General features: G+C 32.4%; 6 protein-coding genes and 1 non-coding gene across 9 annotated transcripts; 4 read left to right on the top strand and 3 right to left on the bottom strand.

Moving 5' to 3' along the window:
- Positions 1 to 279: 279 nt before the first annotated feature.
- On the top strand, positions 280 to 14,204 carry LOC123670783 (nuclear RNA export factor 1-like). 2 transcript variants are annotated; one of them, XM_045604333.1, is made up of 10 exons: positions 280 to 433; positions 5,456 to 5,721; positions 5,782 to 5,868; positions 5,927 to 6,361; positions 7,697 to 7,806; positions 10,739 to 10,775; positions 11,433 to 11,846; positions 12,412 to 12,585; positions 13,690 to 13,904; positions 14,017 to 14,204. In XM_045604333.1, exons 2-10 carry the CDS (start codon positions 5,593 to 5,595, stop codon positions 14,117 to 14,119), a joined length of 1,704 nt encoding a protein of 567 aa, XP_045460289.1. In that variant the 5' UTR covers positions 280 to 433; positions 5,456 to 5,592; the 3' UTR covers positions 14,120 to 14,204. The 2 variants fall into 2 exon arrangements, with proteins under 2 accessions (XP_045460289.1, XP_045460288.1); XM_045604332.1 differs by lacking the exon at positions 280 to 433 and adding an exon at positions 2,134 to 2,354.
- Positions 14,205 to 22,889: 8,685 nt separating this feature from the next.
- On the top strand, positions 22,890 to 24,537 carry LOC123670784. The gene is made up of 2 exons (XM_045604334.1): positions 22,890 to 23,373; positions 23,444 to 24,537. Exons 1-2 carry the CDS (start codon positions 23,264 to 23,266, stop codon positions 24,003 to 24,005), a joined length of 672 nt encoding a protein of 223 aa, XP_045460290.1. The 5' UTR covers positions 22,890 to 23,263; the 3' UTR covers positions 24,006 to 24,537.
- A 1,328-nt stretch (positions 24,538 to 25,865) lies between these two features.
- LOC123670781 (nuclear RNA export factor 1-like) lies at positions 25,866 to 35,210 on the top strand. Of its 2 annotated transcripts, XM_045604329.1 has the most exons (10): positions 25,866 to 26,080; positions 26,135 to 26,400; positions 26,461 to 26,547; positions 26,603 to 27,037; positions 28,372 to 28,481; positions 31,375 to 31,411; positions 32,067 to 32,480; positions 33,046 to 33,219; positions 34,687 to 34,901; positions 35,014 to 35,210. In XM_045604329.1, the coding sequence occupies exons 1-10, from the start codon at positions 26,029 to 26,031 to the stop codon at positions 35,114 to 35,116; spliced, it is 1,893 nt and encodes a 630-aa protein (XP_045460285.1). In that variant the 5' UTR covers positions 25,866 to 26,028; the 3' UTR covers positions 35,117 to 35,210. The 2 variants fall into 2 exon arrangements, with proteins under 2 accessions (XP_045460285.1, XP_045460286.1); XM_045604330.1 differs by lacking the exons at positions 28,372 to 28,481; positions 31,375 to 31,411 and having other exon boundaries at positions 25,867 to 26,080.
- Positions 35,211 to 36,136: 926 nt separating this feature from the next.
- On the bottom strand, positions 36,137 to 39,947 carry LOC123670852. The gene is made up of 2 exons (XM_045604429.1): positions 39,098 to 39,947; positions 36,137 to 38,841 (listed from the first exon to the last, which is right to left on the bottom strand). The coding sequence occupies exons 1-2, from the start codon at positions 39,945 to 39,947 to the stop codon at positions 36,137 to 36,139; spliced, it is 3,555 nt and encodes a 1,184-aa protein (XP_045460385.1).
- Positions 39,948 to 40,941: 994 nt separating this feature from the next.
- On the top strand, positions 40,942 to 43,772 carry LOC123689059 (zinc finger autosomal protein-like). The gene is made up of 2 exons (XM_045627855.1): positions 40,942 to 41,138; positions 42,601 to 43,772. Exons 1-2 carry the CDS (start codon positions 41,092 to 41,094, stop codon positions 43,622 to 43,624), a joined length of 1,071 nt encoding a protein of 356 aa, XP_045483811.1. The 5' UTR covers positions 40,942 to 41,091; the 3' UTR covers positions 43,625 to 43,772.
- A 2,103-nt stretch (positions 43,773 to 45,875) lies between these two features.
- Positions 45,876 to 45,947, bottom strand: Trnae-uuc. The gene has a single exon. It is a non-coding gene; the product is annotated as a tRNA-Glu (tRNA).
- A 5,195-nt stretch (positions 45,948 to 51,142) lies between these two features.
- On the bottom strand, positions 51,143 to 52,900 carry LOC123670846 (homeobox protein abdominal-A homolog). Its single transcript, XM_045604411.1, has 4 exons — positions 52,856 to 52,900; positions 52,770 to 52,789; positions 52,576 to 52,694; positions 51,143 to 51,830 (listed from the first exon to the last, which is right to left on the bottom strand). The coding sequence occupies exons 1-4, from the start codon at positions 52,898 to 52,900 to the stop codon at positions 51,424 to 51,426; spliced, it is 591 nt and encodes a 196-aa protein (XP_045460367.1). The 3' UTR covers positions 51,143 to 51,423.
- Between the last annotated feature and the right edge of the window lie 19,189 nt (positions 52,901 to 72,089).

The following is a 72,089-nucleotide window of genomic DNA, read 5'->3' as shown; positions in this document are numbered from 1 at the left end:
TTTGCCGCACATTTCTTTTAGTTAAGCACCTTTTTCCCCGAGGGCGCTTTCAGGCTTCCGATCCATAGAACATTAATATATATTTAGTGTTCTGTGATTAATAATCTATCTATATTCTAAGTTCCGATCCGAGTGATCCGGATCCGACACAACTCTGCCATAGAACAAGTATTATATACTTACTCTATGAACTCTGCTTTTATATCTCAAAGAAGAGGGAATTATTATTCAAATATTCTGTGAATTTAACCTTCTCGAATTCTGTTTTTGTCATTGAATAAAGACAAGACTTTTGTCAGATTGTTATTTTGATTTGTTTAATTACATTTTTATTCGTCTATTATTGAATTTTACTCAGATGAACTAGAATCGAAATATTTAGCAAAATGGAGCCAACTGTAGATGAGAGTACGAAAATTTCTCTTGGTGATTTGTGAGTGTCACAATTGTTTTTTTTTTTGATAAGTACTTGAATGAATTTTTTCTTTTTATATCTCAGCAGAATAATGATTACCTGAATCTATCAGTCTAGGTTTTTCGTAATGCAAGCCAATTTATAACAAAGAATTTCATTTACCCTTTTTCTAGATTTGGCTCAGGTGAAAAGTTGTAAATGGTTTCACAATGGACGTATGCAATCATATCGTTTTAATGCGCACACATTGAAATAATGGAGAAGTTAATCAGTATGAACTTAGAAGTTCTATGAACTTGATTATTTATTTAGACGAACAGTGCTAAATCCACAAATTGAATTTGCAGTAGTTGATTGATATACTTTTTTGTGAAAAACAGCTTCAATTAAACATTAATCTCTTCAGTACTTAGATTCTCCTAGAAAGCTAAAATTTCGGGTATGGATTAGATTAGCCCTTCGAAAACTTTTCGTTTTTCGCAAAAAGAATTGATGATATGTACAATGTAAGAAAGAACTGACATATTTTCAAAATATCCGTGAAAAACTTCAAAAAAATCATAAAGTCGAAGCATATAAGTAGGGGGCAGCACTGTACGATGGTTGATTATTTTTTTCACAATATTATAGTTTTACCTCTTTTGTAATGATTTTTGTAGATTTTTTCACGAATATTTTAAAAATATATTATTGCGTTGTACATTGAGCATATCAACAATTCTTTTACGAAAAGTCGCCAACAATTTTTTTTTCATTCGAAAATCGAAAATATTGTCATTCTACAATTATAAAGACTATACACATTTAAATTCAGCTCCGCCAGAATTTACAAACTTATGGACTGATTTCAGAATAATTTAATTAATGAAATTGATTTCGATTACGGTTTCCTAATATCATCAAAATGGTACGATAATGACCTAACGAGTATTATTGCTTCTGAAAATTTGTCATCCAAAGATCTCAAGTATTTTTTAGATATATGTTCCCAAAAATTTGCTCAATGTCTTCTGACAAAACACCTACAATATGAGGTGGGTGCAATCCCCACACGTTACATCACTAGGCCAGCTGCTACAGATTTTTCTTATATCAGGGCAAAAAAATAAAAAAATGATTTAGGAGTTATATTGTCACTTCATTGTTCTATTTTATCACCTTTCATACTTTCAATAAAAACATAATGAATCAATATAATTAAATTGGAGATTTCGATTCTAAATCAAGCTTCGATTTCATGGATTGTTGTCAGTAATACAGAAATTATTATTTTATTGTCAATTAAGGGGCATAAGGTTTTTAGCCATCTCATTGTCAATCCTCAAATTGAATGTTTCCTTCTTTAATAATCAAGTGATATATCTAACATGATTCGATTGTTTCACTAATTTCTATTCACAATTATCAATTTGTATAATTATATTCAATAAAAAGTATTTCAATGTTCTTTTACTATTATTGCTGAATGCAAGAACTCACTGTAATTAATATTACATTTTTTTCACAATTTTCAGTGCAGGTTTTCATTCAAATTGAGAAATTGTGACTTATGGTGCCAAATACCTCGAACCAACATCGTTAGTTGCTAACTACTGCCGATACGGGCGCCACAATCGCGCTTTTTACCACTGAGGCTTAACCATAGACCTAATATCAATTCGATATTAGGTCTATGGTTTTTGTCTATGGTCTGTTCATTTTTCTATGGTCTTATATTCTTTTATTTTCTAAGGTTATGCTAGCGTTTATTTGGTTGTCTGATCTCGTGCTTGATTCGAAAGTAATGAAATTTAATTTTACACAGAGTTAATGTGTATAGGAATCTTATAGTGAATTATCATTAAACAATAATTGCGACTTCTGCATTCTAAAACGAACTATTAAAATATGTCAAAAAAAAATTTAATAAAACCTTCGTCCTGGAAAAACCAATATAGTGGTAAGTATTCATAATATCCTGTTTATCTTTAATAATAATAATAATAATCTTTATTCCTGACTCTTAATCAACAAATGTTGGTGTCAGAGCCTTTGTAGATTGTTACAAAAATAAACTTTAAATTCTAATAAATATAACACATAATTTTTTATGAGATCCTAGTTATTTTTTACATACATTTTAAGGTTTTTTACAAATTTGTAATAGTCTTTATTTTCCACTATGTTCCCTGGTATTCTATTATATGCTGCAGTACTCCTATATACTGGCGAATCTTGTTCCTTGGTTGTTCTGGCAAATCTATTTCTCAGGGCCTCTTGCTTTCTTATCTGATAACTATGACATTCTTTCACTTGTTTAAGTCCTATTAAAGTTTTCAGTCTTCTGTTTTTCACTTTGTAAATAAGTTTTAACTGTTCAAAGATCTTCAATTGTTCTATATTCATAATTGTTGAGTCCTTATATAGCTGTTCAGTTGGTGTTCGGTAATTCAGCATGTATATCGTTTTAACTGCTTTGTTCTGGGTCCTCTGTAGTCTATTCATTATATAATCTGGTGCATTACCCCAGCATGGCAGAAGATATCTAAGTTGCGGTTCTATAAAGCTGTTATAAAGTAATTTTTGTCCTTCGCAATTTAGTAGGTGAGCACTTTTTCTGATTGCTCCCACCATGGGTGAAATTCTAGCTATTACGCCTTCTATATGATTGTTCCATGTCATATCCTTTGTTATCTTCAGTCCCAGGTAATTGTATTCACTAACTTCTTTCAATTTTTTGTTATTTAAATATATCTCTAAATCTATCTTTTTTTGTTCTTCTGTTTTATGATCATATAAACAGTTTTTTCCACATTCACACTTAATTTATTATTGCACAGCCATTCAAAATATAAATCTAGATCACAGTTTATTATCGTTTCCAACTCTTCAACATCACTGCCTGACATGACTAGTACGGTATCGTCCGCATACATGAAATACTTTGATTTTATTGGTACATACTTCAGATTATGGACATATATTAAATATTCCAAGGGTCCCAGTACTGATCCCTGTGCTATTCCAACCTTCATTTTTTGCGTTTCACTCACAGTATTGCTAATCCTGGTAAAGTGTTTTCGTCCTTTAGAATATGTTTTCAGTAGTCTGTAGCATACCCCTCTGAATCCCATCTTCCAAATCTTGTCCAGCAGTATTTGAATATCAACCGTATCGAAGGCTTTTTTCAGATCGATATAAACCACGACAACATAGTTATTTTTGTCTAGTTCACTTGTTATATAGTCCAATAGATCTACTGTAGCTCCCAATGTATTACTGTGTACTTGAAATCCATATTGTTGTGAGTCAAACCCATAGTGTTTTTTTATGAAGTTTACTAGTCTAGTTTTTATTATTTTTTCGACTATTTTAGAAAAATGATTGAGCATTGATATAGGCCTGTAATTATTGACATCATCACTTTGTCCTTTCTTATGGATGGGGGTTATTTTTGCTGTTTTGAGTTCTTCTGGAAATATTCCACTCGTCAATATATAGTTTATAAATTGGACTATTTTCTCTCCTATGCACTCAAACAACGTGATAATATCTTGTTTAGAAAGGTTATCTTCACCTGGTGCACTGTTATTATTTAAGGAGTTAACAGCTTCTCGAACTTCCTTTAGATCGGTTGGCATTAGGTATGTGGTTTTCTCTGTTTCTTCCTCCTTGAATTTCTTTTTATTTTTCTTTATTTTTTCAGCCAAATTCACTCCCACACTCCCAAAATGTATGTTATATTCTTGGGCAATTTTGTATTTATCCTCAACCACGTTGCCGTCAATGTCTACTATTTTATTTACAGTTTTAACCCTTTTGTTTTCCCTTCCGCGAAGTTCATTTAGGATTTTCCATGTTTTCTTTGAATTTCCCTTAGCTTCCTCAAGTTTTTTATTGACATAATTTTTTTTCAGCTCTTCAAACTCGTCCTTAGTGTATTCGTTTTGTACTTTTTTCCATCTTTCATACATTTTATCTCTTTTTTTAAGTTTCTCCATGTACTCACTTGTGATCCACTCGTTTTTTTCTCTATATTTCATTGTATATGTTGTTGAACTTTCAATTTTTGTCTGCTTTATTATTTCTGTTAGTTCACTGAAGTTACTAACTGTCTCATTCAGAAGTTTTTCTTGTACACTTTGTTTCCATTTTTGTTCATCTAACTTGATTCTAGCGATTTTTTTGGTCTTCATCTTTTCGAGATCATTTGTTATACTGATGTTCATGATTTTATGATCTGATATCATGTGGTTCTTTAAATTAATCTTGCAGGATGATATTTTGTTGGTTATCACATGATCTAGTATTGTGGCAGTTAGCTCTGTTTCTCGTGTGGCTTGATTTCTTGTTAAGGTATTCTGTATTTGATATGCATTAATGCCAATGATATTCTTATATTCTGTGACTGCTTTTGTCTCACCTAATAGATCTATATTCATGTCACCCAATAATGCACTTATTTTTATGTCTCTCCATTATTAGATCTATTTGTTCAAGGAAGTTATTTGTACTACTTTTTGGTGGCCTGTAAACACTCCACAGTGTAAGCTTTTGTTTCGGGAGGTATATTGACAGAATATTGCAATCATCCAGGTTAACATTTGTTGTATCCACATCGATGTAGTCTATACCCTGCTTGATAAATATACTTGTCCCTCCTCCTCTAGTGTCCCTACAGTCATGAACAGCATTAAATGTTTTTTTATTGTAGAATTTTTTTTCATTTGGATAAAGCCATGTTTCTGTGAGAACTATCAGATGTATTTCACTATCATAAGTATCAATCAAGTCTTGTAGTTCTTCCATTTTATTTCTGAGACTTCTTATATTTAAATATAGTATATTCAATGTATCCCCATCTTTCATAAATTTACACATATATATTTTTTTTTTTTTTGTTTTTTTTTGTTTTTCTTGTTTCTTAAGTCTTATTTAACCAGTTAACACAATTGGACCTTTTATTGAAGGTTCTCTTCAGAATATATTCTTATCGGTGGATCGTTATCTGTTTTAACGACATATATCTTCCCAGATTATAAAGATTGTTTATACTTGTAGAGCATGATTATCGTTCTTCTGGAGGAGAGAGGCGAGTTAGTTTCAAAACATCAAAGAATAAGAAAAAAAAAGGAAACGTGAAAGATTGGAGCACTTCAATTAGAGCTCACTTGTACGATGAAGATATTGACGTTGATATGGGCACTAGTAGGCCAAGCAAATCGAATAACAAATATCATAAAAAGGGAAATAGATCAGGATCACCTACACCTAAACATTCTAAGAAAAGATTATGGGAAGGACCTACTAGTTGGTATCGAGTAACTGTGAGTACAAATGAAATTCAATAAAATGTAATAAATTATATCGTCACTTTGAATTTTCAGCTGCCATTTAGTAACAAGTATGATAAACAGTTTGTACAACGAAAACTATTGGAAAAACTTTGCCCTCTTCCATTTTGGCCTATTGCTGTAAGTTATCTTTCTAAGAAATAAAAAAATGTTATGGTAACTTGTTATTTGTTTCTAGTGGAAAGCTAATGGAAATATTACCACATTCTATGTAGATGATTATAAAACAGCAGAAAAGCTTCATGACCTACACCAAACTATTCAGATGCCTGATGGATTTAAGATGGTTATAAAAGTAAATTATGGTTCACCAAATGAGGATATCACTACAGAATTGAAGGAAAAAATGAAGCTTGCAATGGCTAAAAGATATAATGCAGCAAATAAAGCTCTTGATTTAACAAAATTCCATAGTGACCCTATCTTACAAGATTTTTTTTGTGCTCTATATAAACCAATAATACTTTTAGCTGTTATTGATATAATAACAGAAAATATACCAGATTTAGAAGCACTTAACTTGAATGATAATAATATTCAAATATTAACATTCCTGCAGAAGTTCATAGCTAAATTGAATAAAGTTAAAATATTGTATCTAGGACAAAATAAGGTGAGTAAATTTTGTTTTGATTGCCTTCAGTAACCTTCAAAGTATAATTTAGATGGAATGGCTTTCTTCTTTAAAACTTTATTTCATTGCATGTTGTTCCCATAATTATTTTTCTTTAAGTCTGTGGTAAATCTGTTCGTTCTGCCTTATCTTGTAGAACAAAGTTGTGCGGGAATACCTCAGTTTCACACTTATTTCAGGGGTAGATTTCATTATATGTTGGTATTCGGAATTCTCCTGTAACGGATTTATCTGTCAAATTTGAAAACAGTCCCGCCAACCAATCTTTTTCATTGCAAAAATCACTAAATGATTGTTATTGAAATATTCCATTAATTCCAAAGAAATTCAGTGAATTACTGAAAAAAATTTCTCTATCTCAGTATCGTAATGAGTTCATTACAGTTCTAAAAACAGTGCTGTAATGAACTCATTACAGTATCGTTTTCAGTTATATTTTTCATTTTGTGGTTGTCTATACTGACTTCCAATCCTATTAATTCTCAACAAACGTCAATAATTGTCAAAATGATATAATTTGAATATAGTGAAATGATCTGCAAAATTATTCGCAATTTCTTTCAATTCCTATGGTGATAAATCGATTTCGTCAGACATAATTGACGAATTTAATGCGTATTTGTAAATTATTTCAAAATTCGAATCATACGATTCAAATTCATATTCCGTAATCTGTCAATTTTCATAACAGTTACACCAACTGCCAAGATACAATACAAATGTCACTAGGATGTATAATCTGAATTTTTCATTGAATTTCGACAATATTTCACAAAACTTGACTGAACTAGAGAAAATATCGTCTAATACATACTTGTTGCAAAAGGCCATTCCAACACTCATGCGTTCGAAAACTCGCACCTTCGTCGCTCGTTTTCGAATTTCGCATTCGTGTTGTAATAGGAGCCCATTCTGCAACTTGTTTTAGAATATACTATTATAAGACTCAATCAAAAACTCCCCATTTGTGGTTTGTCTTTGAACTTGTGGAAGAATATCAATGCCTTCTGCACTTGTATTATAACTAACTATTGGATAAAGACTCTAGAATGAGAAATATGAAAAAAATCAATCCTTCTCAAAGTTGATACCATTTTGAGCTTTAATTTACCGGTAATTTAGATTTCACATCAGTTTTTTATTAATTTTCATTGTTTTACATAGATAATACAATTTACAAGAAATCATTGTTATTAGATTGGTAGCAACCAAATAAACCTCATACATGTTGTTGACGAAATAATAGTTAATTTTACAGAAATAATGTTATTCTACTTTCAATCCATATCATTTAACATTGTTTTTTTTTTCCAGATAAAGGATATTGCAATGTTAGATTCCTTGAAAGGACTTCCTTTAGTCGAACTCTTTTTAGAGGGCAACCCATTATGTGGTAAATTCAAAGATAAATCTATTTATACAAGGTACGACTCTTTTAGATTTTCTTAAAATTTTTATATTGAATAATTAATGACTTTCTTTGATTTGAGAATTTGTTCACCAGTATATCCTACAATGGAGGTGAGTCTTTGCAATCCAGTTAACTATAAATTCTTGCAAGGCCTCCGACTCACTATGTGTTTGCCTCCGAGAGGTAAAATGATATATATATACAGTTATAGAGTGAATTCATCTGAACTTGATTGGAAAACATGAAATAATTCTAATTCTTCTTGGACTTGGTTCCATACTTGAGAGCTGTAGTAACCACATTCTTGTGACTCTTTTAACAACAAATTTCACAGACAAACTTTGGATACAACAAGGGGTAACCCTCTATCTCCATTTTAACCTAATCTTTTTCTATTTTTTCCTTTTTACCATAGAATCAACATCAACAATTGGTTGTCGAAAACTTCTCATTCCTTGATTTTTGTATTCAATTTTGTAAAATTGTGCAATTTGCATGAATACTATTCAAATTACCAAACTATTTTTCAAGGAATTAAATGAAAACGTGAAATTTAAATGACTCATTGAACAACGTGAATTGATGGAATAACATACCAGTAGGGCAAGCGAATATTCCCAGATTTCGGAATCTTCAAGCAGCACAAAGTTTTTTTTGATTGGTTCCAAAATCTCAGTAGGTGTGACGTCAATTCACTACACTAGTGATGTATATTGAAATATATAAAGAGAGAGATAATTTGTTCAATAACTATTTCACCCCTATTAAAAATCCATTATTTACTTTATTATTATAATTTTTTTTAGAAGTGTGATGGATGATAGGTCATAGTTGTAACCAATAGTTGGGTAGATTGTATTGTTTTTCACGAGTGGAGCTTCGGGTGATGGTGGGACTGCTGACGGGGCACTGTCGGTACAAACATCATTTGTACCGTATGGGTAAATCAGCAGACGAGATTTGCAGACTCTGTGGATCGGAAGTAGAAACGGCTGAACACTTGATATGAAAGTGTCCAGAGCTGGCTGGCCTAAGAACCATTCACATGGGCAAGCCGGTCCTGGATACCAGAGAGGTAATGGCCAAGGCCCCTAGGGAGGTTGTCAATTTTATTAACGTCGTTGACGACCTCCCTGGGTTTCTATGAATGAGTAGGGTAGTGAACAAAAGATCTGCATGGTCGCAGTTCCCGGAAGGCTTACCGAAGCAAAACGACCCCAGTTCAAATAATAATAATAATGTTTTTGTAATTTCCTCAGTATCTTGCAGAATCCCGAGGAAGAGAATGTGTTTACTATAGCTTTAAAATGTTGTTTGAAATGATGATAACACTGCTGAGAACTTCAGAAAAATTATTTGTTTTTGAAATTCATTAGAATAATGTTTTCTTATGGAAAATAATCTATGGGAGATGATTTCCCAATGTTAGAGGCCTGATTCAAAAATCATCGCTTGTAGAATCAGTCCTAGTTGAAGAAGCCCTCCCAATTTCAGAACAAAATTAGTATTATCAACTCTTAAAAGAATATATATTTGAATCTTTATTGAAATCCGAATAATGATTCTACATTGTGCTGAGGTGCTTTGTAGAAAATCAGTATATCAAGTTTTTTCCATAATTGAACATGTTATTACAATCCTTAACATATAAAATTCACAATGGCAGCATAATAATGTTTCAACATAAAAAAAATCAAAATCCATCTTTTATGCTTTATTGAATACAGAACATGTTGTCAACTTTCAATAAATCCTAATTTATTTGATGGAAAACTAACAGGAAAGGACTATACATGAAAATAATATATTTTTGATACATAAATGGCAAGTGAATTGAATACTCGCCTGAAAAAAAAAAGATGGTACTTCCAATAATTAAAAAACTTGAAATGATCAATGTTGGATTTTAATGAAAACATTTCAAACATATTTTATTTTTCTTCATTTGTTATAAAAACATGTCTTGTTTATTGAAGTCAGTACTACCATTTTTTTTCAATTTATTCATCTTAAATAGTGAGAATGTTGTGGTTAGTGGATGAAGGTTATTCATTTGAAAGGGGAAATAAAACCTTAACACACCAGGTACATCGATAAGTAATGCAAGTTTTTTTTACTATCGATCAAGTGTGATATAAGTCTCTGACAGTTAGAGCAAAAGGTTGCTTTTTTTTATTGCTTTTGATTAGGCAATATTAACTCTTATGGATTCTCCCTTGAGCTTCGAACCACAATATTTACTTACAGTTGTCAATTTATATTATGTCAAATTGGTAGTTGAGAATTCAAGAACAACATTGAAAAAAAAAAAAACAATCTCCTGAAGAGAAATAAAATATTGGCGTGGAGACCTTCTGTCTGACAATGGTTGTGTGGATGGCATTTTCCTATTGCTGATACATTGACCAGATAAATAGTTAATATCGTATGATATAATCACTCTATTGGAAATTTCACCTATTTATTTTCATCGAGTATTTCCAAATATTAGCCGTTTCATTTATAAAATATTGAACCTTTATTGTAAAATAGTACCATACAACAAATGATATTTATATGAAATTTCTGATAATATTTGTTTATACTTGTCCATCAAAGTTTTGATGTCATTGTGAATACAATTTTTCAAACAATTTTTTCATTGTTCATTGGAAGAAATTTGTTATATCGATTAATGCTAATATTGAAGATATTTTCTCACTTTGAACCTTATGAACAAATCATTTTTCTCTAGTTTGAAGTGAAGTCCATTATTTGAAACATTCTGGAATATAATGATGTAGTTGATTCTCATTTCACCAAAGGAATTTTCCACACACGTTCATTGAATTAATGTTTTTATTATTATTATAATGTTTTTGTTTGGAAAAACATCTTATATGCAAGTTTCTAATATATAAATAATAATCCAAATGACCCCACTTGGGGGGAATTTTTTTTTACAGTGAAGTCAGATCCAGGTTTCCCAAGATAATGAAATTGGTGAGTTCATTTTACAGATTTTCTCATAACATATTGGAATTCTTCTTTTGCCAAAAATTTAGAAGCTATAATTTTACTGGATTGTTCCAGGGGAACCACGGGTCAATATTTTTTCTGTACGTCTCGTGTACACGTAAAATTTTGGACGGATTTGTTAGAGACATGAAATATTCAGGGTACAAATATCTCGGTAGAGTTAGGCAGAACACCCTGTGAAGTGAATTGTTGACAAACGAGAATGATTAAGAACGCTTAGATGTTGCCTCATTTTTTCAGAATATTTTCTCTATATTTTGGGAGAAATTACATCACTTTGAGCGCTTCCAGTACATTGGCAAAAATTTGTTCATTTCATTAGACGATTTTTAATATTAAAGAATCAAGTTGATATCATTGAAACAACGATCTTTTTTTCAATATAATGATAATTTTTGAACGTATATACCTATACATTGATATTATGTTCTTGAAGAATCAAGCTAGAATTCAAAAAATAATCGAATTAATTAGCCAAAAGGCTAAAAAAAAAAAAGTACTACAAACTTTGTTGAGATTTTATCCGTTCCCCTAATTTTCTGGTGTGTATAAATTTTGCGAATTTGTGCAAGAGCGAAAAAGCTTCAGACTTCAAGTTATAGCTCTTCTTAATTCTTTTAGGACGGTTTGGACCTACCTCCGCCAATATGTTTTGACCTAGCCGATGAAGTAGCTCTACCTACTCCTGCTAAGACGTTTCTTTGTGAAGCTAATGCCGGATCCATCATACGGCAATTTCTTGAGCAGTATTTCACATTATTCGACAGTGAAAATCGACAGATGTTGATACAGGCATATCACGAACAGGCGACTTTTTCAATGACTATGGCATATCCTTATGGTACCAAAGATAAGTCTGTAAATTGGCTGAATTGGTACAGCACCGACAACAGGAACCTTCTCAAGTTGACAGACCCAGAAAGAAGATTCAAGCTCTTGAAACAAGGAAATGTTTCTATAGTGTCTTTTCTGAAATATATGCCAAAGACTAAGCACGATTTGATGAATTTTCTAGTGGATTTAACAGTGTGCAATGTAAGTCATAGTTATTTTCAATCAATATGTATTATGAGGTTTTTGTTTTTAATTAATTGGTAACTGTTTTTTAAAGTACTTAATACCAGCATCAGTTATGCATTCATCATTTCAAATGAAAATATTCTAAAAACCACACATAGTTTTGTATTTTTATAGAGGAAAATTAAATAATGTGCAAGGTCACATAAAATTTTGACTAGAAACATCAAACTCAAAAAATTTATGTTTAAAACTACTCAGTACTAACCGAGTAACAAGCGCCCTGATGTGTCCGTTTCCAAAATATATTTTTACAAAAGGAGAAGAAGTTGAATTGACAGTTAACCTCAGAGAAACTGAAGGTGCCTCTATTTTCATTTGATTATTGTAGATATTGGGTTGTCTATCTCTACTCACCTTCAATAGCAGTATGGTTAACTTTTAATCTAGATTCTGTTGGTTCGGTTTTGTTATTTAGGTGACTAGAACATTTGAAATCCTATAGTCCAATAATATACATTGTAATATATAAAAAAAATTTTTTTTATGGAATCTGCTTTTATTGACAATTCTTGATTTTCAGTCTATGATGATGAGCTTCAACATATCGGGATCTTTTAAAGAGTTGAAAGGAAGTCACAAAAATCCACCTGTAAGATGGTTCTCCAGAACATTTGTAATTGTTCCAGTTCGTTCGGGATTTTGTATCAGTAATGAATTACTTCATATAACCAATGCTACTGAAGAACAGATTAAGGTGAGTCGAAATTGGAATTTCAAGGAATAGGGTTACTTCGAGCAGAAGTACTTATATAGGGTATCCGATAGTAACAAACTGATATAGTTGATAGTATTAAGGAATATAGAAACAAATTTTTTGGGTCCTAACTATTTTCCCTTTTCAGATTGTTTAGGTTGGAAAAAAAATAAAAATATTTTCTGTCACACAGAAATTAGTTTCTTTTGGACGGTTCTCAACTTTTGTTATATTTAGCATGAGAGGGTTTTTTCAATATAAATATCTCGGAATATTTGATATAACAATGTTATGGTGATTCCTTTTAGTCCATTTCAAATATACTGTTCGAGAGAAAAATTGATATATAATATTCGACACGTGATTTGAAAAAGTGAAGAATAAAAGGGTACTGATTAAAAAAAAGTTGTGACCCGCGTTGGGAAACAAATCACCCTATGTTAACAGAAATATTTTCATATCTATTATAAAGGGTGTTTTTTTCAGAGCTATAGAACTTTAAATTGCAATAAAACAACGATGGATTATTCGATTGACATGAATTTTATTTATCCGCAAGATAATCTTGGTTGTTCAATTCAGGAATGAAAAAGTTAGTAATCATGGCTCTATACCGATCACCATTGACTGTAACGTTCTGGCCATCATCGTTTTTGAAGAAGTACGGACCAATGATTTCACCAGCCCATAAAGCGCACCAAACAGTCAATTTTTCTGGATGTAACGGTGTTTCGACAAACACTTGAGGAATAGCTTCACTCCAAATGCGGCAGTTTTGTTTGTTGACGTAGCCATTCAACCAGAAGTGCGCTTCATCGCTAAACAAAATTCGCTTATGAAAATCAGGAACAACGGCAATCTCATTTTGGGCAATATTTGCAAGCGTTGTTCTGGCGTGAGTCTATTCATGATGAAATGCCAAACCAAACTGAGAATAAATCACTTGACAGCTGTTAAATCGGTCGCCATCTTGAACAGTAATGCCAACTTAAAGTTATATACCTCGAAAAAAAACACCCGTTACTACATAAAAAATTAGATTTCGGTGTTTTTTCTAACTAAAGGTAATACTGTTTAATTTCATGAGATAATTTGTTCCCGCAGGCATTAAAATCAGCGCCCCCAGTTCCTGCTGCAGTACCTGCCCCCGTTGTGAATGCCTCACCATCTGTAGTGGCATCTCCTACGATAGGAGTTCCTCCACCAGCAGTTACTTCTCCTTTGGTACCTGTGACTAATTGCATTGATGACGGTACCAAACAGCAAATGTTACAAGCTGTAATGGTGCATTCGGGGATGAACTTGGAATGGTCTATTAAGTAAGTGATCTTCTCATTAAAAACATATATTTTATTCTTAATTATATTTATTTGGGTTTTTTTGTAATATGTAGAAGTATTCGTGGTATTTTTCTAATTAATTATTTTTCAGATGTTTACAAGAAACAGAATGGAATTTTGATGAAGCCACAGCAAGTTTCAATGAATTGCATAGTCAGGGTAGAGTACCGCCAGAGGCATTTGTGAAGAACTGATATATTTAGATTATGTAAAATATTATGTGTAAATAATTATTTCATTTAAGAAGTGTATACATTAAAATTAAATTTTATACATATCTATTATCTTTTATTCAATCCATTCAAATCCTTTTTGAGCATTCGTTTCACAAACAGAGCGCTATACATTATGTCTCTAATATTAAAGTTTTGAGCTAGGAATGGTCTCAATCGATAAGGTTTGACTTGATGATGAATCTGTAATCAAATTCGATTCTGTCCCTTATCAACACAACAACTCTTGATCAAAACTTGAAATTTGATAGGAAGGTTTAGATTTCAAATGCCAAAATGAGGTCAAAATTGAAATATGGGTTCCGTAATTAAGGCCTTTCGAAATTTTGGTGTTTTCTTAATTTCAAAATTAAAATTTGCATTTAGATATAGAATGACAATTTATAGTCTCCTGAAAAATTTCAAAATATTCGTGTAACCAGAACCATAGAAAATTCAAGAAGTATCGAAAAAGATTTACTCAATGATTGATCACAAAACCGATGCAGTTGAGATTTTGGGTGTTAATATCAAAAAACAATTTCAAGCACCATGCCAAATATCGAGCTGACCACATGATCAGAACCACTGAAAATTCAAGAAAAATATTGGAAAAGAAATACTCAACATTTCTTTGATTACAAATCCGATTCGGTTGAGATTTGGTGTATATGTATATAGAATAAGTTCATCAAGTAAAAATTGTTGTAGATACCGTCATGAGAACAATAGAAAATTCAGAATATCGAAAAAACGAAACAATATTTCAGCAACAACAGATCCGACCGCGTGCATATGAAGAAAATCAATTTTCAAGCCTTTCATAAAATTTCGTGCAGATAATGTCAGAATCAGAAGAAATTATAAAATTTTTGCCCCTTCTTGAAAATTAATTGTTGCTTCTACTTTCTTCTCATTGAACAAAAACATATTTTATTAATAAAAAATTATCATTGATCATAATATTTCTTTATGGAGATTTTATAACAAGTAACATTCTCGTGATCTGCCCATAGGCATATAATAATCTCAAATATTGACAAGACTTTTTGTATAATATTTTTAAGTGAAAATCAATTAAAAAAAAATGTTTGTTCTAAAAGTCATCATATCATTCATATTAAGTATTGGAAAAATTTATCTAATTTTTTTCCATCTAATAAAAAAAAAGACTTTCCGCAATGACGTTGTTGGCATAGACCAATAACTTGACGTGTCTCCTAAGAAAAAGGTCTAGAGGCGTTAAATCGCACTAACGAGGCGGCCAATCGACTGGTCCATTTCATCCATCGAGATCGAATTTATTTTATCTCGATATTATTGTTAATTATTTATTCTTAATTTTTGAATATGTATATAATTGATTGATATACTTTTTTGTGAAAAACAGCTTCAATTAAACATTAATCTCTTCAGTACTTAGATTCTCCTAGAAAGCTAAAATTTCGGGTATGGATTAGATTAGCCCTTCGAAAACTTTTCGTTTTTCGCCAAAAGAATTGATGATATATACAATGTAAAAAAGAACTGACATATTTTCAAAATATCCGTGAAAAACTTCAAAAAAATCATAAAGTCGAAGCATATAAGTAGGGGGCAGCACTGTACGATGGTTGATTATTTTTTTCACAATATTATAGTTTTACCTCTTTTGTAATGATTTTTGTAGATTTTTTCACGAATATTTTAAAAATATATTATTGCGTTGTACATTGAGCATATCAACAATTCTTTTACGAAAAGTCGCCAATAATTTTTTTTTCATTCGAAAATCGAAAATATTGTCATTCTACAATTATAAAGACTACACATTTAAATTCAGCTCCGCCAGAATTTACAAACTTATGGACTGATTTCAGAATAATTTAATTAATGAAATTGATTTCGATTACGGTTTCCTAATATCATCAAAATGGTACGATAATGACCTAACGAGTATTATTGCTTCTGAAAATTTGTCATCCAAAGATCTCAAGTATTTTTTAGATATATGTTCCCTAAAATTTGTTCAATGTCTTCTGTCAAAACACCTACAATATGAGGTGGGTGCAATCCCCACACATGTCCTATAGCAACGTTACATCACTAGGCCAGCTGCTACAGATTTTTCTTACATCAGAGCAAAAAAATAAAAAACATGATATAGGAGCTATATTTTCACTTCATTGTTCTATTTCTATCGCCTTTCATACTTTCAATAAAAACATAATGAATCAATATAATTAAATTGGAGATTTCAATTCTAAATCAAGCTTCGATTTCATGGATTGTTGTCAGTAATACAGAAATTATTATTTTATTGTCAATTAAGGGGCATAAGGTTTTTAGCCATCTCATTGTCAATCCTCAAATTGAATGTTTCCTTCTTCAATAATTAAGTGATATATCTAAGATGCATAGAATACCTGGTGTGTCTACTTATACCTGTAAAACTTTCAGACAAAACGGGAGATTTTTCGGATTTATACCTACTTGATTTCGAGGGAACGCGGGCTTTTCAGATGGCGCATACATCGTTTTCATTTGACATTTCTCTCAGTTCTCGACTCTTGTGAACCAAGGGCGTAGATCTTTTTTTTCTTGGGGAGGGATAATCGAAAAAAAAATTTTTGACGACAACTTTTATTCATATCTGTAATGTTAGAAAAAGAAGTTTGATAATGAAGTTTGAACCAAATTACTCGAAATAATTTCTGTTGTTACTAATTCGGTTGTTCCTACCTTGTTCTCAAATAAGAGTTACGAAGGAAAATGAGAAATTACTTGGATAATTTTGAGAAAAATTAGTTTCATGAATATGAGCCCACAAGGGCTTTGCTTTCAATATACAGGTTGATTCTAGTGTGTCGTACAGTTTATCAAATACTTATTAATCTTCGCTACAGATTAGGTAAATAAATACCAAAACTTATAATTAATGCATTCATTAGAACTTACTAGCTGGATCCTAAAAATAATTTGGATTTTCCTGAGGATTACTAGAGATTTTTCTCGAAATCGATAGCAGATACGACAAAACTATAACAAACCAAAAAGTGTAGTACTGGACCAGAGTTTTTTTCTATGTGTTTCTAAACTAACAGCCATTCACCAAAATATAGATTTAGAGGAAGGAAGCAGGCATCCTTCCAGAAAATATATCACCCTGTAGATTTGCATTCAAAATTAGCATATCACATAGTGAAAACTTTAAACTGAAATATCTATGGCCAATTCATATTAAATATCTTGTGAAGGGAAGGTTATACGAGAAAATAACTTGAACTTCAACACATGTATCACAAAACAAAATGTTTGGGGACTCATGTTATAGGACTTTTTTTCTTAAAATGATCCGGAAATCTGTCATTTTCATTTATATCCCCAATTTAGGAGCACCGTGTAATTACCCCCAGTATCCCCCTATTTCTACGCTCTTGTCGTGAACTTTGAGTATAGAACAATAATATTTTATATTCTATAGTCTGTCATTATATTCCATTCATTTGGGTAAAAATTCGATATGAACTGAATTGTAATTTATTGTGAATGTTTGCAGTGTCTAAAATCAGTATTTCCTTTTTAAACGGCACCAGGCAGATGCGGGAATTCGAAAAATTTTAAAAAGCGCCACCTTACAGCACTCTGGTGAAGCAGACCACCAAAGCAACAGGTGGGTCTCTAAAAAGTCTGAAACAAAATCGAATCAGTAAACACACCAGGTATTCTATGCATCTTAGATATATCTAACATGATTCAATTGTTTCACTGATTACTATTCACAATTATCAATTTGTATAATTATATTCAATAAAAAGTATTTCAATGTTCTTTTACTATTATTGCTGAATGCAAGAACTCACTGTAATTAATATTACATTTTTTTCACAATTTTCAGAGCAGGTTTTCATTCAAATTGAGAAATTGTGACTTATGGCATAGTATAAAGAAGGATAGTAAGACCACAGATTACATATTAGTCTGTGGTAAGACAGTCCTAATGTTAAAGCGATTTGAAGCGATTTCGAGAGCCATCTGGTGTTCACGTTGTAATACTGCAATAAAAATGGTCTGTAAAGTGGCGACCTCCAAAAAAAATGCAGTTATTTTAAGGAACTAATACTTTTCTGCCGGTACAAGAAGATAGGAATGAAGTTTTCTATATTTTCGTATATCTACAGAACTGTAATCAACTCGAACAGACGTTTTGTAGACTTAACAATATGAAAGAAGACCGAGACAGTGGCGTGTATGGTCCATGTTATTGATTTCTTGATAAATAACGCTGTTGCTTTGTGTTCAGAATTTTTGTACAATGGCTGTAGCGAATGGTCATTTCGAAATGTTCCTTCCAAGGTGAATTTCATTGATTTCATAAAGAGTTGACTATTTTTTCAATAAGGTTATTGTGCATTTCTGAAGAAAGATCCAATTTTCAGTGGGTTTTGCCATAGTATGGTTTTGCTTGCACAATAACCATTAATAATAATTTGTAGAATAAACAGACATTATGTCTCAGCTAAATTTTTCAATTTATAATAATTCAGCTATTGGGGAATAAATAATAAAATAGTCTTTTCAAAATTCGTAGGTATTTATTATTTCGATAGAATACAGTTTGCAGGTATGGTAGGTAGTTAAATGAATGTTTATTCATGAAAAGAAAGTTTGACTAACTCACCCTTCGGGCTCGAGGGTTAATTTCTTCGAATGAATAAACATGTATAACTCACGTAATGTATACAAAATTTTACCCCATTTGATGGGGATTCAAATGAACAGTTTCCAGAAATAACTATGAAATGAGATGAAAGGTACCGCTCCAATTTGTGATTGCTACGACACTGGGTATTGGATTGTTAGCAATTGTCATAAAAAATATGATAGTCTTGGAGGAATTCAGTGGTGAATTAACTTTATTTTTAAATTACTGAATGGATTAACGTCATTTTACCCTTGTTGCTGTGGATTGAATGATGTCGTTTTATGCGTCAAAATGGTATAAAAAATGAAATAATCCTTGAACAATCTATATCCTCACATGTTTCCTATGCATTACTCTGTGTGGCTAAATGGATACTTATTATTTCATTGATCTTCACTACGAAAACTTTTTGAAACTCTCGAAAAATACCTCAGCCAGGTTGTTGAGCCGTGTTTATGCAGCTAACTTGCTAAGTTGAAAACAACCTACTTTGTGGAGCTAAATAATTTATTTGATACTCTGAATATTTTCATCTGAACTTTGCAATCCTATGTATATAAAGCGATACCAATCTAATAATTCTGCCGATTTTCATTCAACAATAATGAATTAGGTCGCAATCATTGAATATGGGTTCCGGAAGGCTGATTCATAAGCAGATCAAAGATTACATCTCTTTAATCTTTGAACCAGATGTTGGCGATAATATTTATGTAGCTATTTTTCAGAACAAATTGATTCAGCTTTTCTCTCATTTCTTCTGCATCCTTCACGAATGATGATGCAACACTAAAATTATTTTTCTGCTGCATATTCTGCGAGTTAATTTGTTGGGTCAAGAAATGTTTAGATCCTTCCGAACGTGAAAATTGGTCATTTTGGTTTTTCAATTATGCTGAAGAATTGTCAACTTCACATTATTTGTTGATTGCCTGGTTTTCATTTGGCTGGAAATATATTTGCAATATTTAAATATTTGTGTTCGTAATAATAACTCCAAAATATATTGTCTATGTTTCTCGCATATCATATTTGTTGCGAACCATTCCGGTAAATTGGTCTTTATATTTTTCACAAGTTTCCTTTTCAAATTTGACATTAATTTATGATTCAAATGTTTTCCTATATCTCTACTGAAACAATCTAGAGCCCTTCTTGTGAATTCTCGTAATAACGATGTTGGAGTTCTCAAACCGGTTTCATACTTCAAATCATAATTTTTGAAAAAAATTAAAATCTCTCCTTCATTATCGAAATCCTTATCAGCTTCCAAACTGGTTTTACAGTCTTCACATTCGAAACGATCCAAACATTTTTTTACCAAATAACCGGCAAAATATATAACAGAACATTTTTCTAATGTTGCACTATCATTCAATTGGACCACAGAACCATCAGACGAACTGCTGGATGAATCCGTATCTGAAGATGAGGAGGATTCTTCGACCACATTCAATAAAGCAAGGGCTTCATTGCCATCTGTTAGTAAAAAATTATCGTCATCATCTGGTTGTCCACCAGCATTGGCACTTCTAGGTGGCCTCATAAAATTTGTGACAATACTGATTTTGAAAGACGATCTAAAAGTTCGCACAGTAGGATTTCTGTTATATCCTCCTCTCTGACTATATACAGAAAATTGATTTTCAAGTGGATCTTGAATCAGCCTTCCTGTAACCAAGAATTTGTAACCTTCATTTTTCTCATTAGTTGCAAATTGCTTTACCGCATTTATGGTTAAGAGAAAACCGTCGTAACAATCAGCTCTGGTTAATTTGTCCTTTTTCCCAACTTTATACAGATTTTCCAAGACCTCGTAACCTTCATTTATGGCTGCTAAAACCTCAGGATTGGTATCGCTCAATACACGATTGCAAGGTTTTGTGGAATGCAAACGTGTGCTATTCAAAGCATCGAATAAATTATCCATAGTTTTCACAAAGTGAGCAGTATTTTCAGCCGTAGGTGAGACAAGTTCACCTGTCCTGGAAGATGTCATAAGGGCAGCATAAACACAATGGCTCAACAACTGGGTTGCTAACTTAACGTTCATTTTTTGAAATGAGTTAGGGTTGAGATGTTTATCTGTGAGTTTCAACAAGGCTTTTCCGGTTGAGCTTTTTTTATCAATATCATTCACTTGTTTTATATCTGAGAAGCAAATATATTTTTCATTCAATATCAAATTAGTGTTAATGAAATTATTTCTTACTGACTTAATGAGATGAGGGACATCAAAAAATGCGAAATATTTTCTTTCATTTAAATGGAAGTATGGTTTCGTTTTTTCAACTCCCAATTGTTTAAACATTTTTTTGTTTGTACTTGACAAATCGCAAACTATGCCTATCGTGTCTAGTTTTGATCCACGAAGTTTTTCCAAAGCCTTCTTAATGATGAGCAATAAGGATTCGCATGACACCCCATCATCCGATACAAAAAAATATCCAAGAGCTAATTAAGGTCATTAAAACAAATTTAAAGAAGGGTTGAATTCCTGGAAACTATCAAAAACTGAAATATTTACAATTGAAACTTTCACCATGATTATTTACGATATACCTTCTTAATATTTTCTAGGAAATTTTAGAAAAATGAAGATTGTTGAGTTATATTCAAAAAGATTGTCAATGATTCTGATTTTATGATATTATCATAGAATACTATTATATTATTCACAGAGACTCATTTCATACACAAGGATTCAGATTGACAAAAACTTCTGCTATATAAATGAATGAATAAATGAATATTTTATTTGATACTAGCTGTGCCCGCGGTTTCACCTGCGTTGGGATTCGTATTTTTCGATTTTTTTTACTTCTGGAGGGCGTATGAAAATGAAACCTATACCAGATTTTAAGTTAGATCTTCAGGAACACAACTGTGAAAACCGCATAAAATTCTGTGCTGTAGTTTCTGCGTGATGCGCAAACGAATTTACATACAGACAAAAAGACAGACAGACAGACAGACAAAAAATTTAAAAATGGTTGTTCTGCCTTCTAATACTCATATAAGATCTCCCAGCATTGGTTTTCTTCAAATATCTCTCATGTACAGACGTCGGACCCCTTACAATTTTATTATATATCAAGATTTGATTTATTATTTGTCTGTTCGAATCACATTTTATTATCGAAGGGAAAATGTCCGGAATTGCATAATCAAATTGCTTCTTTTACGTAAAATACATGTGCATGTATTAGGAATTAGTACCCTGACGACCGAGCTTTGCCCGGTGTTCTCATTTGGAAAGGCTATCATAAATAGTTATCAAATAAGTTTTTTTTTTAATGATGTTTTTCAAAACACCATCCTAATACCAAATTTCATCCAAATCATTATGGGCGTTTTGGATATACGCAAAATGTATGAAATTGTGCCATATTATATATTATGTTTATGTAAATATAACGAAAATACCAATCGGTTTTATTTATTTATTTTCCTTATAACAACATGAAAGTCAAATGTACAGTGCATCCCATTTTGGGTGAGACTGCCAGGTTTCTCGCTTGTTATTTAAGATAGAGCCTTGCGGTTTTCACGTTCCTGTCCTACTTTTTCGTGAAACTCAAAATGGTCTAATCAGATTTTGCATAACTGTTTCCGTTCAAGAGATACAGGGCGATTTTGAAAATTTATACTTTTGGGACCCCTCCTTTATCTCAAAAGTTATTAGAAATAATGCTGAGGTAAAAACTACGTCTGAATCAGAATTCTGCGTAGAATCCAGTGGCGTACTCAATTTTTTTTTTCGGGGTTTGGTTTTGAAGATTCAACACAAACCTATATTTTTTTAAATGGAACACCCTATATATTATTACTTCGTTGAATTCTTTATTTTTTTCCCTTCAAAATGATGTATGATACTATGTAGGTAGGATGTTCAGAAATGTTAAAAAAACACTAAAACATCAAATAATGATGATTTTTTGTTAATGGGCAATGGATTTCCCATATAAAAAAGAATCAATTGAGTAATTTTCATTTGGGATTTATATTCATAAAAGAGTAAGCAAACAAAGATAATACACTCATCACTAACATGAAAAACAAAACGTAGGTACCTACCAAATAGCAACAAATAAATAATACAAAAATTCATAAACATTGCATAATATTATTATTATTACATCGTTGAATTTGTTACTTTTTTTCCCTTCAAAATGATGTATGATACTATGCAGGTAGGATAAGAGGATTATCACTTTTGATTTTTAAAAGTAGTAGATCATTGATGATACAAACATCCTTGTTGTTATTATGGCTACTATGCATTTGGGAGCATTGTTTTATCAAATAGGCATTGGAGAAAAAAAAACCAATCTGATCTAGCTGTCATCGCAATTATTATTGTGTATCATCGTGTTTGGGTTAGAAGGCATATCGAATATTGTAGAAAAAACTATTTGGAATTTGTTGATTGAGGACTGATAATGGCTGGAAGAGATTTGGTTTTTGGTAACAATGAAAAATATGACATTATACAATGTTTTAATCAATCCAATGAAAACGTTAGCGAAGCTTTGGAACTTTATTTCAACAGGTATGACGTCGAGAATTTTACCACAAGATATTTTCTTAATTTCCTTATATCGTGATTTAAAAACTTTCAGATATCCTGAGAGGCATCAACCTAGTCGAGCAACTATATTTAGACTAAAGCATAATTTACTATATTATGGTGCATATTCCAAACCTCGACCCAAGGTATATAATAAAGAAAATCAAGAAGTAGATGAAATAAATGTTTTAGCTAGCGTTCATGCCAATCATCAGAATTCTTGTGCAAAATTAGAAAATGAAACTGGCGTTTCCAGATCACGGGTACACAGAATTTTAAAACAGCATAAGTTAAAACCCTACAAATTTAATATTGTCCAACACTTATATCCTGGTGATGCAGCAAGACGTATGAATTTCTGCAATTGGTTTTTGAACCAAGCTCAGAGAGATATTGATTTTGCAAAAAAAATTATTTGGTCAGACGAATCACATATTAGCAGTGCTGGTATATTTAACAGGCAAAACACAAGACATTGGTATGATGAAAACCATCACATAGTTTTTGAACGACAACAACAAGGTCGATTTGGTTTTAATGTGGCATGTTTCATATTGGGGACTAAAATCATATACCGCATTTTTGAAGGATCTCTTACCGCAAATGATACTTGACAATTTTAGAAGACGTGTTACCAGAACTGCTGGAAGATGTTCCCCTCGCCTTTCGTAATTCTATATATTTCCAACAGGACGGCGCCCCTGCCCATAATTCAAGATTGATCGGGCGGTTTTTAGAAAATAATTTTCAGGGTTGTTGGATTGGAACGCATGGACCCATCAGGTGGCCTCCAAGGTCACCTGATCTGTCTATATTAGATTTTTTCTTTTGGGGCTATTCGAAAAATAAAATATACGATAAAAGACACAACAGTCCCGAAGAACTTCGTGCATCAACAGAGGCAGTTTTCCAAGATTTACAAAACCGCCCTTTTATAATATTAAATGCACTCAGGCGTATTGAAAAGGTTTGTCAATTATGTATTAGGGAGAATGGACAGCATTTTGAACAGTTCAATGTGTAAGATATTATGAAATGTTTATGAATTTTTGTATTATTTATTTGTTGCTATTTGGTAGGTACCTACGTTTTGTTTTTCATGTTAGTGATGAGTGTATTATCTTTGTTTGCTTACTCTTTTATGAATATAAATCACAAATGAAAATTACTCAATTGATTCTTTTTTTATATGGGAAATCCATTGCCCATTAACAAAAAATCATCATTATTTGATGTTTTAGTGTTTTTTTAACATTTCTGAACATCCTACCTACATAGTATCATACATCATTTTGAAGGGAAAAAAATAAAGAATTCAACGAAGTAATAATATATAGGGTGTTCCATTTAAAAAAATATAGGTTTGTGTTGAATCTTCAAAACCAAACCCCGAAAAAAAAAATTGAGTACGCCACTGGATTCTACGCAGAATTCTGATTCAGGCGTAGTTTTTACCTCAGCATTATTTCTAATAACTTCGGAGATAAAGGAGGGGTCTCAAAAGTATAAATTTTCAAAATCGCCCTGTATCTCTTGAACGGAAACAGTTATGCAAAATCTGATTAGACCATTTTGAGTTTCACGAAAAAGTAGGACAGGAACGTGAAAACCGCAAGGCTCTATCTTAAATAACAAGCGAGAAACCTGGCAGTCTCACCCAAAATGGGATGCACTGTACATGTAAGTTACAAATGTATGGAAATATTTCATTTTTCATAAAATTTCCAAAGAGCCCACACATGACATATATTTACATTTGAAAGTTTGGTAGTTTGCAGCCAAAGGGTTGTAGGAAAAAAACATTTTATAATCAAAAACTGGAGAAAATTAATAATCGATTAACGGGTTTACGCATTTTTATTCTCAGTTATTGGTTGAAGAAAATGAATTTTATTCCAGACTAACGCCGAAACAAAGTATATACAATATACATACATGCGAATAATACCAGAATTGAGAAAACAATCAATCATTAATTTTTCGATATAATCACGTTCGAAAAAACTTGAAGAGGTGATTCAAATCCGCCCAACTTTAGTATCCGCCACTGGTTTAGATTCCAGGGTAGATTTAAAATACAGCGACATCTATATCTATTGGGTCAGCACCATCTGTTATCGAGGTACGTCTTGTCCGAAACCTAAGTATGTACCAGAATCAAGCTACGACATGCTTCGTCCTGAAATAAGCTAAGACGTGCACTGGATGGCAAATCCCCAGCGACATCTATTGGTGCACTCCACGCCGTCAAATTTTGACCCCGTATGGTTGGATTACTATCCTTCTTTATACTATGCTTATGGTGCCAAATACCTCGAACCAACATCGTTAGTTGCTAACTACTGCCGATACGGACGCCACAATCGCGCTTTTTACCACTGAGGCGTAACCATAGACCTAATATCAATTCGATATTAGGTCTATGGTTTTTGTCTATGGTCTGTTCATTTTTCTATGGTCTTATATTCTTTTATTTTCTAAGGTTATGCTAGCGTTTATTTGGTTGTCTGATCTCGTGCTTGATTCGAAAGTAATGAAGTTTAATTTTACACAGAGTTAATGTGCATAGGAATCTTATAGTGAATTATCATTAAACAATAATTGCGACTTCTGCATTCTAAAACGAACTATTAAAATATGTCAAAAAAAAATTATGTAAAACCTTCGTCGTGGAAAAACCAATATAGTGGTAAGTATTCATAATATCCTGTTTGTCTTTAATAAAGATTGTTTATACTTGTAGAGCATGATTATCGTTCTTCTGGAGGAGAGAGGCGAGTTAGTTTCAAAAAATCAAAGAATAAGAAAAACAAAGGAAACGTGAAAGATTGGAGCACTTCAATTAGAGCTCACTTGTACGATGAAGATATTGACGTTGATATGGGCACTAGTAGGCCAAGCAAATCGAATAACAAATATCATAAAAAGGGAAATAGATCAGGATCACCTACACCTAAACATTCTAAGAAAAGATTATGGGAAGGACCTACTAGTTGGTATCGAGTAACTGTGAGTACAAATGAATTTCAATAAAATGTAATAAATTATATCGTCACTTTGAATTTTCAGCTGCCGTTTGGTAACAAGTATGATAAACAGTTTGTACAACGAACACTATCGGAAAAACTTAGCCCTCTTCCATTTTGGCCTATTGCTGTAAGTCATCTTTCTGAGAAATAAAAAATGTTGTTAACTTGTTATTTGTTTTTAGTGGGAAGCTAATGGAAATATTACGACATTCTATGTAGATGATTATAAAACAGCAGAAAAGCTTCATGACCTACACCAAACCATTCAGATGCCTGATGGATTTAAGATGGTTATAAAAGTAAATTATGGTTCACCAAATGTGGATATCACTACAGAATTGAAGGAAAAAATGAAGCTTGCAATGGCTAAAAGATATAATGCAGCAAATAAAGCTCTTGATTTAACAAAATTCCATAGTGACCCTATCTTACAAGATTTTTTTTGTGCTCTATATAAACCAATAATACTTTTAGCTGTTATTGATATAATAACAGAAAATATACCAGATTTAGAAGCACTTAACTTGAATGATAATAAAATTCAAATATTAACATTCCTGCAGAAGTTCATAGCTAAATTGAATAAAGTTAAAATATTGTATCTAGGACAAAATAAGGTGAGTAAATTTTGTTTTGATTGCCTTCAGTAACCTTCAAAGTATAATTTAGATGGAATGGCTTTCTTCTTTAAAACTTTATTTCCTTGCATGTTGTTCCCATAATTATTTTTCTTTAAGTCTGTGGTAAATCTGTTCGTTCTGCCTTATCTTGTAGAACAAAGTTGTGCGGGAATACCTCAGTTTCACACTTATTTCAGGGGTAAATTTCATTATATGTTGGTATTCGGAATTCTCCTGTAACTGATTTATCTGTCAAATTTGAAAACAGTCCCGCCAACCAACCTTTTTCATTGCAAAAATCACTAAATGATTGTTATGGAAATATTCCATTAATTCCAAAGAAATTCAGTGAATTACTGAAAAAAATTTCTCTATCTCAGTATCCTAATGAGTTCATTACAGTTCTAAAAACAGTGCTGTAATGAACTCATTACACTATCGTTTTCAGTTATATTTTTCGTTTTGTGGTTGTCTATACTGACTTCCAATCCTATTAATTCTCAACAAACGTCAATAATTGTCAAAATGATATAATTTGAATATAGTGAAATGATCTACAACATTATTCGCAATTTTTTTCAATTCCTATGGTGATAAATCGATTTCGTCAGACATAATTGACGAATTTAATGCGTATTTGTAAATTATTTCAAAATTCGAATCATACGATTCAAATTCATATTCCGTAATCTGTCAATTTTCATAACAGTTACACCAACTGCCAAGATACAATACAAATGTCACTAGGATGTATAATCTGAATTTTTCATTGAATTTCGACAATATTTCACAAAACTTGACTGAAATAGAGAAAATATCGTCTAATACATACTTGTTGCAGAAGGCCATTCCAACACTCATGCGTTCGAAAACTCGCTCCTTCGTCGCTCGTTTTCGAATTTCGCATTCGTGTTGTAATAGGAGCCCATTCTGCAACTTGTTTTAGAATATACTATTATAAGACTCATTCAAAAACTCCCCATTTGTGGTTTGTCTTTGAATTTGTGGAAGAATATCAATGCCTTCTGCACTTGTATTATAACTAACTATTGGATAAAGACTCTAGAATGAGAAATATGAAAAAAATCAATCCTTCTCAAAGTTGATACCATTTTTAGCTTTAATTTACCGGTAGTTTAGATTTCACATCAGTTTTTTATTAATTTTCATTGTTTTACATAGATAATACAATTTACAAGAAATCATTGTTATTAGATTGGTAGCAACCAAATAAACCTCATACATGTTGTTGACGAAATAATAGTTAATTTTGCGGAAATAATGTTATTCTACTTTCAATCCATATCATTTAACATTGTTTTTTTTTCCAGATAAGGGATATCGGAATGTTGGATTCCTTGAAAGGACTCCCTTTAGTCGAACTCTTTTTAGAGGGCAACCCATTATGTGATAAATTCAAAGATAAATCTATTTATACAAGGTACGACTTTTTTAGATTTTTTTTTAAATTTATATATTGAATAATTAATGACTTTCTTTGATTTGAGAATTTGTTCACCAGTATATCCTACAATGGAGGTGAGTCTTTGCAATCCAGTTATATTATAAATTCTTGCAAGGCCTCCGACTCACTATGTGTTTGCCTCCGAGAGGTAAAATGATATATATATATACAGTTATAGAGTGAATTCATCTGAACTTGATTGGAAAACATGAAATAATTCTAATTCTTCTTGGACTTGGTTCCATACTTGAGAGCTGTAGTAACCACATTCTTGTGACTCTTTTAACAACAAATTTCACCCTCAATCTCCATTTTAACCTAATCTTTTTCTATTTTTCCCTTTTTACCATAGAATCAACATCAACAATTGGTTGTCGAAAACTTCTCATTCCTTGATTTTTGTATTCAATTTTGTAAAATTGTGCAATTTGCATGAATACTATTCAAATTACCAAACTATTTTTCAAGGAATTAAATGAAAACGTGAAATTTAAATGACTCATTGAACAACGTGAATTGATGGAATAACATACCAGTAGGGCAAGCGAATATTCCCAGATTTCGGAATCTTCAAGCAGCACAAAGTTTTTTTTGATTGGTTCCAAAATCTCAGTAGGTGTGACGTCAATTCACTACACTAGTGATGTATATTGAAATATATAAAGAGAGAGATAATTTGTTCAATAACTATTTCACCCCTATTAAAAATTCATTATTTACTTTATTATTATAATTTTTTTTAGAAGTGTGATGGATGATAGGTCATAGTTGTAACCAATAGTTGGGTAGATTGTATTGTTTTTCACGAGTGGAGCTTCGGGTGATGGTGGGACTGCTGACGGGGCACTGTCGGTACAAACATCATTTGTACCGTATGGGTAAATCAGCAGACGAGATTTGCAGACTCTGTGGATCGGAAGTAGAAACGGCTGAACACTTGATATGAAAGTGTCCAGAGCTGGCTGGCCTAAGAACCATTCACATGGGCAAGCCGGTCCTGGATACCAGAGAGGTAATGGCCAAGGCCCCTAGGGAGGTTGTCAATTTTATTAACGTCGTTGACGACCTCCCTTGGTTTCTATGAATGAGTAGGGTAGTGAACAAAAGATCTGCATGGTCGCAGTTCCCGGAAGGCTTACCGAAGCAAAACGACCCCAGTTCAAATAATAATAATAATAATGTTTTTGTAATTTCCTCAGTAACTTGCAGAATCCCGAGGACGAGAATGTGTTTACTATAGCTTTAAAATGTTGTTTGAAATGATGATAATACTGCTGAGAACTTCAGAAAAATTATTTGTTTTTGATATTCATTAGAATAATGTTTTCTTATGGAAAATAATCTGTGGGAGATGATTTCCCAATGTTAGAGGCCTGATTCAAAAATCATCGCTTGTAGAATCAGTCCTAGTTGAAGAAGCCCTCCCAATTTCAGAACAAAATTAGTATTATCAACTCTTAAAAGAATATATATTTGAATTTTTATTGAAATCCGAATAATGATTCTACATTGTGCTGAGGTGCTTTGTAGAAAATCAGTATATCAAGTTTTTTCCATAATTGAACATGTTATTACAATCCTTAACATATAAAATTCAAAATGGCAGCATAATAATGTTTCAACATAAAAAAAATCAAAATCCATCTTTTATGCTTTATTGAATACAGAACATGTTGTCAACTTTCAAAAGATCCTAACTTAATTGATGGAAAACTAACATGAAAATAATATATTTTTGATACATAAATGGCAAGTGAATTGAATACTCGCCTGAAAAAAAAAGATGGTACTTCCAATAATTAAAAAACTTGAAATGATCAATGTTGGATTTTAATGAAAACATTTCAAACATATTTTATTTTTCTTCATTTGTTATAAAAACATGTCTTGTTTATTGAAGTCAGTACTACCATTTTTTTTCAATTTATTCATCTTAAATAGTGAGAATGTTGTGGTTAGTGGATGAAGGTTATTCATTTGAAAGGGGAAATAAAACCTTAACACACCAGGTACATCGATAAGTAATGCAAGTTTTTTTTACTATCGATCAAGTGTGATATAAGTCTCTGACAGTTAGAGCAAAAGGTTGCTTTTTTTTATTGCTTTTGATTAGGCAATATTAACTCTTATGGATTCTCCCTTGAGCTTCGAACCACAATATTTACTTACAGTTGTCAATTTATATTATGTCAAATTGGTAGTTGAGAATTCAAGAACAACATTGAAAAAAAAAAAAACAATCTCCTGAAGAGAAATAAAATATTGGCGTGGAGACCTTCTGTCTGACAATGGTTGTGTGGATGGCATTTTCCTATTGCTGATACATTGACCAGATAAATAGTTAATATCGTATGATATAATCACTCTATTGGAAATTTCACCTATTTATTTTCATCAAGTATTTCTAAATATTAGCCGTTTCATTTATAAAATATTGAACCTTTATTGTAAAATAGTACCATACAACAAATGATATTTATATGAAATTTCTGATAATATTTGTTTATACTTGTCCATCAAAGTTTTGATGTCATTGTGAATACAATTTTTCAAACAATTTTTTCATTGTTCATTGGAAGAAATTTGTTATATCGATTAATGCTAATATTGAAGATATTTTCTCACTTTGAACCTTATGAACAAATCATTTTTCTCTAGTTTGAAGTGAAGTCCATTATTTGAAACAGTCTGGAATATAATGATGTAGTTGATTCTCATTTCACCAAAGGAATTTTCCACACACGTTCATTGAATTAATGTTTTTATTATTATTATAATGTTTTTGTTTGGAAAAACATCTTATATGCAAGTTTCTAATATATAAATAATAATCCAAATGACCCCACTTGGGGGGAATTTTTTTTTACAGTGAAGTCAGATCCAGGTTTCCCAAGATAATGAAATTGGTGAGTTCATTTTACAGATTTTCTCATAACATATTGGAATTCTTCTTTTGCCAAAAATTTAGAAGCTATAATTTTACTGGATTGTTCCAGGGGAACCACGGGTCAATATTTTTTCTGTACGTCTCGTGTACACGTAAAATTTTGGACAGATTTGTTAGAGACATGAAATATTCAGGGTACAAATATCTCGGTAGAGTTAGGCAGAACACCCTGTGAAGTGAATTGTTGACAAACGAGAATGATTTAGAACGCTTAGATGTTGCCTCATTTTTTCAGAATATTTTCGCTATATTTTGGGAGAAATTACATCACTTTGAGCGCTTCCAGTACATTGGCAAAAATTTGTTCATTTCATTAGACGATTTTTAATATTAAAGAATCAAGTTGATATCATTGAAACAACGATCTTTTTTTCGATATAATGATAATTTTTGAACGTATATACCTATACATTGATATTATGTTCTTGAAGAATCAAGCTAGAATTCTAAAAATAATCGAATTAATTAGCCAAAAGGCTAAAAAAAAAAGTACTACAAACTTTGTTGAGATTTTATCCGTTCCCCTAATTTTCTGGTGTGTATAAATTTTGCGAATTTGTGCAAGAGCGAAAAAGCTTCAGACTTCAAGTTAATGCTCTTCTTAATTCTTTTAGGACGGTTTGGACCTACCTCCGCCAATATGTTTTGACCTAGCCGATGAAGTAGCTCTACCTACTCCTGCTCAGACGTTTCTTTGTGAAGCTAATGCCGGATCCATCATACGGCAATTTCTTGAGCAGTATTTCACATTATTCGACAGTGAAAATCGACAGATGTTGATACAGGCATATCACGAACAGGCTATTTTTTCAATGACTATGGCATATCCTTATGGTACCAAAGATAAGTCTGTAAATTGGCTGAATTGGTACAGCACCGACAACAGGAACCTTCTCAAGTTGACAGACCCAGAAAGAAGGTTCAAGCTCTTGAAACAAGGAAATGTTTCTATAGTGTCTTTTCTGAAAGATATGCCAGAGACTAAGCACGATTTGATGAATTTTCTAGTGGATTTAACAGTGTGCAATGTAAGTCATAGTTATTTTCAATCAATATGTATTATGAGGTTTTTGTTTTTAATTAATTGGTAACTGTTTTTTAAAGTACTTAATACCAGCATCAGTTATGCATTCATCATTTCAAATGAAAATATTCTAAAAACCACACATAGTTTTGTATTTTTATAGAGCAAAATTAAATAATGTGCAAGGTCACATAAAATTTTTACTAGAAACTTCAAACTCAAAAAATTTATGTTTAAAACTACTCAGTACTAACCGAGTAACAAGCGCCCTGATGTGTCAATTTCCAAAATATATTTTTACAAAAGGAGAAGAAGTTGGATTGACAGTTAACCTCAGAGAAACTGAAGGTGCCTCTATTTTCATTTGATTATTGTAGATATTGGGTTGTCTATCTCTACTCACCTTCAATAGCAGTATGGTTAACTTTTAATCTAGATTCTGTTGGTTCGGTTTTGTTATTTAGGTGACTAGAACATTTGAAATCCTATAGTCCAATAATATACATTGTAATATATAAAAAAATATTTTTTTATGGAATCTGCTTTTATTGACAATTCTTGATTTTCAGTCTCTGATGATGAGCTTCAACGTATCGGGATCTTTTAAAGAGTTGAAAGGAAGTCACAAAAATCCACCTGTAAGATGGTTCTCCAGAACATTTGTAATTGTTCCAGTTGGTACGGGATTTTGTATCAGTAATGAATTACTTCATATAACCAATGCTACTGAAGAACAGATTAAGGTGAGTCGAAATTGGAATTTCAAGGAATAGGGTTACTTCGAGCAGAAGTACTTATATAGGGTATCCGATAGTAACAAACTGATATAGTTGATAGTATTAAGGAATATAGAAACAAATTTTTTGGGTCCTAACTATTTTCACTTTTCAGAGTGTTTAGGTTGGAAAAAAAATAAAAATATTTTCTGTCACACAGAAATTAGTTTCTTTTGGACGGGTCTCAACTTTTGTTATATTTAGCATGAGACGGTTTTTTCAATATAAATATCTCAGAATATTTGATATAACAATGTTATGGTGATTCCTTTTAGTCCATTTCAAATATACTGTTCGAGAGAAAAATTGATATATAATATTCGACACGTGATTTGAAAAAGTGAAGAATAAAAGGGTACTGATTAAAAAAAAGTTGTGACCCGCGTTGGGAAACAAATCACCCTATGTTAACAGAAATATTTTCATATCTTTTATAAAGGGTGTTTCTTTCAGAGCTATAGAACTTTGAATTGCAATAAAACAACGATGGATTATTCGATTGACATGAATTTTATTTATCCGCAAGATAATCTTGCGGCATTACATTTTAAATATGATTTCTGGCATATGACCGCCACGGCTGGCTCGGATGTAGTCCAATCTGGACGTCCAATTTTCGATCGACCAACATTTGTGGCCGTATATCGCCAATAACACGGTGAATGTTGTCTTTCAAATGGTCAAGGATTTGTGGCTTATCCGCATAGACCAATGACTTTACATAGCCCCACAGAAAGTAGTCTAGCGGTGTTAAATCACAAGATCTTGGAGGCCAATTCACAGGTCCAAAACGTGGAATTAGACGGTCACCAAACGTGTCTTTCAATAAATCAATTGTGGCACGAGCTGTGTGACATGTTGCGCCGTCTTGTTGGAACCACAGCTCCTGGACATCATGGTTGTTCAATTCAGGAATGAAAAAGTTAGTAATCATGGCTCTATACCGATCACCATTGACTGTAACGTTCTGGCCATCATCGTTTTTGAAGAAGTACGGACCAATGATTTCACCAGCCCATAAAGCGCACCAAACAGTCAGTTTTTCTGGATGTAACGGTGTTTCGACAAACACTTGAGGAATAGCTTCACTCCAAATGCGGCAGTTTTGTTTGTTGACGTAGCCATTCAACCAGAAGTGCGCTTCATCGCTAAACAAAATTCGCTTATGAAAATCAGGAACAACGGCAATCTCATTTTGGGCACTATTTGCAAGCGTTGTTCTGGCGTGAGTCTATTCATGATGAAATGCCAAACCAAACTGGGAATAAATCACTTGACAGCTGTTAAATCGGTCGCCATCTTGAACAGTAATGCCAACTTAAAGTTATATACCTCGAAAAAAAACACCCGTTACTACATAAAAAATTAGATTTCGGTGTTTTTTCTAACTAAAGGTAATACTGTTTAATTTCATGAGATAATTTGTTCCCGCAGGCATTAAAATCAGCGCCCCCAGTTCCTGCTGCAGTACCTGCCCCCGTTGTGAATGCCTCACCATCTGTAGTGGCATCTCCTACGATAGGAGTTCCTCCACCAGCAGTTACTTCTCCTTTGGTACCTGTGACTAATTGCATTGATGACGGTACCAAACAGCAAATGTTACAAGCTGTAATGGTGCATTCGGGGATGAACTTGGAATGGTCTATTAAGTAAGTGATCTTCTCATTAAAAACATATATTTTATTCTTAATTATATTTATTTGGGTTTTTTTGTAATATGTAGAAGTATTCGTGGTATTTTTCTAATTAATTATTTTTCAGATGTTTACAAGAAACAGAATGGAAATTTGATAAAGCCACAGCAATTTTCAATGAATTACATAGTCAAGGTAGAGTACCGCCAGAGGCATTTGTGAAGAACTGATATATTTAGATTATGTAAAATATTATGTGTAAATAATTATTTTATTTAAGAAGTGTATACATTAAAATTAAATGTCATTATTTTTATACATATATATTATCTTTTATTCAATCCATTCAAATCCTTTTTGAGCATTCGTGTCACAAACAGAGCGCTATACATTATGTCTCTAATATTAAAGTTTTGAGCTAGGAATGGTCTCAATCGATAAGGTTTGACTTGATGGTGAATCTGTAATCAAATTCGATTCTGTCCCTTATCAACACAACAACTCTTGAACAAAACTTGAAATTTGATAGGAAGGTTTAGATTTCAAATGCCAAAATGAGGTCAAAATTGAAATATGGGTTCCGTAATTAAGGCCTTTCGAAATTTTGGTGTTTTCTTAATTTCAAAATTAAAATTTGCATTTAGATGTAGAATGACAATTTATAGTCTCCTGAAAAATTTCAAAATATTCGTGTAACCAGAACCATAGAAAATTCAAGAAGTATCGAAAAAGATTTACTCAATGATTGATCACAAAACCGATGCAGTTGAGATTTTGGGTGTTAATATCAAAAAACAATTTCGAGCACCATGCCAAATATCGAGCTGACCACATGATCAGAACCACTGAAAATTCAAGAAAAATATTGGAAAAGAAATACTCAACATTTCTTTGATTACAAATCCGATTCGGTTGAGATTTGGTGTATATATAGAATAAGTTCATCAAGTAAAAATTGTTGTAGATACCGTCATGAGAACAATAGAAAATTCAGAATATCGAAAAAACGAAACAATATTTCAGCAACAACAGATCCGACCGCGTGCATATGAAGAAAATCAATTTTCAAGCCTTTCATAAAATTTCGTGCAGATTTATTTATTTATTTATTTATTTCAACGGTACAACCATTTTACATGATAACGAAAAGAAATAAACAGTAATAAAACAAAGGAAATAATACAGCTCAGCTGAAGGCCCAGAAAATATACAAAAAAAAAAAAAAATATATGAACATGAAACAGTTTTATTCAATTATTGAAATATCTTTTTATCGCGAATAGGGACTCATTCAACAAATCCAAACCCGATTCATTAGATGTTCTCATCGCCCTATCCACTGGGTTGTTATAGGAATAGTTCCTGGTATGAAACTCAGGTACAAGAAAATCTCTGTGACGCAAATTAACATGCACTGCATTGAAATTCAATCTTGCCAGTAGATAGGGGCAATCAATGAGATCATTAAGGAGCTTATAAACAAACATTATCCCGAAATTTTTCCTTCGTTCCTGAAGAGTTTTCAAGGATAAGCCGGACATCAATAAACCATAGTCAATCTCACCAGACGGAATGCTCCGCTTATAACATATCCATCTCAAAAACTTTTTCTGTACTTTCTCAATATTACCGATGTGAACCTGATAGTATGGTGACCAAACAGTAGAACAGTACTCCAAAATGCTTCTGACGTTAGTTATATAAATATTTTTTAAAGCATCGATGTCATTAAAATCTTTTGTATTTCGTTTAACGAAACCCAGCATTCTGAAAGCCTTCCGAATGGTTAAGTTGATATGGTAAACAAAATCAAGCTTGGAATCGAAGTAGACTCCCAGATCCCTTATAACCTCTACCCTATCCAAAAATTGCCCCGAAATATAATAACTGAACTCAATTGGGGACCTACCTCGAAAGAAACGCATTACTTTACACTTATTTATGTTCAGTTTCATCTCGTTCTTATCACACCAACTCATCAATGAATCCAAGTCGGCTTGTATTAGTGAACAATCCGAATAGCTAGTAATCTCCCGAAATAGCTTCAGATCATCGGCAAAGAGTAGAAAAGAACAACATGAAAAAACCTTATATACATCATTAATAAACAATAAAAACAACAGAGGAGACAGAGAAGAACCCTGAGGCAACCCAGATATTGCTTCAAACTCTCCAGAACAAACATCGAATATCTTCACCCTTAATTTGTTGCCCCTAATTCGGTCAACCAACCAACTCAATAACGGCCCTCTCACCCCGAGTGATTCGATTTTCAATTTGAAGATCCAATGGGCCACTCTATCATAGGCCTTAGAAAAGTCTGTATAAACGGAGTCCACTTGGTGCCCCTTCTCAAGCGCCCTACCCAACCTATCGACATAAACCAAAAGATTAGTGGTGGTAGATCTTCTTGAAACGAAACCATGCTGTTCGTTAATTATAATTTGCTTGAACATTGGAGTTAACTGAGATGTAACTATAGAGTCCAATACTTTGGGCAAATATGAAATTTTACAAATGGGTCTGTAGTTTTCTATGTCACTGCTATCCCCGGACTTAAAAACTGGTATAACATAGCTGTGTTTCCAATACGAGGGGTACGCTCCCGATTCTAAAGACAATCTGAACAAGGACCAAATGGGAAACAAAAGTGAATCACTACAATTTTTCAAGAAAAGAGCGGATAAATGGTCAGGACCGGAATCAGTTCGATTCGAGAGTGCCATCAGTTGACTCCGAACGTCATCTAAGGAACAAGGGCAATCTACAACGTCCACTGTATTGTCCGCGACAAAAGAAATATCTCTGGCTGGTGAATTTATATAAATCTCAGAGAAATTCAACCGAAATAACTCCGCAATATCCCCATCAGAATCAGCAACAACACCGTTTAAATACATAGAAGATGGAAAGCCTTTTTCAGTTTTTCGATCATTGACGAACTTCCAGAAAAACTTAGGATCAGAGTTGATAGATTGTTGTACTGTATTAAGATATTCGGTATAACAAGATTCTGATAAGGTTCTACATTTATCTCTTAAAAGAGAAAAAATTTGATAATCTTCTTCTCTGCCAAACTTCTTGTACGTTTTGTGTGCTACTTTTTTTCTGAATATTGAAGCTTTAAGCTCTAGTGAAAACCAGCAAGGGAATGAATAAGATCTCGACACCTTTTTAGGGACATGCAGGTCAATACCTTTCATAATAATCTCGTACAATTTTTCAGCAAACAAATCGACATCCACAATATTAAAGAAAACATCATCCCAGTGAATAGTACTGAAAAAGTTGTTTAATGATTCATAATCTGCGTTCTTGTAATCAAAAAATGTAAACAACGGCTGACTTAAATTGGAGCGGTTGTGGGTAAAAATTTCAAAATATAACGCTGGATGGTGTTTATCACAAGGGACTAAATGTTCGATGGCTGGTTCCACCTTGATGGAATCCAATGATGTACAAATCAAATCGAGTAAAACGTTATTAGCATTGAATACTTCGTTTACCTGTCGCAAATTTAAGAACGACAAGAAATTCCACAAAAACATATGTTTACTTGATAAACAAACAGATTCATAATTCGATTCTGAATTGTCCCAAATCATGCCCGGCAGATTAAAGTCGCCACAACACAACACGTCAAGCGCGTCATATTTATCCATCAAGTTTTCAATATCTTCCCCAAATCTTTCATACGAAGCTAAATCACTACCCGGAGGAAAATAGACAACTGATATCAACAATGACAAACTACCTTCATTAACTTTAACAATTATATGCTCCAAATCATCAAATTCATGAAGTAAGATTCGGGAAGCTGCCCTTTTATGAACAGCCACCAAAACCCCACCCCCTTTCTTTTTATCGCTGGTGAATGAATCTCTATCCTTACGATATACTGAATATCTATCATCGAATAATTCAGAATTGGCAATATCAGATGATAACCAAGTTTCTGTCAATAAAATAATATCGAAATTGTACAAAGATAATGATTTGTAGAAATTATTAGTTTTAGTTCTAAGACCCCTAACATTTTGATAATAACATGAAATTTCATTACCTAACCTCTCGCATGTAATGTCCAACTTGGCGTTAATACTTTCACTGGGTAAATTTCTTTCATGATTGGAAACTCCGAAATGGACGAACGGTAATTCCCTCCGGCCACATCTTCTCGTCCAGGAGTTCCTCCAAAGAGACCATTTTACTGCCAAATTTAAACGTTTTTCTCCTGCTTTTGGACTTCAGGTCAAAACACAAAAACTCCTTATCTGGCCATTTTTCTTTGCCATAAGACAAAACATTTGACTCGGTAGTAGCATCAGACAGTCCACCAATCCAGATCCAATTTCTTCCTTCTGGGGCAGCTTGTAGAAGCGGGTTGGTTGTTCCCTTACCCTTGATTAATTCACTCTTAGAATTTACAAACGCATTAATTGGGGTCGGAAAATTCTGAGTATCGACTGGCTTCTCAGCTATACCCTGCCTAACTTTTCGAAATTTGGACTTGTTAGCTTGTTCAGTCCTTTTGTTATTCCATGCACTCGATGTAGCCACCTCAGTTGGATCAGCGGTCTTCGTCCTATCTTTTGTTGAAACACCCATAGCTTTCTGAGTGGTAGCAGTGCTCTCAAGACTGACAACCGCCGCAGTTGTACCGACGGGCGGATTAACTGAAGTAAACAATCTTACGAGATCGACATTACTTTCCCTTAATACTTCGATATCTTTCCTCAAAATATTCATATGGGATTCTAATTCTCCGACTATGGTGTTTTTCAACACGGTGGTCATCTTATCCAAGTTAACATCCATACTTGCATTATTGACTGCTGCCAACCTATCCCCTATCTGATCTTCATCATCGAACTGGCCGAGACAGGTCTCACAGAAAAAATTGAGATTCCTCACTTCCTGTACAGCTTTACAAAATGCATCTTTTAGCCCTACACATGGACCATGAAAACGCCCTTTGCACATAGAGCAATAAACTGATTTATTGTTCACCGTGACGATTTCATCGCACACCGGACAGTTAGCAACATTATTCTGCGACATATTTAAATCTTGTCGTGTATGGTAACCTCAACGATTTATTACACTCGATGAACGAAATGAACATCCGAACTCTAGGATGGCAACCAGATGAATGATAATGATAATAATGATGATAATGATAATGATAATGTCAGAATCAGAAGAAATTATAAAATTTTTGCCCCTTCTTGAAAATTAATTGTTGCTTCTACTTTCTTCTCATTCAACAAAAACATATTTTATTAATAAAAAATTATCATTGATCACAATATTTCTTTATGGAGATTTTATAACAAGTAACATTCTCGTGATCTGCCCTTAGGCATATAATAATCTCAAATATTGACAAGACTTTTTGTATAATATTTTTAAGTGAAAATTAATTAAAAAAAAATGTTTGTTCTAAAAGTCATCATATCATTCATATTAAGTATTGGAAAAATTTATCTAATTTTTTTCCATCTAATAAAAATAAAGACTTTCCGCAATGACGAAGTTTTACAATGAATACTAGTGAAAACCTCATATAAATCGATGACCTCTAGCAAAAAATTTTGAACTGACCGCTGAAGAGGTATAGGGTATAGCCCCTCTCAATTAATTTCCCATATCAGAGGTAATTCAGGATATGGTGTATTTATTGCTTCATTTAATCTCACGATTACTTCGTTAGGAAAACAAACTATAATTATCCAATTATCTGAAGATAAGAGTTCTTCTAAATATAAATTTGAAATCGAATTGTTTTCAAACTGGGGTCGGGACGATTTGAATTTGCCGCACATTTCTTTTAGTTTTAGCCTTTTTCCCTGAGGGCGCTTTCAGGCTTCCGAGTTCCGATCCATAGAACATTAATATATATTTAGTGTTCTGTGATTAATAATCAATCTATATTCTAAGTTCCGATCCGAGTGATCCGGATCCGACACAACTCTGCCATAGAACAAGTATTATATACTTACTTTATGAACTCTGCTTTTATATCTCAAAGAACAGGGAATTATTATTCAAATATTCTGTGAATTTAACCTTCTCGAATTCTGTTTTTGTCATTGAATAAAGACAAGACTTTTGTCAGATTGTTATTTTAATTTGTTTAATTACATTTTTATTCGTCTATTATTGAATTTTACTCAGATGAACTAGAATCGAAATATTTAGCAAAATGGAGCCAACTGTAGATGAGAGTACGAAAATTTCTCTTGGTGATTTGTGAGTGTCACAATTGTTTTTTTTTTGATAAGTACTTGAATGAATTTTTTCTTCTTATATCTCAGCAGAATAATGATTACCTGAATCTAACTCAGTCTAGGTTTTTCGTAATGCAAGCCAATTTATAACAAAGAATTTCATTTACCCTTTTTCTAGATTTGGCTCAGGTGAAAAGTTGTAAATGGTTTCACAATGGACGTATGCAATCATATCGTTTTAATGCGCACACATTGAAATAATGGAGAAGTTAATCAGTATGAACTTAGAAGTTCTATGAACTTGATTATTTATTTAGACGAACAGTGCTAAATCCACAAATTGAATTTGCAGTAGATCAAATTTCTGCATATTATTATAAACTTAGGGGAGGTGCAATTTCACAAACGGTTTGGGAACAAATATAATGCAGCAAGCCATGAATATATTAATTTTCATTGAGGTACAGCAAGAGAAACTATTTGAAAATGACGTTTCTAATGAATGTATATATATAAGATTATAACAATCGACTCAGATCAAATATAGTATTTTATTTTTTATGTTAGTAGGGTACCTATAAAAAAAAATGTTTTCATATCAATTGATGTAATGAAATACAGTCTAAAAGCTTACAAAATAAGGATTTATTGTTGTATATTAAGTGATAGAAAGCTAACTTCTTGTGATCAAATCTTATTTTGTATGTCCCATGTTATATTGGGAAGAATATTTTCTATGACAATAGTGCTTTCTTGTACAAAAGTGGATCTATATTCACTCTTGAATATCTTCAAAATTGTGCATTTACCAAGAAATTATGAAGAATAATGTTTCCTCTAAAATGAATGAGTATTCTAATAATTTTTTATGCTAATTTTGTGTAGATAGTTTTACGGATTGGCGAAGTTATAACTTGAAACCATTAGAAGTAGAAATAATTAGTCTCTTAGCTATAGAAAGCTTTAAGCTAAAATTCATTTCAATCTGAATTATCGAGTTGAAGCTTCAAAGGAAATATAATGTTTGTTTCATATTTTAACATAAAGCCTGCATCATTTCACGTGAGTCAATTCTGGACAAATGGTAAATGAAGAAAGTTTTATTTTATGGAAGGAATCTATGTTTAAAATTAAAATACAACTTTAAGGTTCTGCCTGTATACATACACAGGGTGTTCAAGTGCCTATTAGACGTTTCTGGAGAAGTGTTATGTTAGATTTAATTGACAATGTTTCAGTATAACAGACTTTAAAAATTCTGGGATCTTCAACTGTGATCCCTTTGATATTCCATCTGATGTTTCTTCGAATTCGATAGTCATTTTCGGGGGTTTTTAGGTTGTAGATTGTAATTGAACAGTAGGCTACTCCGAATTGTCGAAATGTCCGCTAAAAACAGATTATATCATAACTAAAAATCCCGAAATTTAACTCTGTTGAACAAACCAGCTATGAATATCTTCAGCATTATTTTAATGTTTCAGTATACAAGTTCTCATAGAGGAAGAAGATAGCTGTGACACATTTAAGGTTAAGACTAGAGATTTAGATGATGTGAAAAAACTTACTGATGGAAGCCAAGTTGATAAAAGAGAAGCATTAATATCCAATATTGAAAGTAATGGTAATTCTACTGACCCATCTGAGCCAGCGCAAGAACACCAGGAGGATCAAAGCAATAATCAATCAATCTCTGAACAGAAGATTGTTAAGGAAACTGTTGATTCACAGCAACAAAATTGTCAATTTTGTGAGTTTTCCTCTCAAAATGAAGGAGAACTCAATATTCATATAAATACCAATCATCAGTGTCATATATGTGATTTTACATCAAATCAGAAAGTTTCCCTCAAAGCACATATAAATTCTGTACATTTGAATTCAAGGTCACATAAGTGTGACATGTGTGATTATACAACGAATCAGAAATCTCTTTTAAAAAAACACATGAATTCTGTTCATTTGATTTCAAAGCAACATAAGTGTAATTTATGCGGTTTTAGCTCAAATCGCAAATCTGAACTCAAAAGGCACACAGATTCTGTCCATCTGAATTTAAAGCCTCATAAATGTGACTTATGTGATTATGCTACAAATCAGAAATCACGTTTGAAAACACATGTAGATTCCGTTCATTTGGATTTGAAGCAACACAAGTGTCACTTGTGTGAATTCAGGACAAATCAGAAAGTTTCTCTTAAAGGACATATAAATTCTGTTCATTTGAATTCAAACCAACACAAGTGTCACTTATGTGATTTCAGGTCAAATTACAAATCTCACCTTCAAAGGCATAAGGATTCTGTACATTTGAAATCAAAACCATACAAGTGTGACATATGTGATTATACTACAAATCAGAAATATCATCTGAAACCCCACATAGTTTCTGTTCATTTGAATTTGAAGGCATATAAATGTGACTTATGTGATAATGCTTTCAATGAAAAATCTAGTCTTAAACGTCATTTAGATTATGTTCATTTTAAGTCGAAAAAAGAAAACTGAAGATCAATATAATTTTGAAATTTCTCTTCTTTTGGAAACTTTATATGATTATGTGAAACATTATATGTATAGTGTTATAAACTTGTTACTTCCATTATTTTATTGTATATTATACTATGTTTCAAAATAAATTTAAATTCTAAAATTACATCTGTTCATTTGAAATTCTAGTCTACTTTCGTAATATATTAAGATAATCATTACTTATTTCGGCTCAATATCTACTTATGTTCCAAAAATATTTGAAATAGATACAGACGATGTTCAGATGTGCGGGCATCAACAAAATAAAAATGCTGCTAAAAATGTCCTCTTGAAAAGTTTTTTTTGAATGAATCCAAGAAAAATATGAATACACTAGAATTTAAATTTGAAACAAAATGATGTGTACATCTCAAAAATTGTAAACTGTCAATCTATTTGCATTACACAGTATTGGAAAAGGAGTCCTTCAATTTATATGGACATATTTCTTAGCTCTCAACAAGAGTTTATTTATTGCTCTTTCAATCATTTCAAGATTGTATCTTACATCTGCTCGAGATTAATTCCTCTATCCTGGGCCTCAACTGCTTCCGTGAAGTGTTTTAAATGGCATATATCTTTCAAAAAAACCCACAGAAAATGCGCGAGATAAGTAAGATCCGCTGACCTTGGTGGCCATGCCACAGAGCCAGCATTCCATGAATTGAAATAAATACGTTTAAATTTTCTCTAAAAATAATTTTTTTTTTTTACTTATTTTTGCTGTACAGCTGATAGATTGATAGTTTACATTTTTTGAGAGGATCACGTCATTTTGTTTTAAATTTAATTGTAATTTCAAAAGAGTTCACGGTTTGATCATGCATACTTCTAATTAATATTTTACGCAGCGTGTTTACAACACTCAGTAGATGCTGAGGGTTTCATAATAAAAAAAAAAACGAATAGAAAGCTATAAAATTCAAAATCGCAGCTGATAACGTCAAATATTATCACGAAAAAAATAAAAACAGGACCGTATTTTGAAAAAGTTTCAAACATATAAATATTTTCGTTTGCTACTATTTTAAAAAAAATCAAATTGAAATTTGAATTCATTTGACTGAATTCAGTATTTCTTTTTAGCAATAACGATATTTCTATAAAACGCGTAAAAAATATAAATTCTGATGTTTAAAGGAAAAATCTCGATAATTTTCCCTGATAATTGCCCTGAGAATATTGAAATTACATTTAACTTTTTGAAGGGTTGCATAAACCTAAAAATTTGAATAAAATCAGACTACTAATTTTCAAATTATGGAGATCAGAAATTTAGGCCAATTTCCATTATTCATGCACCCTTTTCTATCCGAAACTAACATAGTCTTAGTATACAAATCTAGCTATACTTTTTTGAAAGGCCTGCATTCACCATAAGGCTATTGCCAGTTAGCCAGTACTCATGTTACACCCTGTATAAGCTATAAGGTTACTTTTAAGGTATGGCCTTAAATATTTGTTCAACATAAATCACATAATAATTTTCATATAATGTGACTGAATAGACAAATTATTCGAAAAGACATATGCTATGCTTCATTGAGCATTTACCGATATACTTTATTAAGTAGAGAACCTAGCTTGGGTTAACCTTATCTTAACTGAGGTATACCTGTCACTCATATCAGTAATTGCTCAATAAAAGATAAAATAATTATTTTCAAGTTTTGAGCCGGGTATGTCTTCAAACGATAATGACTTATATGTCTCACTCATCGATGATGACTTATCTGTCTTAGGTAACTCCCAAATGAGATTATGTGGCTGTTCAAAATTTTGTTTCCCTCATAATTAAAAATCTACAGAATCGATTGAAATGAAATTTTGAATAAAAATAAAGGAGAAGGACAACTTGAAGCAGGTTTCCAGCTTAACTAGATTTTTTTTTTAGGTGGGGTGAATTGAAAAGGAATAAATATACGCAGTAGCACATTGATTTATAACTGCGTTATGAATGTTGCATCAATTTTTACTTATAATGTTGAAATCCTTCTTCGAAAAAGCGTCTTTAATAAGTTTTAGTTGGAATAATCTCATTCAAATATAACACTGAATTACTCTAGACCATTAATGAATCTTTCAAAGTGGAAAAATAGTTTAAATTTATTCACATAACATTAAAAAAATTTGACATATTGCGTTCATGAGTTATATACATCGAAATCTTACACATCAGGCTGATGATCTGCTCCCATGTAAAGAGCGAGTAAAATGTAAAATGAAATTCCGGTACCGGGAATCGAACCCGAGCCTCCTGGGTGAAAGCCAGGTATCCTAGCCACTAGACCATACCGGATAGTTGCTAAAGATGATTTTTGAAGCATATTTGACCTATAATATTTTAAAGTAGAGAATATTTTTGAACTCACTTTATGAAAAAACCGAATCTGAAAAAAAAATGATATAGAATGTGATGAAGAAATAGGGTTTAACTGGTACTGGGGATAATTACCCCCGAGAGTTCCAAAATATAACATTTCAGAATTGTCTCAAAGACGAAGATCGAAAATTTTTCCATAAAATGAACCAATAATCATTTTACTTTTTTTTTAAATCGACACGGCAGTTAAAAATAGGACCCTTTTACGGTTTATGATTTTATTATCACTTTCAAGATTATTACTTTTATTGCACTACGACTACGAGCACGTCTATGTCAGAGGTTTCTTATTTTCCTTTATCTATCCGCTTCGTCAGCGTCGCTACTTGTTTTGCAATCAGTGATTTTTGTATTCGTTATCGGTACAGGGATGTCGCTAAGGGGTGGCAGCAGTGGCGTACCCAAGGGGGGATAAGGGGATACCTATAGGTAGGTATATAGGTAAGCAAACTTTTTTGGAAAAGTTCCACAAAAGAAAGAAAATAGATGCAGGCGAATCTTTTTCGCGTTTGAATACAACAGCTGACACTTCGACAAGTGAAAATCAATCTCAAAAAGTGTTTATAAATTCAGAGGACATTCAAAATTTTTTTTTTAGTTTATAACCCTTTATCCTCAAGGCTGATGTCAGGGCATGGGCGCCCGCAGGGGGGGCCATGGCCTCCCCTGAGATTTTGATTGTCTCATTTTTTAGCACAACACCCTCAATATAACTTTCTCAATCCAAAGGACAACATTGCTAACTATCGACCTATATCCATTTTGAGTCAATTTCGAAAGCTTTTGAAAGAATAATGCACCATCGTATGAGTGAATTCCTGACCAGATTTACAGTGCTGTCTGAGAAACTACATGGCTTTAGAGTTGGTAGGTCCACTCGGACGGCATGCACTGAATTCGTGGAATTTGTGTACGATAGTCTGGACAGGGGTGCTCATGTCGCAGGGATCTTTTTTGATCTTTCACGTGCGTTCGACTGTCTTCAACATAAATTCATCGCTGATAAATTATACCAAATAGGTTTTAGAGGCATAATCCTGGATTGGATTCTGAGCTACCTCTCTAATCGTTCCATATATGTCCATGTAGGGGAACACGTTTCTACCGAGTATGAGAACAATCTTGGTGTCCCTCAGGGATCAATTCTTGGGCCACTTATTTTTATTCTGTTCATGAATGACTTGCCTGAATATCTTGTGGAATATCTTGTAGAGTGTATTCTGATTCTCTTCGCAGATGACACCTCTTTTGCTATCAAGGCTAATAGCCTAATCGAATTAATATCTAAATGTGAGATGGTGATCCATCTCTTCAATAAGTGGTGCAGAACTAATTCACTCATCATGAATGTGGATAAGACTCAAGTGATCCGATTCCGCTTACGGGATTCGTCATCAGTTTCGCCGTTGGTTCTCAGTACTCAGGGGGGAGCTCTGAGATCTCTCGAATGCATCAGATTCCTTGGGTTGTATGTAGACGAGTTTCTGAGATGGAATTTCCATATTGAACATCTAGCAAAAAAATTGAACCGGTCTTTTTACGCCATTCATCGTCTAAAATACTCACTACCCATGGATGCATTAATAAATATATACTACGGTATGGTAAACTGTCACCTTTGTTATAATATAGTTTTATGGGGAGGGCCTTCTGGTAGCGACCGAGTTTTCATTGCCCAGAAGAAAATCATTAGATTAATTTTCAATCTGCGTCCTCAAGAGTCCTGTAGACCGACATTTAAGAATTTTGGAATCTTGACATTTCCATCTCTTTACATCTTGAACTGTCTCCTGCATGTAAAATGTAACATTAATAACCTTATGAAGTGTTCTGACTTTCACGAATATCATACAAGAGACAAGACACAGTAGCATCGTCTGCATACTACGACATAACACAAGCAAATATGAGACCTCGCCTACTTTTGCGGGAATCAAGTTTTACAATCATCTTCCGAACGAGCTGAAATCGCTAGATATCAAAACTTAAAAAAAAAGAATAGATGTATATTAGCTGATAAATGCTTTTACAGCACTCAGGAGTTTCTTTCTGACTCATTGATTTAATCCTTTATATTGTTTCTTGTAATGTCAAATTTTGCATCTCAAAGTTTGTAACTATGCTATTTTTTTTCCTGATGTTAACTTGTCCTATACATTATTCTGTGTCTAAGGGATCAATAAAGAATTGAATTGAATTGAATTGAAAGGGCGAGGAAAAAAGGAAAGTAATGGATTCACAACAATTTTCCGGTTTTCAATGACCGTCATGGACGGCTTATCGTTTTTCAATAATTTTCATTTTGACCCCCCCCCCCCCTGAGAAAAATTTCTGCGGGCGCCCATGTGTCAGGGTACGCCATTGGGAGGCAGGGTTGAAATTCAAAGTACCCAATCAGATTCAATTCGGTTAGCAACAACAGGAAGGAATACCGAAAAATTCAATTAACATTAAAAACCATGAAAGGTGTCGCATTATGCATTATACCTACTCATAAATATGCAGATGTTGCGTACCTATATAACAAGTGGCCTTAGAGTGCTTCCACAATCTTCATCTTCGCCAATTTAAAGTTTGGGGTATATTTACGATAATAAGTTGGAGGAAGCATTTTCAAACCTGTTGTATAGTCCTCAAAATTATGTTAACGCCGCCTATGTTTGTAGCTAGTGCAAAGCGTAGTTATTCTATATTAAAATTAATTAAATTATACCTACGTTAGAAATAGTATGTCACAAGATCGGCTTAGCAGGTTAGCATGCGCCAATTGCAGCTTTGGAGACAAGATACTTTTTTTGTTAATCCTATCAACTTGCCCAAGCTTACACTAGGTAGGTAGGTATACCTTTTTATATTTATTTGATTTGTTCTCATTGTGAAACGTCAATTCTGCGAGAAATTGTTTGAAAACCGATCCATCGATTTTTGTGCGTTTTCATAGCTGTTGTAATTTTCTAGGAAAAGCCCTGAACAACGGTCAAACAATTTTTTTACCTAATTCTATTTCATAACTTAAGCTACTAAAATTGTGGGTTTTTGCAAATCAACTCAGGTAATAAAAATAATCAAAATAAGAAATTCGTTATCTTCCCTTCAAAATAAACAAGAGGATAGACATACTTTTTCTCATTTTTCCCCTTCTTTCATGTATTTCCGATGATAACCATAACTCTATTCCATTGGTGGCTCTGCTGTAGGTAACCGCCATGCTGGATCGATAAAACCGGTCCAAGAGTATTCCTATGGGGAATTCCCTTCCCAATTCAGTGAGTTGAGCACAATTGAATACTGTTGGAAGGCGTTTCTCCTTATCGAGAGAGGAAAGGGAGAGAGAGAGAGAATGTTCATTAGTGGCTAATGGTTATATCATTTTCATAATTGTTTTCATAGTTCACAATGAAAAAAACAATTATAGGTATGAAAATAAAGGTTGTCCCAACTTCGATGGTTATAATACTTACATAAATATAATATTATTATATAACTTTATAAACTAAAGATCATATCTTGAAAATCTGTCGAGATAATTGTACTCATATGATTTATCTTTTAATGAACTGTCGAAAAGTTTTCGAGTCTTTTCCAAATTTATGAATTACTCTACAGGTGGTCCGAAAGGGAAAGACACTTCCATTTTTTTTTTAAATGACCTATAAATAATGTCAATAAGTCCATTTTTTCAAATGACATGCCCTGATGTTTTGCTTATCGGATAGCCTAGTGAATAGTTTCCATTTTTTGTCTATACATGTTATGCCCAAAAAGAATAATTTTCAAAATTCTTTGGATCTGCTCAGATATCCGAAAACTTTTTCAATAATTTCAATTATTGAAATGAGATGCAGTTCGATTTGAAAAAAGTTTGAAGACAACTGAGCAGAGGATAAGACTTTTTCAGCTGAAAATATGCAGTAATTTGGAGCTCCTTGTTTGGAGCTTCCTGTTTTCCCACGTGGTCTCTATTTAATTTTATGGAAATGAATGTTTCCAAATATTTTGATGATTTCTTTGGTTTGGTTCATCCTCAATTGGTATTATCAGTAATTATTAATTAGAGTTGAGTTACCTTATTTCTTTGAAGCTTTATGCTTGAGAAGTATACAGCTAGGGATGGTATTCTCGACAAGTGATCTTTCAAAACGAATACGTACTTACAGTGGTCTGAACACTGAATGAACGTATATGTTTTGAAAGATCACTTGTCGAGAATACGGTCCCAGACCAGACCCAGTACGAAAAATGAAATGAGAAGCATTTTGACAATTATTCATTTTAGGCACAACATGTCTAGACAAGAAAATGAAGACTACTCACTAGGCTATCCGATAAGCAAAAGAAAAATCAATTGCAATCATGCTATTTGAAAAAAAGGACTCATAGACATTTTTAAACATCAAAATTGAAAAATTGCATTGTCTTTCGGACCACCTGTGGACTGATCTGTAAATTTGCAGACTTGAAAAGTTTTCGGGGATTCAATAAAAAATAAATTATACTATTATTTTGAATCTTGATATAAATAATATTTATATAGTTATGAGGTGTCCCATCGAAAGAATTGAGTCGAAAAACGCAATATCTTTGAAACGGATGACATTTTTGCAAAACCAGTAACGGATTGCTTCTCAAAAAATCTGCAGCTGAAAAACTGCGTTGAATTATATTGGGTGTTCCATTCAAGACACACCAACTCCGAAACGGTAATTAATTTCTATGATCTGTTAAGAGTACATAGAGTGATAAATACCCCTCGTATTATGAGCATTGTGCACTGGGATGCAATCAAGAATAACACTTCACTCAATAAGACCCTATCGATTTTCAGATTTCAAATGGGTACAGTTTTCCAGAGAATGTATTTTATTATATAGGTATAACTAATCTAATCTTAAAGCTGAACATCTGAGGCTTTGGGGAAAGGGGTTTCAGATGAAGAATCAATAGAATAAAACATTTTTCTTTAACTCATGATTTATTGAATTTTTTTTTCAAAAAGTTGAAAAAAACAATTTCTACACAAATAGGTTGAAAAACAATAATCGCACATACAGTTGAAAAAACAATTTATACAATATTCTACTACTACAAAAAAATTTATCTATCTACAAAACTATAGGTATGCTAATAGATGGAGATGAATCATTGAAAAATTGAAATTAATATCATATAATTTCAAGAGATTCAACCAGTGATATATTCAGAAAATAACATCTAACCAAGAATTACCATAAGAAAAGAGAGAATGAACAATTAAAGAATCAACTATCTATTTGATAGGATTCCAATTGATCTTTCCCAGCTTTTGTTATGCCATTCCTGATTTTTTTTATGCTATCCAATGAATATAATCACTATCCCATTGAAACGATATGTATATAAACTTCAATATTTTCTACCAAAATGATGGATTCCATGTATTAGCATACATACAACTTGGCGGTTGGGTTGGCTGAGTATTTTGTGGTAAAAAATACTGATAATTGTCGTTATTGTAGTTATGCTGCATCATAGGATAGGACCTATTTTCTTGGGCCATGTTTGTGGGTGTCTCCATTATTCGCTCAGCAGGCGTAGGTTGGATATTTTCTAAATTTTCCTTCTTCAACTTGGTTCTCCTATTTTGGAACCACACTTTAATTTGACGTTCGGTAAGTTTCAATTGTTCAGCCAATTGTGAGCGTCTAGTTCGGTCCAGGTATTGTCTTAATCTAAATTCTCGTTCTAACCAGGCTAGCTGGTAAGGCGTGAAGATAGTTCGGAACCTTTTCCTTCTTCTTGGTTCAGGTACGGGAACAGGAGCTGTAAATATATTTTATTTTAAAAAACTGTACCCAAATAATTCAATTCAATCATTGTACCGGAATTTTTCACCATAATTTGACCCCCCTTTAACTTTGTTACTAAAAGAGTTACAAAAAAATGTTTTCTACAAAAGTTTCACGAAATCGACTAGTGTTTTTTAAAATGATTTCACAAAACGAAATATTTATTTTCATTTGAAAAAATTAAGTTGCTATCAATATGTTGCCCACTCTGTATATATTTCATTTTTTGAAATCATTTCAAAAAACACTAGTCGATTTCGTGAAACTTTTGTAGAAAAATTTTTTTTGTAACTCTTTCAGTTACAAAGCTAAAGGGGGGGTCAAATTATGGTGAAAAACCCGGTACATAGTAAGACAACGCCGGAAAGAATTTTCGATCTGAAAAGCGAAAACAATATGAAATACCCATTTACAGTTGAGTTAGTAGCAATTCTCGATTGAGGGAATTTTTTATAGATATATTTCTATTTAATATCACTATTTCTTTATAAAATAGTATCTTATATGGAAATATTTGAAAAAACTTTACATTATTTCTCTAGATCATCTGCTAGAAAGTTACGAAAATAAAATGAGGAATACAATAGCCCCTATGAAAGTCATCCCCAAAACTTGTGTATGAAATTTTTCTGATTTGTTTCTCAACTCAAAAAATCAAATTCAGTTTAATATTAACTTATTAACAATTATAATCAAATAAGACCTAATTTTCAACTTACCATTCACTGGATTCCAAGCTAAATTTTCATTGTGATGCTCGAAATTTGCAGGAAGGTTGTCGAGCCAATTCCCAGCCTGAAAAAAAAAATTAAATAATGAAATGGAATCATTAAATTTTTGTTATTTGTGATAGAAATTGAGAAAAATGCATGATTGAAGAAATAAAAATTAATCTGGTAGTTTAATTCATAACTTTGGAACTATTTCTTCTTGCTGTATGATGAAATTGAAATTCCAAATTCACTAGAAAAATTAATAAACAAATCTTAATCAACTAACCTGTAACGCCAGTTCAAAATCTGCAATATTTCTTCTTTCGTCCATAGTTATTAAACTTATAAAATATAATATTCAAATGGAAAATTTTCGACTTTCGAAAAGAAAATTAAAAAAAAAGGTTTTCGGATGAGTTTGAATAAATATATTTTATCCAACACTATCGGAGAACCTTCTCAGACTAACTGTCTCTAGTTTGGGAGATTCGCACTTATATACTTGAGAAAACCACAGATTCATACGAAAATTCGTATAGTCGGTCCTTTTTCCTTAATGAGCTAAAAATGAGTTTTAGAAAAAAGGACAAAGGAGTTGAAATCCATTTAACACCGATAAATTATTTAACGATGGGAAATTATGAAAAGTTATTATAATGAGAAGAAGTCATATTCTCAATTAAATAAGATTCACTAGAATGAGATTTACTGTAGGCATATCCATGATGAGATAAAACTCCCTTAATTATATTCTTAGGTTCAGATCAATTATTCCTAACAATGAAGAACAATGGGTGTTATCGGTATTTCACTTCACTTTTCTTGTAGGGAGCGTTATTAAGAAATGAAAGACGACTTTTAATCCCTTGAATAGGATGCAACACCTGCTACAAAACTATATACTGCTGTCATTGAAGATACATTATTTAAGAGCTCATTACGGTACACCTTACTTTCATCACAAGTAGGTGTGTAATATACTAAAATTTTATCCATTCATATTTTCACTTCCTTTTTCATTGAATGAAATATCGAATCGGCGTGAAAAAAATTATAATGAAAAATGATATAAAATGAATTCGTGGTGAATAAATCAAAATTCTTATCTTTGAAACTACAAGGGGTAGTCGCTTGTTGGAAAATATTGAATAACCATAGATGAATCAAAAAAATACAGAATGCATTAAGCATAACACAAGCCTACTTAGAAGAAAAAAACGAAAAATTGATTCAGGTTAAATTTGCGAAAATGACATTAAAAAATAACAAACAAGGGTTATTTCATATTAACAGATCTACGCGGAAGTGGATCATTAAATCTATTGAAGTAAATGCTGGGTATTTTGAACATTCACGTAGAAGTGTTTTATTTTTTTATATAGATACATTTTTATACCTATTGCCAAACACTTAGAGAATAAAATTTTTCATAAAATTAAAGTTCATGAACTGAATTCACAATATGATAACTGAATTCGAATTTCTAACATCTACCAATTAGGTATGGTGTTTTTGTTTTAATTAAAAATGTTTTTCATCGATTTATATTTGTCCATTGTTTTCTAGGAAAAAAAAAAGGATTTTCGGTATGAGATCCAGTACCAATCGGTACTATGATACGAAATACATTACATTAAATTAGTATCCATATTCTGTGGCTTATTGGCTTTTTCATCTTTTGCATTTTATGAAAATATATAATGACCAGCAAAATTAGGGGAAAGGACAAAATCTAAACGAAGTTTGTAGTTTTTTCTTGAATCCTTTAGTCGATTTCTGTAATTCTTTCTTTAAATTATAGCTTGATTCCTCGGTAACATAACATGCCATCCTCATTTAATTTTTTTTCGTTATATACAGGGGTGGACAAACAAAAAATGAAAAGTAATTACAGAATACATGTACCTGTAGTGAATTCTTGACAGATGAGATTGTTCACGAACACACTGCCTGATTTCCTGATGAGCCTTTCCTCTTTTCAGTTATTGGGATATCTTATAATTTTGAGAGAAATTACAGCATTTCATATTTGTAATTCATAATAAATATAAATAATGGAAGTAGGGATTCACGGCTTGACTTGATTTTCAAGCTACTGAACTTGATTCGAAATCAAGTCAGGTTAACTATTTATTTATCAAGTACACTGCGCAAAAAAATTAACGCACATTATGGAAATCTCAAATTTATTCTACAACTGAAGGTGTTCTCAATGATTATTATTTTTATCAAAATTAAGCATGCATATTCAAAGTTTTTCTTCAATACAGAAGGTTTTTCCCAGCAGGAATAAAAAAGATGAGATTATCAGATTCATCAGAAAAACTATTGATCACTAGAATTGATCGAGAACAACTGATTTCAGAATGGAGCCAATACATTCAAAATCTGATAATCTCATCTTTTTTTATTCCTGCTGGGAAAAAACATCTTTATTGAAGAAAAACGTTGAAAGTGGATAACATATGCATGCATATTCCTGATAAAAATAATTATCATTGAGAACACCTTCAGTTGTAGAATAAATTTGAGATTTCCATAATGTGCGTTAATTTTTTTGCGCAGTGTATTTGAATTCTATCAAGCTACTTGATTTTTAGCAGTTTTTTTGTATAGTGTCACATCAATAAAAAAAAATGATGAAATGAGAAGGAACCCTGCTAAGAGCACTTTTATTTATTAAACTTATTGTATAAAAGAACTAAAAATATTAACTATTTGAAAATGGAAACACAAATTAAGTCACTATAAGTTATCACAAAATGAATAGTATTAAAATACGGTTTCTCAGTATTGAGAAGCCTCCAAGCACTATTTGATTCAATAATTTTCCATCCAGGATCTATAAAACACATGAGGCATCTTATATGGATTTGTCACCTAAATCTATTGCGGGTTTTTATAACTGTCAAAGCAGCTTTTAGACAACTTGCTGGAAAGAAAAAGGAAAGAGTTTTGGGTTTCATCAATGAAATTATGGTCCTAATGAATTAACAGGTGTATACAATAATTTCGTTTTGATAATTATTTCTACAGATTTAATGAAAATATTCATTGAAACTGTTATCTATGGGGTTGTCAATATACAATGTGTTCCTTAATTGAATATACAAATGAAAATGATAGATTCATAATTTCACCTTAAAGTCGAAAACTAGTGAGAAATCGTTAGTGACAATAAAAAGCGACAAATGATAAATTTACACAAAAATTAACTATTTATATCCGTAAATGTACAAATGGGTTGAAATACAGTAGAAAAACATTAGTTAAAAAGAATGTATATATAATGATAAGCATTTTGAGGTCAATGTGTTACGTGTTTATTTTTTTCAAGGTTACACGTTTATTTTTTTCAAGGGGCAGCTCGCGGCTTTGCTGTAGTGGAGAAGGGGGTGGAAACTCAAAATTAATTAAACAAAATTCAGGGCGCCAGGTGGTTTAACAAAAATTACTCAAACCCTTGAAAATGACGCAAGAAACCACCAAAATATTTTATATTAGGGAATTGAACGAAAATTAAATATGAAAGTAGGTTAGAATGTACTGATTTAATGAAAATATTACTATTGCAATTAAATGTTGATTATGTGACAAATTACTGAAGAAGAAAAAAAAATTACACTAACTTAAACTGTTTGATTGCCGGCATTCATTCACATTGGAAAATATACAAATATGTCTCAGTAAAGTAGGATGTTTCATATAAGTCAAATATTGGTGAAAATTAATAGTTCAGTTTTACTCATCCAGATTCTCGCAGTCCCAGTTGACTCCAATAAGGGATGATTCCCTTAGCTTAGGAAAAAGTTGTTCCAAGAGTTGTCGATAAAAATTTATAAAATTTGGAATAAACTAATAAATAATATATTCATTCTTTCATTTACCTTGGATGTTATGTGGCTTTTAAAGAACTTTGTTGAACGATGCTTTTTGATCCCGTTTTGACGGAAATTTCACAATTTCTTCCCAAAATACCAAAACCATAAAGAAAAGTGCAAAATAGCAATAAACACAATTTGAAACTATAATCCAGCATCTGATATCTGATTGAAAAATTTCAATATTTGTTTCGCTGTGCTAAACGCAATCGTTCTACCATAAGAATGAGAGAGCATGAATCAAATTTTCGAGCACATAGCGCATCAAACAACTTCGAAAAAAAAAACAAGCATGTATTGTGGGAAGCCTACGCAGGAATCTTTGAAATAATGTAATTTATTTTTAGAAACTCGCATCCGCCAAATTACTGTCACAAATGGATACAAAAAAAGACATGACAAATTATTACAATTATTGCTCAGGAGGATTTTATTCAAATTTTTGAAGGTTGTTCCAGAAATTGAGAGTGAAAACTCTAAATTAGTTTTTCCAACCTACCGAGAGGTCTCTCAGAGTCTCAGGAAAGTCGGGATAAAAAACATCAAATTAAAATGTATTTCCAACAACGTTTACATAACTAAGCAACAAATAAAACAAAATTCTATAAAACCACACGATGCAATTATTCCATCATTAAATACGCTAGAAAAAAATGTGCGGAAAAAAAAATAGAATAAAAGGGACAGTGCTGAAAAAAGAAAAGGAGAGAAAATTACCAAAAAAAAAACTAAAAATACACAGAAAACTAGAAATGAGGGAGAAATTGAGAAACAAAGTAATTTTTTGTTTCGGAAATTGACCAATATGATATAGATGACTATGGTGATCGTTTAATACGTTTCTGTGTAGTTATATAGACATCTCCTAAAAATCATATACTTACTATAAAATCTATGGCAAGGCGTAGTTAGAACAGGATAAGGTCAGATGTCGATGATATTTTAGGATATAAACTAATCGTATGTATCATTGCGGAACCAAAAAAAAACTGCATAAACGAGGAATATATGAAGTACCTGAAATGGAGACAATAATTCTTGAAAATTGATTGTGTGCCAAAGTCTTTTTTTTGTTCTTCAAGTTTACTTAAGAATTTATATTTACCTTCCTGTTTTATTATAGATTGAATTTTTATAAATATAAACATATCACGTATAGATGTCGATGATTGGTTATTCATATTATTCAGTTGTCGATCATTTGGACATCTGATGCGTTGTGTTTTTATTTATTCAATTTAAATTATTTCTACTATATCATGATTCTTTTTTTTTCTTTATATTGAAACTGAAGGTTCAAAGAATGGGAAAATGTATATTGCAACTACATAAAAATTGACTTTGTATATTAGAAAACTCTTTGTCATTCTCACTAGCCCGCTATTGTGTCGATAATTGGGACATTTACGTACGTATCTAAGGTTGAATTATATTTTATAGGCAAGATAGATTTATAAGTAGGTAGTGGGTACGGTTGACGGTGGAGATGTAAGTAAGGTATAGATACCTACCTACACCGGTAAGGTAGATTTATAAATCTAGGCAAGATAGATACCTATAGGCAACATAGATCCATACCTATAGGCAACATAGATCTATAGGTATAGACAAGGACAAATATAGACAATAGACAATTAGTAAGTAGATATGTGATGGGCACGGTTGACGGTGGAGATGTAAGTAAGGTATAGATACCTACCTACACCGGTAAGGTAGATTTATAAATCTAGGCAAGATAGATACCTATAGGCAACATAGATCCATACCTATAGGCAACATAGATCTATAGGTATAGACAAGGACAAATATAGACAATAGACAATTAGTAAGTAGATATGTGATGGGCACGGTTGGCGGTGGAGATGTAAGTATAAGGTATAGATACCTACCTAAACCGGTAAGGTAGATTTATAAATCTAGGCAAGATAGATACCTATAGGCAACATAGATCTATATCTATAGGCAACATAGATCTGTAGGTATAGACAAGGACAAATATGGACAATAGACAATTAGTAAGTAGATATGTGATGGGCACGGTTGACGGTGGAGATGTAAGTATAAGGTATAGATACCTACCTACACTGGTAAGGTAGATTTATATATCTAGGCAAGATAGATACCTATAGGCAACATAGACCTATAGGTATAGACAATAGAAAAATAGACAACGTAGAAATGCGCAGTCATACTCAATGCAGGACTCTTGGCAGAGTTGGGTAGAGATGTTGGCAAGGTTGATTTATATAGGAAAAAAGATTTAAAGGCAATGTAGATTTATAGGCAAATTAGATTTAGGTATAGGCAAGGAAAAGATGTAGGCAAGTTAGAGATGTAGCTAGAGATGTGGGTAAGGTAGATAAGTAGACAAGATAGGTACGTAGACAGGGTATATCTATAGGCAAAATAGATTTATTTATAGGAAAGGTAGAGATGTATGGATTGTTATGAAAGATAGATTTATAGACAATGTACCTATGTTTGTGAGCGATATAGATTTTTGACGAGGTAGAGAAGTATGTAGGCTAGGCAAATCTGTGCACTAGGTATAGAATACGGGTGAGTACCTACTTCTATATATTCTATATATATATATATATATATATATATATATATATATATATATATATTTTTTTTTTTTTTTTCCACCTTATAGGGTTGGTATCTCTTAGTGCCGGGCAGAATTTGCCAAGGCATTTCAGATATATATATATATATATATATATATATGCGAATCTGATTTGAATAAATGAAAGAATAGGGGTTATGTGAACTCAATTCAAAATGTATACCGATAGAAATATAGTTTATATGGTCCAGATCATAATTGATTTTCTCCGAATAGGTCGCCATTTTTAATCCGCCATTTTCTATGCGCGGCGATAGCCGATTGGTCCAATGCGTGCATGCGCCAACCTAACCAATAGAAATAACCTAAAACTCGATATCTATAGAATATCTAAGAATGCTTATCCTGAAATTAGAATTTAGTTTAGTTGTAGTTATACAGGGTGTTTCAAGTTCGACAGCCTATTAGACGTTTTTGGAGAACGGGGCCTATTTTGTAACATAGTCAACATTGTAAATAGTTAGTTATTAAGAATTATATCAAATCTGGCAACAACGCATCGATATGGTACCTGCAAATATGTTTAATACGATTCATTCAATGTAGAGACGTAAAGAAGATAGAAACAATAAATATAAAACTGCCTTATCAGTCATATGTGAATATCATTTAAAAACCTGAAGAAATCTCGCTCGACAACGTTACAATTTGAAATCTGAAAATTCGAAATATTTTATATATATTTTTTATATAAGAAATGAACAAAATTTTTTCAAGAGAAACTTTTTTTTTCATTTTATGTCTTAGATATTATCAAGATTTTCATTCTCAATTACTTCTTCCTAAAATTATTGCGTTAGTCCTTATTGTTTTCAAAATATTAAGAAAAAAGCGAGTCACAATTACGTAAATTATTTTCTCTATTTCAGTATCGTAATGAGTTCATTACAGTTCTAAAAACAGTGCTGTAATGAACTCATTACAGCATCAGCATCGTTTTCAGTTATGTTTTTCGTTTTGTGGTTGTCTATTCTGACTTCCAATCCTATCAAATTTCAACAAACGCCAATAATTGTCAATATAATATAATATGAAATGAAAATTTCTGCACGCCTGTAAAGAAGATACAAAGACCTTACCAAAAAAGTACCACATGACTCACTTTCCCTATCCAAAAAATTTAGATGGTTGATGAGGATGGCACAGGGTGCAACAAAAATCCTTCAAAATTCATAAAAATTTGGTAAAAGTGAAACAAAAATTGACCTGTTTCAGGATTTTGTTGCCAAATATTTTTTTTCTGAGAAAATGAATTCGTTCCATAATTTTGACGCGCACTGTATATTCGTAAGTAAATAGTAATGAGATTTTTTTTTTCTATCACTTCTAAACATGCATTGTGGAGTTCACAATTTAACGAATTTTATTCAAGTATCTAATTCAACATACCACTTCCGATCGTTTACTTTGAAACTTATTTTTTTTTTTGAAATCTCGAAAATAATTTTTTTGATGGAATTTGTCAAAAGTGAATGAAATTATCACTCTCAGTTTAATTCATTTTTAATCTGAAATCCGAAATAAATTACCTCTACGTAGTCCAGTCAAGTTGTATGTATACGTTCTTGTCTTACAACACCCCCCTCCCCCCCGAAACTGAAACCTAGCTACGCCCGTTTTATATTATATCTTACTAAGGGCGTAGATAGTATTTTTCTTTGGGAGGTAACCGAAACAAAAGTTCGTCAGGTATAGATCATCAATTTCGTTCTTCGTCTTGGCGAGAATCAGCCCCCCCTCTAATTGAAAATTGATAGTCAATTGGGTCGTATTTCGAAATTATTTGCTCTTTACTGAAAACGGTTTTTTCTGGCTCAACGAAACAAAATTTTTGCAAAAATCCATATTACATTCAAATGAAATTGCAAATATCCATATACATATTCCAACTGAAATTATTTGTTTAATTCTCAATTTATCATTTAAATCGAGTTCGTGAAAATTAGGCTAAAAATCAATTTCTCGTAGAGATCTAGACAATATAAAATAGTCAGAATATTGAAATATATCTAACGCTGAAGACCCTCCAAACCTCGGATTCCTTTACAATAGTAAATATCTTGAAGTATCGAGGAAGCCTGGAATTTAAAACAATATGGAAGAATGGGATTACAAAAACATGAAACTGAAACAATAAAGCCCAACTTTTATAGTTTGGAAAGAAAATGATATCGCTCCAAAAAGAAGTCCAAAGTTGAAAAAAAATTGCCCATTTGCACCAACACTGTTCAGTTAAAATAAATATCATAAATATTTAGAACAGAGAAATGCCAAACAACGCTCCACCGTACCGGCCGATCCGCCACTGTTCATCAGTAATGATCTTTATAAAATGTAAGAGGTTTGAAAAATTAACAGCTACGATTCCATTAATAAATGTTTTGGTACCAAGCGTGGATTCAGGGGGAACGTCCTGTAGAAAAAAAATAACCAGAAGTATAGATGAACCCTGATAAAAAATAAACTGACAATAATTTTTCTGGATGAAGTATCCTATCCTGATGATAAACCCTCCTTAAATTCGGGTGATTATTTTACATTCAGAAACTAAAGTTCAACCTAAACCGCTCTGTTGTTAGGCAAATATTAGGTAATTTTTTTTCGACATTCTGTTCGAATTGACACAATATACATGGCTCGAAACCCGCAAAATAAAGACATTGTGACGAAATTATAAATAGCTTCAGGCGTTCTGGAGTTATGGCCGAATGAAGACACAATTTAGTTTTTCAGTGCATCAGTTGAAGAACATCTTTTTTCGGCCATAACTCCAGAACGCCTGAAGCTATCGCTTTGCGACCTTTTGGGTTTTTCATACAAATTTGATGGGATTTTTGTTTCTGTCAGAACTTAAAGACCAAATTTGGTTTATCGCCGTGCATCACCTGAAGAATATCTTCTTTCGGCCATAACTTCAGAACGCCTGAAACTATCGCTTTGCGACCTGCAGGTTTTCCATGCAAATTTGATGGAATTTCTGTTTCTGTTAAGAAAATCATATCATTACATTTGAAATTTCAAAGTAAAATGAACAAAACAATGATCTTCTGACTTAGCGCCCCCTATCGAAAGCAGCAAAAACAAATTTATCATGAGTATATTTTGTCCTCAATCAACAAGATGTTATCTTTCAGACGAGATCTAATTTGCTCAAAAATGTTGAGCCAAACTGAAGTTACAGGCACTTCAATCAGTCAGATTTCTCCCTTTTACCTACCCTTATTTGATGTCGTGAAATCGAAAGTGACAATTCAAAAAGAAAGAAAATTTGATAAGGATTAAAGTGATGATATTTTTTCTTCAACTTCATATGAAACATTTTCGAGTAAAATTCATTTTTCTACTCGACGATAGCTATTACGCCCCCTAGCGGTAGAGGTATGAACTTCAAAACAATTTCCAGTATGTTTTCTTGTACACTTTAGTGGTAAAACTTTTTACCTCAAGTCTCTACGATGAGATATAGCCGCTTACCTCGCTTATTTGCCCACCCTGTACACATATTTCAACCGAGGATTCCTGATGTCAAAGGAAATACTTTTTTTCTTTTACCATTCTTTTCTATTCGCCTCGGTTGAAAAGATATGGGCTGTTGAAAATCCATAAAAAATGTAATTTTCAGGAGTTATTTCTCTATATGTACCTATATGAAATGTGTATTTAAGGTTAATATATATATAATATATAATATTAAAAAAAACAAACTTATATTTCAGAGACAATAGATCCGAGAAAATTGAAATTTTGTAGATATGTACACGGTGGGCAAATAAGCGAGGTAAGCGGCTATATCTCAGGATCCACTCATCGTAGAGATTTGCGGTAAAAAATTTTACCACTAAAGTAAACAAAAGAAAACACTGGAAATTGTTTTGAAGTTCATACCTCCACCGCTAGGGGGCGTAATAGCTATCGTCGAGTAGAAAAATGCATTTTACTCGAAAAATTTTCATATTAAGTTGAAAAAAAAATATCATCACTGTAAACCTTGGAAAATTCTCTGTTTGAATTGTCACTTTCGATTTTGCGACATCAAATAAGGGTGGGGGAAAGATAGAAATCTGACTGATTGAAATGTCTGACTTAGCGCTCCCTATCGGAAGCAGCTGAATCAAATTCATCATGAGTATATTTTTTCCTTAATCAACAATATGTTGTCTCTCAAATAAGATCTAATTTGCTCAAAAATGTTGAGCCAAACTGAAGTTACAGACATTTCAATCAGTCAGATTTCTATCTTTCCCCCACCCTCATTTGATGTCGCAAAATCGAAAGTGACAATTCAAACAGATAGAGAATTTTCCAAGGTTTACAGTGATGATATTTTTTTTCCAACTCAATATGAAAATTTTTCGAGTAAAATGCATTTTTCTACTCGACGATAGCTATTACGCCCCCTAGCGGTGGAGGTATGAACTTCAAAACAATTTCCAGTGTTTTCTTTTGTTTACTTTAGTGATAAAATTTTTTACCGCAAATCTCTACGATGAGTGGATCCTGAGATATAGCCGCTTACCTCGCTTATTTGCCCACCCTGTTCAAGTCAAAGACTCACGCTGTATAAAACAATCCTCGGTCAAAAAGACCAAAGCTGGGTTAACTTTTTTCAATTTTTTTTTTGTGTTTGAATAATTTCTTGTGGAAATTTCTACGGAATACCTACCTTTACATGAGTGTAGCAGTTACTAGTATGGACTTTCAAACTGATTTTTTTTTGAGAAATTTCAAAAAAATCGAAAAAAATAGTGAAGTAAGCATCCCAGCGAAAAGTGATGTTTTTCTACCAATATCATTCAGGTACAAAGGAAAATTTTTGTGTTACAAATATTTACTAACGATGGACTTTCAAACTGAATATTTTTCTTGCAAAAAATCGAAAAAAAAAGTTAGCACCCCAGCGAAATGCGATGTTTTTCAACCAGTATCTTTGAGGTATAAACGAAAATTTTGTGTTATAAATAGTTACTAACGAATGCAAAAAAAAAATTTTAATTTTCGAAAAAGTGGGTGCTAGCTTCACATTTTCGAAAAAGTGTGGAAACTACTTACCAACCCTATATCACCCAATATCTTGTAAGTACCTATATCTCACTTTTTAGTAGTTTTTTTTTTCATTAGAGGTTGGGTTACAAACGAAAATTTTTGTGTTACAAACAGTTACTAACGATGGACTTCCAGACTAAATAATTTTTTTGCGAAAAATCGAAAAAAAAAAGTTAGCACTCCTGCCGAATGCGATGTTTTCTACCAGTATCCTTGAGGTACAAATGGAAATTTTTGTGTTACAAATAGTTACTAACGAATGCAAAAAAAAATCTCAATTTTCGAAAAAGTGGGTGCTAACTTCGCATTTTAGGAGATTTTTTTTTCATTATAAGTTGGGTAACAAACGAAAATTTTTGTGTTACAAAGAGTTACTAACGATGGATTTTCTAACAAAATTTTTTTTTTTGGAAAATCGAAAAAAAACGTGAAGTTAGCACCCTAGCGCAATGCGATATTTTCTACCAGTATCCTTGAGGTACCAACGAAAATTTTTGTGTTACAAATAGTTACTAACGAATGCAAACAAAATTCTTAATTTTAGAAAAAGTGGGGGCTAATTTCACGGACACTACCTACTTACCAAACATATATCACCAAATATCTTATAAGTACCTATATCTCACTTTCAAAATGATTTTCCTCTATTTCAATATCGTAATGAGTTCATTACAGTTCTAAAAACAGTGCTTTAATGAACTAATTACAGCATTGTTTTCCGTTATATTTTTCGTTTTTTTGTTGTCTACACTGACTTCTGATCTTATAAAATTTCAACACACTTCAATTGTCAATATAATATAATTTGGATATAGTATAGTGAAATAATTGACGACATTATTCTTAATTTCTCTTAATTCTGTTGGTGTTGAATCGATTTCGTCAGTGATAATTCACGAATTCAATGCGTAATTATAAATTATTTCAAAATTCGAAACGTACTTACAATTCAAATTCAAATTCCGTAATCTGTCAATTCTCCTAAAAGTCACACCAACTGTCAAGATACAATACGAAAGTCACTAGGATGAATAATCAGAATTTTTCATTGAATTTCGACGATATTTCACACATCTTGACTGAAATAGAGAAAATATCGTCTAATATTCGTTGCAGAAGGCAATTCCAACCTCCTCGCTCGTTTTCGAATTTCGCGTTTAGGTTGGAATAGGAGCCCATTCTGCAACTTGTTTTGAATATACTATGCTCGAACGTCTAGAAAAAACCGTCTGCACTGCATGCATTCGTCTTGGACAACTGGCGTCTCGTGCACCAACATCGCGAATTATCAGATTGCGTGGTCTCTCTCGCCGTGCCATTTCTACCTGCTTTACCCTTTAACTTCAAACCTTTTGATTTATCGACCTTTCGAACTCCAAAATAATATTCAACTGTGAGTTTTCACCATTCTCATTGGTTAATTCCTTGAACCGGAAATAGAAGTGAATAAAAAGATATACTTGCGGAGTCAAAAATGAATCGATTACAATCGATAACGAATCGATTAGAACTTTTTTGAAATTAATCGTTTTTTTCCTATATTTAGAAAAAAAAAACATTCTTCCGACATGCAAGTAGTCAAATTTTCACAAAAGTCCTTTATGTATTCGTCTAGACATTTGAGAACATATTTTTGATTCATTATCATTCTATGGTCATCTTCGTTACGCGCGATTTGTGGGCATCACGCATGTTCGCGCCCAATTAGGTTCAGTTCGTTATGAGAAGTGGATGGAGAATATTGGAATTTGTTGGTGGTTCGATTAAATTAGAATAATTTTTTATTTAAGTTTTTCTGGTTGTATTAGTTATATGTTATAGTTTATTAGTGAAAAAAGACACAGCAATGAGTGCTACACGGAGAAGTGGCCGCCTCATGGTAAGTTTCATAGTTGCATATTAACCCATTTCTGAATTCGAATATCCAATGATAGTGTTAATGAATTAATGTGGAACTGTGGATTTTTCAGAAAATTCAAAGTTGTAAAATGTCTCTTATTTATCTTCGAATAGGTTTCGGTAATATTGAAGCACCTGTTTTCAAATAACGGCTTACTAGATTCATATACGCCATTATGGCTGAGTTTTACCTCTTCCAACTCTGAATAGGTATATCTCGATAAGTGACAAAAATATTCAACTATGAATTTCCAACGGTGAAAAGTATTAATTGTATAGGTAAACGCGAGGGTAAACGTGTAAACTATTTTTTTCATGTCTTCGAAATTCAGCAATGGTGTTCTAGAGCTAGGAAGATCAATGCGATCAAGGGCGTAGATTTTTTTTACTTGGGGGAGGTAATGAAAAAAAAAATTTTGATGACATTGTTAACTCATATTTATAACGTAAGAAAAAGAGGTTGGATCACGAAGTTTGAACCAAATTACCCGAAATATATTTTTTTTATTACCAATTCGATTGTTCTCATCTTATACAGGGTGTTCCTGAATTGGAGTTACGAAAGAAAATGAGATATTCCTTGGATAAGTTTTGAAATAAAATGGCCCATAAACATGAGCCTTTGTTTTCGAGATACAGGGTGTTTCTTGTAGTCCTTTGTGATGCTTAACCAGTTTATATAATCTTTATCAATCTTTCCTACAGATTTAGTAAATAAGTACAAAAAATTATTATTAATTTTATTCATCAAAGCTTACTGGATCTTTATAATAATTTGGATTTTCCTGAGAATTAAGTACTATAGAGAGCTGTTTGAATTTTTTTCTCGAAATCGATTGCAGATATTATACAGGGTGATTCACCGGGATGGCCTATTAGACGTTTATGGAAAACTAATCATAATTTTGAGCTGAAAATTTGCATATCGGGGTTTGAGACAATGATTTTTCTCCCTAAAATATTTTCAAATCTCTACAACTTCCGGTTATATTGGAAACAGACTACTACTTCCTTATTTCAAATGGTATACCCAGTATATTATTGCATCATTAGATAGCTTTTTTTGATGGAAATTTAGGCAATATGCCATACCTTAGGAAAAACTTAACGGTTCATGAGTTATTGGGATTGTTATGAAAAAAATGGTGGCGATGAGGACTCACAGTTTTTTCAATATTACCGCAGAAAAATTTTCCAAAAAATTTTTTTTCTTTTTCGATTCCGCAAATACGCAGTATTATAAGACTGTTTGCGGTTTGGACCAAAAATGTACAGGGTGTTTATAAGAGGAACATGAACTTGGACAACTCAAATTCATCAAAACTCAAGATTTTCAAATTAAAACCTATATTTTTAATTATTTCAGTCGATACTACGTCCAAAAATAGTGGAGGTTACTTGAGCAAACGCTATACCTAAAATGAATACTTTAAGAGTTATCGAAGAAGAACTTTAAATGAGGAAAAACCGCTATTTATAACTGTGTGGAGTAGTCTGCGATTTCCGAAAAACACAAAAAGAAACTAAAATTCGATGTTTTCATAACTAAATTTGACATATCAAGAATTGTAATGAATTATTCGTAATTGAAAATTGTATTGGTTTATGGATTTCTCAACAATCCCAACGAAAAATTGATTAACATTCATGAAATGTAAAATTTAGTTATCCAAACATCGAATATTAGTTTCTTTCTGTGTTTTCCAGAAGTAACAGACAGTTTTTAACACAGTTGTAAATAGCGGTTTTTCCTCATTTGAAGTTCTTTCACGATAAGTCTTGAAGTATTCATTTTAGGTATAGGGTTTGCTTAAGTAACCCCCACTAATTTTGTACGTAGAATCGACTGAAATACTAAAAAATATAGATTTTAATTTGAAAATCTTGAGTTTTGATGAATTTGAATTGTCCAAGTTCATGATCCTCTTTTAAACACCCTTTACATTCTTGGTCCAAGCCGAAAACAATCTTATAATACTACGTATTTGCGGAATCGAAAAAGAAAAAAAATTTTGTGGAAAAAGCTCTTTCTGCGGTAATAATGAAAAAAATGTGAGTCCTCATCGCCACCATTTTTTTCATAAGAATCCCAATAACTCATGAACCGTTAAGTTTTTCCTAAGGTATGGCATATTGCCTAAATTTCCATTAAAAAAGCTATCTATTGATGCAATAATATACTGGGTGTGCCATTTGAAATAAGCAACTAGTAGTCTGTTTCCGGTATAACCGGAAGTTGTAGAGATCTGAAAATATTTCAGGGAGAAAGATCATTGTCTCAAACCCCGATATGCAAATTTTCAGCTCAAAATTATGATTAGTTTTCCATAAACGTCTAATAGGCCATCCCTGTGAATCACCCTGTATATCCAAAGTCATTCGATTATACAAGGGTTGTCCAAGTTTCCAGAAATTCCTTTTGGGCCTGTGAATTTAATGCTTAACAATACTTTCAAATAAACCCCAGTATTTAGCGGATCGCGGTATGTAGGTACTGCAAAGGACATCTGGCCAAGCGTTTTCATGGACTAGTACAAGTGAGTTTGAATATACTATACCATAAAACAACAACAAACCAAAGAGTGTAGTACCTACTGAACCAGAGTTTCTTTTTAAATTTTTCTAAACTACCAGTGGTTCACAAATAATTCTGGAAGAAAGAAGCGGGCACCCTTCCAGAAAAAATCCAGCCTGTAGATTTGCATTTAAAATTAGTATATCACATGATGAAAACCTCAAATTGGAATATCTATGCCTATTCAAGCAGGCGCGGATCCAGGCCCCACTTTTGGGGGGGGAACTTTTAGATACTCAAAATACTGAAAATGTGGACCCCAGACACCCTGCCATTTTGGGACGTCATTTTTTTGCCGTTCATGGTTTTCCACAAAATGTATTGAAAGTGAAATTTTTGCTGATCTTGTAATTATTCGAGCCTTAGTATGTCAAATTCTAAGAGGGCCGGCAAAATTTAAGAGGTGCCCGGGCCATTTGGGGGGGGGGAACGTTCCCCCAGTTCCCCCCCCGTGGATCCGCGCCTGTATTCAAGTTAAATATCTTTTGGAGGGAAGGTGCTATGAGAGAAAACTTGAACTTTAACAGCTGTTGTGTTATAGGACTTTTTTTCTTGAAATGATCCGAGAAATCTGTAATTTTCATTTGTACCTCCAATGTCTTCACAAATAAATTGCAATTCGAATGAAACACAATAAATTCTACAACACAGCCCAGACAATTTTTCGATGCGAATTACTCAGTTCAGTTCTTTGATAACTACATATTGATATTTTGTGACGAGAAAATAAAAAAAACCGAAAGCAAGGGGTAAGGTACCGATGACGAATGCAAAAATCACAGATGGCAAATTAAGGGCGATGTCGAGAAAACGGAAAAGACGAGCTCGTAGTGCAATAAAAGTACTCATCTTGAAAGCGATAATAAATTCATAAATTGTAGAGGGGTCCGATTTGTACTGCAGTAAAAAATCGGACGTGTCGATTCATAGGAAAGTAAAATGATTATTATTGGTTCATTTTATGGAGAAATTTTCGTTCTTCGTGTTTTGCGATTTTTCTGAAATGTTATATTTTGAAAATCGTGGGGGGTAATTACCCCCAGTAGCCTCCCCCATTTCTACGCCCTTGAGTGCGATATAGATTTTAGATTTCATTTCTCCAGTTTCGGCCATTTTCCTTCATCAATTTAACACCTTATTGAATCGAATCACATTATCGAATTAATTTTGTACATATGTATCCTTTTGTATCTCTCTTCTCTGATATATTATCTATAGGTGGGTACTCTCCCACCCACCATAATCACGCCCACATAATTTATTTCTTGCTTTACATCTCTCTCATACCCACAAATTGGCATTTTCAATGAAGAATAGTTATTTATAATACAAGTGCAGAAGGCATTGATATTCTTCCACGAGTTCAAAATTCAAAAACGAGCCACGAAGTGGCGAGTTTTGGAATGAACGAGTGGTAGAATGAGCCTTCTGTACGAGTATTATACATTATTTTCTCTAATTCATTGCATTTTCATTGAAATTAATGAAATATTTCCATAAATATATTTTAGTGATTTTTGCATTGAAAAATGTTGGTTGGCAGAACTGATTTCTCTAAGGCAAATTGATGAATTGACAGATAAAGCCGTGGCGGAAAGTTCGGAGACCAACATAGAATAATAAAATATAACCATGAAAACTGTGCGTTTCTGATATATTCTCGCACGATTTTGTTCTACAAGATGTGGAAGAATGAACGGAATAACCACAGAATTAGAGAAAATATAGAATGAAATTTCTTGTTCTCCCAACCAAAACCATGAAAAACTCAAGAAGAATGTTTCTCTAATTCTGTGGTTATTCCGTTCATTCTTCCACATCTTGTAGAACAAAATCGTGCGAGAATATATCAGAAACGCACAGTTTTCATGGTTATATTTTATTATTCTATGTTGCAATCCGAACTTTCCGCTACGGCTTTATCTGTCAATTCATCAAATTGCCTTAAAGAAATCAGTTCTGCCAACCAACATTTTTCAATGCAAAAATCACTAAATTATATTTATGGAAATATTTCATTAATTTCAATGAAAATGCAATGAATTAGAGAAAATAATGTATAATACTCGTACAGAAGGCTCATTCTACCACTCGTTCATTCCAAAACTCGCCACTTCGTGGCTCGTTTTTGAATTTTGAACTCGTGGAAGAATATCAATGCCTTCTGCACTTGTATTATAAATAACTATTCCGAAATTACAGATTCCGGATTGATATTTTGCGTACCTATAGGTATATTTCAATATACCTATACGCAAAATATCAATATACAGGGTGTCAACAATAATGGTGAGAACTTTGAGAATTTGCGGTGAATAATAGTGTTTGTTAAAAATATATTTTTTTCAATAGAAATTATCCGATCAATTCGAACATCTCTGTTTCATTTAGTTTTATCGGTATAGTATATCCAAAGTCAATTGGAGGCAGCCTGAATATTTCAATTATACAAGGGTTGTCCAAGTTTTTAGAAATTCCTTTGGAATTTATGAAAATATTGCTATCAATACTCTTGAATAAACCCCGGTATTTAGCAAATCGTCTTGGAAACAAGAATGTCCCGATTAGATTGATCTTATTGGCTGAATATTTTCCCTCGTATTCCCCTTTCCACTTAGAGAGCGTTTTTGGTTACACTCATTGGCTGCATCTATCACTTCTTAATTACTTTCTAATAATTCGCATAGACCAGTGTGTGGTCCATAGGGGTATTATTGAAATGCATTTTTACGTAGTTTTAGTTCGTTGTGTGACTGATGCTTTTAATGATTTCGACTATCATGTTCAGCACAATTCTATGGCTCATGTAAAAAAAGATGAATATTTCACAATCAAATATATTCCTCCGTTTACTTTCAAAGTCAGAATTGATATATGACGGGTTCTGAAGAAAATGATTTCGCATCCTAAAAATCTTCATTCCACTGAAGGAAGAATTGATCAAAATGAGATTAACCAACAAAATTTTCATTACATTTTCTGATTTTAGCAATGTTATTACTGGTTTGAGAAATCATGTAGAATAGGCATATGATGTTGAGGCTCTTAGTACATCAAATTAGCAGCTACGTAGCCAGATCGGAAAATCAATCAAGTATTTTATATAAAATAGAAATATTTCACCATTTCCTGCCATCAGTCAGGACAGTTTTAATAATAGGTTACATATATCTTTGAATATTTATTCTGATTCTGAATACGAAAAATTTAATACTAGAAATACTACAATTTCTAACTGAGTGGAGTAGTCTATGACTCGGTCTATGACTTCCGGAAAACATAGAAACTAAAATCGAAATTTGGATAACTAAATTTGACATTTCATGAAATGTCATTAATTATTCGTAATTGAAAATTTTATTGGTTTATGGATTTTCAACCATCTTAAAGAATAATTTATTACAATTCATGAAATTTCGACTTTTTAGTTTCTTTTTATGTTTTCTGAAATCATAGACTACTCTATTCAATGAGAAATTGCAGTTTTCCTTAG

This window comes from Harmonia axyridis, chromosome 1 (genome assembly GCF_914767665.1).
Source record: "Harmonia axyridis chromosome 1, icHarAxyr1.1, whole genome shotgun sequence".
NCBI lineage: Eukaryota > Metazoa > Arthropoda > Insecta > Coleoptera > Coccinellidae > Harmonia > Harmonia axyridis.
Note: the sequence above shows the minus strand (reverse complement) of the source record. Positions and strands in the feature narration are given on the sequence as shown.

Excerpts from the sequence above, each read along its gene's own strand:
- LOC123670783 (XM_045604332.1), top strand. The coding sequence starts at position 2,303 with ATGTCAAAAAAAAATTTAATAAAACCTTCGTCCTGGAAAAACCAATAT. Across the intron at positions 10,776-11,432 it reads TTCCCAAGATAATGAAATTG|GACGGTTTGGACCTACCTCC; the intron begins GTGAGTTCATTT and ends TAATTCTTTTAG. Across the intron at positions 12,586-13,689 it reads CTACTGAAGAACAGATTAAG|GCATTAAAATCAGCGCCCCC; the intron begins GTGAGTCGAAAT and ends TTGTTCCCGCAG.
- LOC123670784 (XM_045604334.1), top strand. The coding sequence starts at position 23,264 with ATGGCTGGAAGAGATTTGGTTTTTGGTAACAATGAAAAATATGACATT. Across the intron at positions 23,374-23,443 it reads TTGGAACTTTATTTCAACAG|ATATCCTGAGAGGCATCAAC; the intron begins GTATGACGTCGA and ends AAAAACTTTCAG.
- LOC123670781 (XM_045604329.1), top strand. The coding sequence starts at position 26,029 with ATGTCAAAAAAAAATTATGTAAAACCTTCGTCGTGGAAAAACCAATAT. Across the intron at positions 26,401-26,460 it reads CTAGTTGGTATCGAGTAACT|CTGCCGTTTGGTAACAAGTA; the intron begins GTGAGTACAAAT and ends TTGAATTTTCAG. Across the intron at positions 34,902-35,013 it reads AACTTGGAATGGTCTATTAA|ATGTTTACAAGAAACAGAAT; the intron begins GTAAGTGATCTT and ends ATTATTTTTCAG.
- LOC123670852 (XM_045604429.1), bottom strand. The coding sequence starts at position 39,947 with ATGTCGCAGAATAATGTTGCTAACTGTCCGGTGTGCGATGAAATCGTC. Across the intron at positions 38,842-39,097 it reads AAAAACGTTTAAATTTGGCA|AAACTTGGTTATCATCTGAT; the intron begins GTAAAATGGTCT and ends TTTTATTGACAG.
- LOC123689059 (XM_045627855.1), top strand. The coding sequence starts at position 41,092 with ATGGAGCCAACTGTAGATGAGAGTACGAAAATTTCTCTTGGTGATTT. Across the intron at positions 41,139-42,600 it reads AAAATTTCTCTTGGTGATTT|TATACAAGTTCTCATAGAGG; the intron begins GTGAGTGTCACA and ends TTAATGTTTCAG.
- LOC123670846 (XM_045604411.1), bottom strand. The coding sequence starts at position 52,900 with ATGGACGAAAGAAGAAATATTGCAGATTTTGAACTGGCGTTACAG. Across the intron at positions 52,790-52,855 it reads ATTTTGAACTGGCGTTACAG|CAAGAAGAAATAGTTCCAAA; the intron begins GTTAGTTGATTA and ends TTCATCATACAG. Across the intron at positions 51,831-52,575 it reads AGCTTGGAATCCAGTGAATG|CTCCTGTTCCCGTACCTGAA; the intron begins GTAAGTTGAAAA and ends ATATATTTACAG.